The sequence below is a fragment of the Lactuca virosa genome, chromosome 2 (genome assembly GCF_052849685.1).
Source record: "Lactuca virosa cultivar CGN04683 chromosome 2, Lactuca_virosa_CGN04683_v6, whole genome shotgun sequence".
Classification (NCBI taxonomy): domain Eukaryota; kingdom Viridiplantae; phylum Streptophyta; class Magnoliopsida; order Asterales; family Asteraceae; genus Lactuca; species Lactuca virosa.
Genome location: NC_136427.1, coordinates 279938325 through 280010413, shown reverse-complemented (window position 1 = coordinate 280010413; position 72089 = coordinate 279938325). Strand labels below are relative to the sequence as shown.

Sequence of the window (72089 nt, the reverse complement as noted above, 5' to 3'; positions counted from 1 at the left end):
GAAAAAAGATGAGAGGAAATTATAAATATAGTTAAAAAATCTAATTTAGTAAACTTTAGCCAAAGGTTTTATAAAAATAGCAATTAAAATAATATGTGATTTAGCCCATCGGTGAATTTAGCTATATATCATTTGTGATTTTTTTCTATTGAATATGAAATCGGTTCATTTTTCACTCATATCCAGCTAAAAATTGTGCAAATATAAAAAACATGACTTTTCGAAATTTATTTTTGAAATCGGCTAAAAGTCATCTATAATTTCATTTTGCTTGACCTGTGATTTTAGTTTTTTTTTTTGTTCTCAATAAAATTACGTAGTTTTTTTTGTTCTCAATAAAAGTATGTCAGTTTCATTATGATTTTTGAAAATTTAACTATAATAGCAAGTGATACATAGGGTAAACTAGAGGTCACAAGGTTATTGGTTTAAATCTATAAGATACCATTGAATATGTCTCTTCTTGTTTATTCACATTAAACTTGGGTTTAATCTTCATGACACCTAAGTAACATTATTTATCTATGTGAAAAAAACGTTTCTAACTGGGTAGTCGATTGTTGAGAATTTAATTTTTGCTTTGAAATTAGGCAAGTTTCCTTGATCTCATATTGGTGGGCGGAAGGAAATAAAGGGTGCTTATAAGGTTTTTCTTTTGTTAAGCCTTCAAAGGTTTTATTAAAGAATAAGAGACGGGTTAAGCCCATATGCCCGTCGAGAACGCAAGATGCGAGGTTCGAAAAATGATGCAATTTAAGCACACTTTACACTGCACACACCACACCGGTCGTTAGGAGATAGGGAGCTTTTATTTTGGCAAGTTCGGATCGAAATCAGTTTGGCCAACCTGATTAGCGTGTTGACAAGCGTTGATTTCATGGATAAGCAGACTGAATCTTTTGGAAGCCTCCAAAAACCTGATAAACTCAAAAGTTTTAAATCAAATGAGACACGAGATAACACTGACATCATATTTTAATTCAAATTGACATGTGGCAAACTGTAAAAGGACAAACGTCATCATCATATCTTTTTTTGGAGTATTTATGTTTTTTCGTTTTATTATAAGTAGTACCCCCCCCCCCTTATGTACCGTAAAATTTTCAACCATTTTTTTTTAAATATAAGTAAACAATCCCAAAACCATTTTTCAAAAAAGATAGCAAATGTTTGCTGGTTATTGTTTGCTACAATAATTTTTTCAAAAAAGATAGATTAAGGATGTACCTCTAATTATAAAGTAAAATGTTTGCTGGTTATTGTTTGCTACAATAAATTCTTAACCTATACAACCATTTTTTAAATATAAGTAAATTCTCATTATACTTTATACTATAATATGTATCCTTGTATGTAGGATGTTGTTATGTTGTAGTGATATGTTAGTCTGGTAGATTGGTTATGATTACAAGTGTTTGCTGGTTATTGTTTGTTTGTTTGCACATATCGACATATTATGGTTGGGTTGAGACGGTCTTGTTCTGTGATGTAGGCCAAGATACCCGGGCAGTCCAGTTGATACCGTAGGCCCAAGGAGAGCGGTATAGCCCCGTGTTGTAGGCTCAGAAGAACGTTCCAAATTTATGTTGTATACTAATTAGAATAGTCCAGGTGTACGATTGGCCTTGCGAGGCGATCCAGTCAGATTGTAGGCTCATGTGTGTATGCACTGTATGTGTATTGTTGTGTGGGGTTCTTTGGGGGGGGGGGGCGACTCGCTAAGTGTTGGCTTGTAGTTGTGGATTTAAATGTTTTAGGTACTTTAGAGGGTCAGGGGAAGGCGAAGGCGTGATCGTACACATCATCCCATGGATTTATGTTTGAGAGATGTTATTTGATACTCTGATTTTATGGTTATGTTTTGAAACAACGAATTGGGATGTTACTAGTTAGTATCAAACCCCTGGTTTGAGGGATCTGGATGAACATTCGTGTCATTCCAGACTCAAATTATGGATTTGCAAAAGCTTTTTCACAACATTTTTCTAAAAATAAAAATTTAACAGGGGAGGATCGATGTGTATAGTCAGCTCGAGCTCAAGAGAGAGTTATTACCAAGATACGGACACTTGTTATATGTATATTGGTGACATGTTAAAGTGTTAAAACTGCATACTATTTTATAGGATAGGGATCTTCAGGAATTGCATGATAGAATTGCCTGATTTGTGATACCTGATTGTAACATCCATAAAAATCATGCCAAATTTAAACTTTTTAAAACATTTAGAAACCAACAGTTATTACAAATTTGTTTTCAAAACAGTTCTATATCAGAGTATCCCAGAACCATAGTCATAAAATGTGAGGAGCTGTACGATCACGCCTTTGCCTTCCCGCAATCATCTGAGGTACCTGAAACCAAAACTGAAACTGTAAGCCCGAAGCTTAGTGAGTTCCCCCAAAATACCGATTCACACCAAATAGCACATATACAAATAACATCATGTACTGGGTCCACAGCTTTACAGACTGGATTACCCCTGGGCCCATAGTGTGAGTCTGGCTTGCCTTCCGGGCCCACAACTCACATCTGGCTTGCTACTGAGCCCACAGTACGATTCTGGTATGCCTTACTCGGCCCTCAGCTCGTATCTGGAATGCTCCTGAGCCCACAGTACGAGTCTGGCATGCCCTACCCAGCCCTCAACTCGTATCTGGAATGCTCCTAAGTCCTCAGTATGAGTCTGGCATGCCCTGACCGGCCCTCAACTCATATCTGGAATACTCTTGAGTCCTCAGTATGAGTCTGGCATGCCCTGCCCGACCCTCAGTTCATATCTGGAATACTCTAGGGTTTGTTGGCTACCGCACGGAGCAGTACAACCTCAACCCATCCCACATAGCATGTCGACATATAACATAACTAATGCACATACATATAATCAGGTAATAACACAGGTAATCCTGCTGATCTACCAAACTGGCATAACAACTAGCATGCATAACTAACTCATACTCAACATAATACGAACTGCTAGGATATCATATCCAATGGGCCGCCATTGGTGCCTTCGACCCCTTAGTATAGTGAGGATAACTCACCTCGAATGCAGAAGCTTCCTGAAAGAAATCCTTAGTTGCTGCCATGTCCACTTCCTGAGCTATCAATACCGATCAATATACCTAATTAGCAATTAGGTCCCATACTATAATCCTTAATCCATGCATGGGGGTAAAATGACCATTCTACCCTTGGCCCAGTATGATCCCAAAACTAAGGCCCAAACTCAAACAAAAGCCCAACATTATAATGTCCATAAATCCATCAATGGCCCAATTTTCTAAATTGGGCCCAAACCTCTACATGGGTCTTGCCATGAGGCCCGAATCCTTCTTTTCAGTCCAAGACACCTAGCATCCCGATGGTCCAATAATAATCCAAACACTTAAGCCCAAAATGCTAAAAATACTCGTGGCCCAAGCCAGGGGCCAAGTTTCTAAATTGGGCCCAAATCGTTCCAGGGCCTTTTCCTCGCATCACTAACAGCCCACAACCTGATGGCCCAACGAGCCCAAGATAAACAAGCCCAACAGTTGGCCCATACCAAGGCCCAATATGCGATAACCCATTATGACTGAGTACGCAGGGCGTACTCAGCTGTGCGCAGCGCGTACTAGGTTTGTGACTTGTACGCTGCGCGTACCAGCTTGTAAACCCAGCGTACTCCTCTGTTAAGTCCTTTTGCTATTAAGCACTTAATGCTTCAAACCAAGGGACCAAATTACAGATCTGAGCTCTACTTAACGTCTTAATCCATAAAGTCACTGACTTGGTGACTTTATATGACCCACATGAACCCAAAATCAAAGTATTGCAATCTAATTCCATGAAAATGACCATAACTCTTGCATGAACCCATTAAGACCTCCAAGATTGCAACTTTCTGCCTTAGGGACTCAGTTAGCACCAAGGGTGGCAACCCTAAGCCTAAGAATCGAATTTGAACCATAAAGCTTCATCCTTGGGATCAAAATGAATTAAAACTCACAAATGATAGATCTAAGATATCCATGTTCAAGTTCAGAGATTTATACCTTCATCAAGCTGACAATAAGTCACAAAAGCCAGATTCATAAGCTTCTTCTTGATCCCAATCTTTGCATCAAACTCCACATTCTTGAAAATGGGCTAAAATCTCCAAAAATGGACTCCATAAACTCAAAATGCCACCATGAATAATTAAGGACAATTTCTAGGGTTTTAGAGGGTGGAGGCTGAAGATATTAGGGTTAGGTTATGAGATAAGGAGCTTAAATAGGGTCCAAAACCCTAAAATAGGGTTATGATCTGACTGGAATACGCCCAGCGTACTCCGAAGAACATTCACGACCATCCCGGTCAGTACGCCCAACGTACTCCAAGGTACGCCCCGCGTACTCTTTGTGTACGCCCCGTGTACTCGGCTAAGCCTGAAAACCACGAAACTTCTGAAGACCATAACTTCTTCGTTATAAGCTCGATTCTGACGATCCTTATATCCACAGAAAGGTGACAAGAATCCCTACACTTCTATCAACTCATACCTTCCTTAAGACCTTCCAAACAAAGTCCATTTTCCATAAAAGCCCAAACTGACGCTTTACCGAAATACCCCTAGGCTCCAAAACACGAACCGAACATCCGGATCACTTCCAATGCATCACTCGCACCCCAAATGGGCCTAGATCTTACCTTTTCAAAAGCCCTAATCCTTATGATGACCGATCTTCGGGCCATAGCCTCAGAATAGGAATCGATTCGGAACATGGTGTTACACTGATAACCTAAGGGATATCCTGTTTATTCTATATGAAACCGACATTATTAATGTAATTGCTAAGTTTATGCATCATGATTATACATAACTAAGATTTTATATCATGAGAATTCTTGATTTAGCCTTACTTCCTGTTCCTAGTTTGGTTGTGGGGTTAGGCTAGAATCAATTATTTGACTGTTAATCGAACCTGGTGTTATGTGTGATTAGCATACGTAAGACAACCCTGTAACGTGCAACAACCTCCCGGATGTAGATATCTTTCAATTTCTCCGCAAAGATACTCTACTGAATAGGGAAAAATGTGCAATTTTGGTTAATCGATCCATGATGACCCAAATCGAATCCACTCAATGTTTTTTCCGTGGTAACTTCGTGATGAAGTCCATAGTGATTTCCTCCCATTTCCATACAGGAACGCCTAACGACTGCATCTTGTCGTGAGGTTGCTGACATTTGGCCTGGACTTTCCTGCATGTCAAGCATCGCTCCAGGTACTAGGCCACATCCTGTTTCATGCATGGCCACCAATAGTCATGTCTGAGATCCTGATACATCTTCGTCGAGCCATGGTGAATCGAAAACTTCGAATTGTGTGCCCCATCCATTAGTACCTGTTGTGCACCTCCCAAATAGGGAACCCAAATTCATCGGTGCAAGGTCAACAACCCCCGACTGTCATAATAAAATTATGAGACCTGACCCACGATATGCTCACTCTTCCGGTGCTCCTCTTTCATAGCCTCAACATGTGCCTCACCAATCTACTCCAACAGTCGGGTGACAACCGTCATCCGCAAACATAAGTCTTGGATAGGAGCACTAATCCCCTTGCGACTCAAGGCTTCGTCCACCACATTAGCCTTCCCAGAATGATATAAAATCTCACAATCGTAGTCTTTCACTACGTCAAACTACCTACGTTGCCTCATGTTCAGATTTAGCTGATCCATCAGATACCTTAAGCTCTTGTGATCCGTGAAAATGGTACAACGTACCCCATACAAATAATGTCACCAGATCTTGAGGGCGAAAATCACCACCCCCCAACTTCAAATCATGTGTAGGGTAGTAATTCGTGTCGTGAGGCTTCAGCTGCCTCAAAGCTTGCACAATCACATGACCCCTTTGCATGAGCAATGCGCCCAAAACCATGATCGAAGCATCACAATAAACCACAAAGTTGATTACTTATTTTATTTCCTTATTTTTATTAGTTTATTTTAGTATTTTTAGCTCTTTTTATTAGTTGTGCATTGTATATTCTTTATTTACTTTATCATGGATCGTGTCGGGTACTTTCTATTTTGCATGAGATATTTTGCACGGTTTTGGAGCTCATTGCGGTTGCGGTTTGACTGGAGTTGGGCTTAGTGGGCTTCTCGATGCATTATTGGGCTTTACGAATACATCAAATGAGATTTGGGCTTAAAAAGTTGAAGATTTGGATGAAGCGGGCTTTTGATGATGGGTCATGGATTCTTATTTTGGGCATGAAATATCCATATTTAAAGCTTGAAGGTGATTGGCCAATTTCAAATCATATGAGTCATGGAGGGGACCAAGGGAATCGTGGGTAGTGGAGTGGGTAGTGGAAAAGAATGGACCAATAGCATTCCAGCAACACTTGCGAGGGTGGAATCTCAGTCGCGCGGGTACCCGCGCAACTGCACACTTTTGGGCATTTTGGTAATTTTGTTTACCATTTACCTTGGGGGGTTGGATCTTTTAGCATACTTCGATTTTCCACCATTAGAGACCAGAGGAGGCGATTTTTGGAGCTTGGGATACATTTCTTCTCATCTTTCTAAGTAATTGGTAGATTCTTGATGCAAAAACACTTTTGTGATTGTTATTTTGTTGCCATGAGTGGCTAGTTTCTCTATGTTGGTTAACTTCGGCTAAAACCCTTGGATATTTGTGGGTTTTTGAAGGATTCATGTTTAGTTGTCATTTATCTTATGTTTATGATTCTAGTTCATATTTCCTATGCATGTTTAATACTATGATCATGAGCTTGGTACTTGAATGAACAGTTGTTGGTTTATTTCTTTGTTTTAGCATTGAATCATTGAATTTACTTAGAACAAGGGCTTTATGATGGTAGAAATAATCTCTAGCTTATGAATCATGACTCCTTTATGGATGTGTAAGCATTGACATCCTCTAGGAATTAGGGATTCCTTCATTCTTATGGCTAATCAACTTCTTAGGTTCAATTGCTTCAATTGGATCCTTGATTTTGATTAAGAAGGTGTGTTGTGGGCTTCCCCAACCTCCATACTACCTATGAGGAATCTTGGCATATCATGCTTCATGATTGCTATAACCAATTTGGGATGAATGATAAGCTTCATGTTGAATCCTAATGATAAACACACAAATGTTCATTGTGTTGAATTGCCTTGGTTAACCAATTATCTCTAATATTTGAGCATCTCACCATCTTGCTTACTTGCAAGCTTTTTAGTTATTCAAGTCTTTTATTTTTCAAGCAATCACAACACCCCCCTTTTAGTTTAATTGTAGTTAGTTAGTTTATTTACACTAGTTCTGTTGGATTGCATTGGTGATTGAATACAACCATTTCCCCGAGGATCGATACCCCTTTTTACCATTATATTACATTTTATTTGCAAAAAAGGGTGTAATTTTCTTGGTGGACTTGACATCCCACCAAAAGTCATCGATACCCTCGTGTAGGGTCAAAATCGGAGCCTCGCATAATCTCTGCCTCAAAGTCTCAAATGCTGCCTGTTGCTCAGGCCCCCACCAGGAAGTAACCGCCTTCTTCGTCAGACAAGTCAAGGGAACGTCATTCTTGGAGAAATCCTGAATGAACCTCCGATAATAACCTATTATACCAAGGAAACTCCGAATCTCAGATGGAGACCTCACAACCTCCCATTGCATTACGACCTCGATCTTGGCCGGATCGATCAATATACCACTCTGATTGACAAGTTGCCCCAGAAACTGCACCTCACGTAACCAGAACTCACACTTGGAGAATTTCGCGTACGACCTCTCCCTCCTCAATATATCTAAAACCTCTCCCAAATGCTCCTCATGGCACTCCATGGTCTTATAATAAACCAAGATGTCATCAATGAAGACAATTACCGATCGATCCAACATCGGCCTACAAACCCAGTTCATGATATCCATGACCACTGCTGGTGCATTGGTGAACCCAAAAGGCATCTCCACGAACTTGTAATGACAATAGTGATTCCTAAAGGGTGTCCTCTAGACATCCTCATCCCGAACCCTCATTTGGTGATAAGTCGAACGTAAGTCGATCTTGGAGAACCAAGACACACCCTAAAGCTAGTCGAACAAATCATCAATCATCGGGAGTGGGTAATGATTTTTCACTATTAACTTATTCAACTCCCGGTAGTCAATGCACATCCTATGTGAACCCTCCTTCTTTTTCAAGAACATGATCGTTGATCCCCATGGTGAGCTACTCAGTCGGATGAATCCCTTGTCTAACAGCTCTTATAGTTGTGTAGACAACTCTTACATTTCCGGAGGTGCTAGACGACACGGGGATTTAGCTATCGATGTAACATTTGGAATCAAGTCAATCTGAAAATCCACCTGCCTCTCGGGAGGCACTCCGGGTAAATCCTCAGGAAAAACATCAGGATACTCCCAAACAATGGGCACATCATCAATAGCTGTCTTCCTCTCAATGCAAGTATCTGCCACATAAGATAAAAAATCTCGAACATCTCTGATGTAAATACCACCTTGCCCTCGCAGTAAATCAAATAGTTGGCCATGAATAACCAGCTCTCCCTTACTTGGGGTACGAACCCACATCAATTGGTGCTCATAATCAATCATTGCCCCATTTCAAATCAACCAATCCATACCCACAATGACCTTCGACTCCCGCAAGGAAATAAGAACTAAGTCAATCAGGTAGCTCTCGCCGCACAACTCAAGAATACAATCTCAGTGAATCGTCGAAGCACTCACCATCCGATCATCGACTATCTTCACCTCTAAAGGAAAATCCAACGCTCCCAGACGTCACCAAACTTCTTGCTAAGCGCAAGAGATACAAAGGATCAAGTAGCACCCAAATAAAAAAGGACAAGAGCAGATAACCCATTTACCATACACATCCCTAAATATCACAACATAAAACATAAGCATAATCAAATAACGAAACGAAATAATAAATGGAAACATACACGGGACTAGATCAGGTATTACACTTTCCTCCTCGGTCATCAGCTGAAATGCCCTACTCTTCACCACAGGGGTTGTCGCCTTGCCCTCGCCGCCATCAGTAATACTCAATGTAGCTGGGGCGGGTGCCCTCACCACCCATCAGATAGACTCGTACAATCAGTCTTCTTGTGGTCCGTCTAATTGCAATGGAAGCATATTAGTGCTCCCCGAGTGCAATATCTGCTAAAGTGTCCAATCTAGCCACAATTGAAGCAATTCGATCCTCCGGTACGAAACGCCCTATCATGTGACCTCCCATACTTGTCATAAAGGCCTCGACCCTGCTGGAATATAGATCGTTAATCAAAAGCCTTGGTTCTATTCGCGGGACCCCTTGTTATCTGAACCTGCTCTTGATTCTTCATTCCTATATGCTCCAAATCGATCTTTTGTTCCCGGGCCTTGGCTATCAAATCCTCCAAAGTTCGAAAAGCTGAAAAGCTAACAAACTCCCTGATATCAGCTCTCAACATGTTATGGTACCAAGTGTTCTTCATTTCCTCGTCCGTAGCATATTGCAGAACCAAAAAATCCCTCTCCCTGAACTTGACGGTGATCTCCGCCACGGTTTCAGTCATCTGGTACAGGTCCTGGAACTCCCACGCCAGTTGTTGCACCTCGATATTTGGTGAAAAATCGGATCGGAATCTGGCCAGAAATTCAGGCTAGGTCATATCCTCAATAGTCGATGCTCCCAGAGCATGGCCAACCTCCTCCCACCAGTCACGAGCTTGATACCTCAACAATTCCGCAACAAACCTCACCTTTTACCCCTTAGGGTAGAAGCTCGTCATTTGTGCTCACTCCATGTCTGCAATCCATCACCTGGAGATAATGGGGTCTTTCTTCCAGAAGAACTTTGGCACACTGCATGCTCAAAAATCCTTGTATGTGAGCGCACGTTCTCCATACTGACCGAATGACATCTCCACTCGAAAGGCCGAAAGCTCTCCTCCATCATCTCGATTATCCTTTCCTTGATCTTCTTGAAAGTCATATGGGTAGCATCAAAGATACCATACATAATCCCCAGTGCGATGAACGCACGTGATCCCTCATAAATAGGTTCGGCGCTAGAGCCCGAACCTGAACCAGAACCAGAAGCTCTTCCTCGATTCGTCACCATGCTGAAAGATAAACACAAAACTATTATAACATACTCAAGGAATTCCACACTCTACAAGATCCTTAGAATCCTCGTGACTTCCCTTGATTCGAGTACGAATCTTGTGCTTTCAGTAGTATGGGCCCAATACTACCTTCCACACCTATCTTTACTTTCCTCAAGGACAATCATGAATCCTCTAAGTTACTTCCATAACGATTCCCAATTTTAAACCCTGCTAACCATCATGCTTATCGAACTAAATTACATCCTAGGCTCTCATTGGATTCCCTCTCCCCGTCTCCGCCATCAGCTGTAGAAGAAACTTCCACCAATGTCCACTAGCTATCTCACGAATACAATCACATGTGACATACATTAAACAATCTTATGATTATGAGGTCTTACACTACGATGGTTGGACTCAAATAAGAGTTGCACAATAAAGCTTAACATAACATTCTAAGATTATTTAATCCCTGCAGCATGCAACTTAACATATTCGCTTAATAGTCAATCGACACCAATAAAAGTTTTACATAGCACCAAACAAGCAGCATTCGAGCATTGATATCAAACAATCAGGCAGTCCTATGTCATAACTCCTGAAGATCTCTAATCACTAGCATGCATCCCTTCCAGCTCACATATCATGCATAAGGCATCTCCCCTAAATAGGAATCCTATCATACAATCCTAAGCAGATCCTTATCCCTATCCTAGCATGCAATCAACGTATTTACTTACCGGACATAATAAACATATCAAACTTGAGCTTGACTGATTGCATGCATCACACACTTTTTTCCTTTTATAAAACCTTTTTAAAAAATCGTTTTTCTTTATAAGATTTTTACCAATTCCTCATTTGAGTTCAGACACACCCGAGAGTATGCCCGAATCCCTCAAAGAAAGGCTCTGATACCAACTTGTAACGTCCCAAAAATACTAAGTAAAAATTTTGTTTTTAATTAACCAAAAACCAAACATTCATTCATTCAAATCAATGTAATCAGAGTGTATAATGTATACTCAAAACAATTGTGATAAATCGGAAAAGATAGTGCAGAATAAGCTTCAGGGGTGTGCATTGTGATCATGTCGAGCTCTTCCCTTTGGACCCGGAGGCATCTGAAAACTTTTGAACACATTAGTGGGTTCTCCAAAATACCATATATCTATACGGGCCTCTCCCAACATACAAATGGGTCTCACCCAACGGGCCTCGCCCATCATACAAATGGGCCTTTGTGACATCCCCATTTTCTCGGCCAGAAAAGACCGATTTTGTTTATGCTTTATAAAAATCAGAGTACTTCTTTTAATAAAAATGTTACAGAATTTGTTCCCTGAAAAACATGATAAATACATTATCAAAGCATTTCCGAAGAAATGTATTTTTATTCCTTTTAAAACCTTGGGATGTCATTGTCAATACAGAAACATAAGCATAAACAGAACTTACATTCATTTACACTAGTGATCTACATCTCTTTTAAATCTCTCAATGTAAAGTGGCTTCGTATCGACACATGTGATACAAATAAGCTTGAGTGGGTCAGGTTGGGAAACCTGGTGAGTACCTAGGGTATTCAACGCACAATAATACAATCATTATGTTTAATCATCAAACAATCAATCAACCTAATTACCCATCCCCATTATCTTATTTACTCTTAAGGATCTACCCTAAGAATCAGCTATTCCTCGTTCATTCATTCCTAAGGATTATCCGAAGGAATAGGCATGAAATCCATCGTTGCTAATGACATATCTATCAAGCACAGCTGTTAATGTTATCACTTAGGCGCAACTGCCAAACTTGTGACATTCTTTATGGGGCGCATCTGCCGGTATAGTCCTTTAGGCGCATCTGCCGAGGTTATGATGTTCTCTATTAGGCGCTTCTGCCGGTAGACTCCTTTAGGCGCATCTGCCAGGGTTTTATTGACATTATCGTTTTCGAGAGTCCACTCGCGATACAGGTCAATGGGTTTTTAGAGTACACCAGTGAACACATCGTTCACAATACCTACAGGTTGCGAGCCTGCTAGTGTTCCACTGGACTGTCTAGAATAGTCCGTGGTTGTCATCCATACTTTGCTAGATGACGGGGCCAACATTTGGAAAAAGGCTTCTCACATCGTCCACCTCTCACCCTTACCTCATGGTCTATATTACCTCTCAACTTATTGTCCAACTCATATTTCATCTACCCATGTTTACCCAACATATTATGTACATATACAGTTTAAATCATATAAAACTTGTATAAAATCGTTCATCCAGCATAGATAGAAAGTATACAGATAATATGCACACATAGCACATAGTTTATATGAAATACTTCATATCTATGTGTAAGATGAAAGTAACTATGCACTCACTTGTTAAAGTGATGATTCCAAACTCGGACAGCGCTTCGCTTCTTAACAATATAATTTCCTTCGACGAAACCTAGTATTATTACCACTAGATTTTAGTCTAATATTTACCGTGACAAATTATTAGTCTTAGCATTATTATTATTATATAAGCGTTTAAACAATATTTTCCAACCACTATGTATAGACAGGGGTCAGACATAAAACACCGGAGGGCAGGACCATTTTGGCATATAGCACTTCTGAAATCCAACAACCCTATGCGGCCCTTTAAACCAGATTCCCCGTACCGTGAGTGGTTAAAAAGATATTATAACAACAGTTATATAACTCATAATAATAGCCCAAATACTCATTATAAGGTCCTAATAACATTACTATATTAAAACATAAGCTATACTAAAGATAGGTTAGGTATAGCTCACTTATAGCGGGTTTTCTCGAAAACCGGGCTTCGCTGGAGCAGCGTTCCTGAGCTGAAAGGCTCTTTTCTCGGGGCTTCGGGAGCCTCGAGGCTTCCTTCGGGTGCTAGGGGGTTTACGTAGACTTTAGGGGGATTAAGGGGAGTTAGAGAGAGAGAGAGAGGTTCTAGAGAGAGAAAGAGAAGTTGGAAGGTGTGAGAAATGAGGGTGCCCCAGAACTCTATTTATAGGCTGGAAATCACCAAAACTCGTCGAGTTGGCCTCCAAATTGTCGAGTTCCAGGCCAGGTGTCACCATCTGGTGGCTAGCTTTGGGGAGGAAGCAACGGCCAGGATTTCGCCACGTCACCCGATTTCGCACAGGAGCCTCCCGACTTAGAAAAATCATAACTCTCGCATACGAGCTCCGTTTTCGATGTTCTTTATATCCACGCATAGGTAAAAACAATATCTACAACTTTCATTTTGACTCTGTCGGCTAATTGTTTACCGATCTTAAATTTAACAGTAGGAGGAGATTAGACTATTAAATGACCGCGAAGAATTCATAACTCTTTCATACGGACTCCGTTTTCGTCTGTCTTTTTATCGTTGAGTTCCTATTAATGAGATCTTCACCTCTCATTTAGGTCGCGTAGGACAAAAACCGCTCGAACTAAAATTCGAGTTTCGGGTCGTGCACTGCTATGCCAAATCTTAGAAAATTCATAACTTCCTCATACGAAGTCAGATTTGGGCGTTCTTTTTTTTTGTATGTTCTCGGTTTAACATATACTACAACTTTTGTTTATATTACTAATGATAAAAACTCCTCTATCGTAAATTCACTATTTACGTCTCCCGGTGTAGTGCCAATTTTGCCGTAAAACTTCGACGGGTCATAACTTCTTCGTTATAACTCGGATTTCGGCGTTCTTTATATGTAAGGAACCTTTGTAACATATACTACCACTTGGTTAAGATTAATCCTTCCCCAACACATAAAAAATTCATTTTTGACGCTTATTGTCTTTAAATTGACTAGCTCGAATCTGTGGGCGTTACAGCCTTGCCCAACACATATAACGAGACTCACCCACATATAATGGGTCTCACCTAACGGGACTCGCCTAGCATACAAACGGGCCTCGCCTAACATACATGCAAGAGTCACACAGACCGTCTAGCATCCTACAGTATAGTGAGAAGACTCACCTCATAAATACAGTCAAAATCCACCAACTCTCACACAGTCGAGGAACAGGTGCTAAACACCACCTAATCAACCATACAAGATGAAACCTTAGTTCACCTACCAAACTAGCAATTTGACCAAAAGTCAACCAATGTCAAATTCAACGGTCAACGTCCAATTCAAAGTCCATAATTTACATCAGTGAACGTCCACGTCGTGGCCTCCCTTTGACCACGTCGTGGTCACAAAAAGACAAAACAGCCGGCTGATCCCCAGTCACCACGTTGTGGCAGCCTAAAGGCCACATCGTGGGAATTCGGTTTGAAGAGTTAAGTTGTTTTCTCTTGATACCAAGAGCTCCAAAGCTTATATCTGATCTTTCCAAAGGTCTTTATGGATAAAGTTTCTAAAATTATCCATTAAGACATTCCAATAAGGCAAGATCTCTAAACTTAGGTTCTTAAAGACATCAAAAAGCGTGACTTATCCATTAAGCTATTAATCACCAAAGACACTCATCCTTGTTTTCCAGAAGGCTTTACTTCACCTAATGGAACATAAAGATGGGTGTTTTATGGACATGCATTTCTAATGCATGTCTATTCCATTTTAGGTCAAAATATTGGAGAAATGAACACAACTTATGACCAAAATACTTCCAAGGAATTCCATATCTAGGACATATAACCTCAAAGGGACCTCAAGGATCCATAAAGTTGCTAACTTTATGGAATCCCTTCACTCAAACTTCCATAACCATGAAGAAATGGGAAAAGAAACCTAAATCTAGGAGATTATGTGACAACCGTCAAATTCAAGTCAAAGTCAAAGTCAAAGTCAACAAGTCAAACCGGTCAAACTTAACTAGGATTTGTATGATAAAAGTTATTCTATGTATAAAAATGTGTATTTATATGTCAAGAATCCAAGTGTCTCGGAGAATTTATGTGTTTAGCAATGTAAAACCCTAAAAAGGGAGTTAAACGCATCAAAACACGACTATGGACCCTTTTGGGGACTTAAAACAATCATAAACGAAATATAATGGGGTTCATGAACCTTGCATTGCAAGATTATACGATAATAATGGCTAAAATTAAATCTCTCCAAAATCTCTCTCAACTTTTTATAGTCATCCGGGTCATCCTGACTCTTAACTTGGCCAAAAACCGCTTGAATCGGAGAGTTATATTGAAAAACAGCTAATTAGGGACGAAACCCTTCTTAGGAACCGAACCATCTTAGAGGGAACCTCTTAGAGCCGAACCCTACATAGAACCGAAGGTTGCTTGTGAGGACCGAACTTAACCTCTCAGGACCGAACTAAGCCTTCTGGACCGAACTGCATAGCATCCGAACCGAAGCCTGAGAACCGAACACAACCATCTCGGACCGAACCCTCCCTACGCCCGAAATAGATCGAGCCCTCGGTCCATTTCGGTTTCCTACCACCCTTCGGACCCGAGCCTCCCACCTTCGGTTCCTTCTCCCTTCTCTCGGATTCTCACCTCCTAAGGACCGAACCTCGCAGGCTCGCTCCTAATTCCCGGTTTTCGACTACTTTCGCTTCTTAAGCCCGTTTTTGACGTTTTTTACGGGGATTTTTCACCAAATTCAAATTTTTACCATTTTAAACTCCCAAAACTCATATTTTATTCATTTCTCAAGGGTTTTTGAATTAAAGAACATTATTTTACATTAAGGAGAGTGTTCTACACCACAAGTGGATCAAGTGTGCCCACTTGTAAGCCATGTGTCATCTTCTCATTGGCTCAATCTTATCCACATCACACAAAACAAGGCAAACATCCTTTCAACTTTGCCACTTGATCCAGCAACATCTATAAAAAGAAATCCCTGGAGTAACCTCTTGAATTCCTTGATCATTTCCTTCACTTACACACTTCTCTTACCCCTCAAGAAAGCTTCTTTTCTCTCTACTTCCAGCCACTTTTTGGAAGTGTTCTTGAGCTACTACTTCACTTTTTGGTAAGCATTCCATCTAAACTCAAGTGTTATTCCACCTTTTTATAACACTCTTGGATCATCGGCCCACATTTTAACACCAAAGAATCGTTCTTAGGATCATCCAAGCTTTCACGTGTTCATCAAGTGTTCTTGGCTTGATACTCCTTGTCTTCAACCTTCCACTCTTCAAGAAATCAATCAAGGTGAGTTCATACCCCTATATTTTCCAGTTTTCTTTAGTTTTCAGGGGGGGGATACAAGTTAAAACACCAAAACATATTTAAAACTTAACTTGACAGCTTACAACAGAAAAGTTGTGACCTGTTCACGAACTGTTTTACCCAACTTAAACTTAATATTTTTCAAAACTGTTTAATATGCAAATAGTTCAGGTTTATACCTTTAAAATGACTACTTGCACATCTCCATACGATTTTATACAATTTATGGTGATTTTTTACAAAACTGCATATCACTGCAGCAACAAAATCGGACCAGGTTGTGAAGATGAACGTTTTCACACTGGTTTGAGACCACCAAAAATTATAGGAAAATTTATGAACACAGAAGATTCCTTTTCCAAACACTCAGAGTTTACGGATTCAGTTTTTGACTTACGATGATTTTTCTATAAATATTCTAAAACAGTGACAGTTAAGGGTAAAACTGTCAAAAACATGTTTAAAACTTATTCACACCTTGTAACATGTTGAGCAAGGTGTGTACGCTTTACACTTAGTATTTTCAATGTCATCTTATTGAAATACAAAGACATGCATAACAAGGTTTCATTCAAACACACAACACTTTTGATAAACTATAATAGGTATAGTTTGAGCACTTCGTTTAACAAAGAAAACAGTAACACGATCGATTTACAAAACGGGTATTTCATTACAAATTACGTGAACTTGTTAATGAATAAATTTGTGAGACATTCTCCTTCGGGGTACTCTTAAGTACCACAGAAAAGTCCTGTAGTTATAATCAGAATCTCTTGGAGGGAGAGCGTGATAGTTGCGTATAGATCTATATTGGGTATGACAAACCCGCACCTAAGCTGCTTGCAACAGCTAGACCGACAGGTCTGGGGTGACAAGCGTCATAACGATTCCGACGTCTGAAGAACGTCGAGTACGAGGTCTTCGAGTTTTAGCATGGTTATAACATCTCACATGGTATGACGATTTACTTACATATACTAAGTTTTGGCTCAGTTAAGACTACAGCAAACCTTTTAGAAAATATTGGATTTTCTGGAAACAAACTTGTAACAAACTTTAAGGAACAACATTTATCTTTTATTCATAAAACTGCTTATGAACTCACCAGCTTTATGCTGATACTCTTTCAAAACAACTTGTATTCTCAGGTATACAGTAATACAGGTAACCACAAGTTTTTTGAAGGCAAGACGCTAAGGCGCAAATTTTTTTTGAACTATTTTGACATCATATGTAATGTATTTGGAAACATGTATTTTTGCAACGATGTAACCTTTTAAATTATATTTATGATGGTTGTGTTTCCGCCGTTCCTGTTTGGGGGTGTGACAGATTAGAACAAAAAACTTAGATCTTGAACACTTACAAGAGTCCAAAGAATGCACAAGAGGATGATGATGATGTTTGTTTGTTGAACCAACATATTAGGACACCTTATTCTTCTTCTTCTTCAAGCTATCAAAAGCACTAAAATGAGCCAAGAATCACCAAAAGGGATTAGGGTTAAGGTTTCAGAGGTTTGAGAGTGATGGAGGCTGAGGGTGAACAAACCTTAGCCCTCATTTTCCTTTAAATAGTACTTAAGGCCCAAAAAATAGGATTTTTTTTCATCAGATGGTCACCACGTCGTGGCCAATATATTGCTACGTTGTGGGGATCAAATAAATGTTGCGGTTCCTGCAACCATGCCATGTCATGGTGGTGCCTCCACCACATCGTGGCTACCAAAGATTCAAATAACTTAAAAATAAATACCTCAAGATCTGGATGTTACAGATCTAAACTTGCTCTTTGCTTCCCTGCATCAAGAAGAAGTTCCTTCCTTCACAAGGTTCACAAAATCAAGAAAACAACCTCAAGGTCAAGCCACCAAGCTCATAATCATGGAAAGGAGGCTAGGGTTTTGAAATGGGGATGTGGGGCTGAAGGAGATGACCTAATTCAAGAGTTAAGATGTTTAATTATAGGAGAAACCCTAAAAATCATGGGCTTGGGCTGCAGCAGCCACCACGTTGTGACATCCCTATTGCCACATCGTAGTGTTCAACAAAATACGTGTTCCATCCAATGTCGTGCCACGTCGTGGCATTCCATGCACCACGTCGTGGCATAAGGTTTTCCCCAAAACCTTATCTTTGACCCCTTAATTCAAGATGAATTGATGAAATTGTGATGTTTTACAAAACTTCTTGCAACTTGCGATGCTCGACTTCAAGTTGAATAGACGATATTTTGATACTCGGCTATATCATAAAACTAAAGAGGTGAGATCATGATCATAGTGTGATCGTAATCGTTTTCACTTGTACGATCTTAAAATCGCAAGATTTTAAGATCAAAATCGAAATTCTAACAACCTTGGGTGAAAGTGATAATAATTTAAGTCTTAACAACCTAAACGTAGTAACTAAAACGATGTGGTTTAGTTATTTTTTGTTTTTTGATTAAACCGTTATGGACCAAAAAAATTGGCTTTAAGTAAAATAATTTTTTGGCAAACTACATAAAATACATTAAGTTTACATAAAATTTCGATTTTCATATTTTTTTCCTCAATTAAATCATTAAGTGTGTGTGTGTGTATATATATATATATATATATATATATATATATATATATATATATATATATATGTGCAAATTTAACCAACCGACCGGTTTACTTCAGGTGTTTCATGTTTCTTATTTGCTGACTTGACAAAAATCCGATATGGCTCCACATATGGGTTAAATTGAACCGTTACGTAAATTTGTACGCACTTTCCCTAATTTCTTCTTCTTCTTTTTTTTTTTATCAGAGAATCACGATTTTGTGTAATGACTTCCCAATCTCACTCAATTGGTTCATCATCTCGTAAAGGAAACTTTCTTTGACTTGCTTACACCACTTTGAGATGATGAACCACTCGGACGACCTTGGGAAACCATTGTACAAAATTGTGTTGTTTTAAGAAAAGAAAAATAGAAGAAATAAAGGAAAGTGAGTAGAGATCTATGTATGTAAGTATTCAATTTAACCCAAATATTTGTCAACTATGATTATATTGCCTAATCAACAAGTGAGAAATATGAAACACATGAAGCAAACTAGTGGATTGGTTAAATTTTGAAAAAATATACATAAATTTAGTGATTTAATTAAGAAAAAAATATTAAAATTGAAGTTTTATATGAACTTAGTATTGTTTATATAATTTGCCCTAATTATCTGTTGTATTAAATATTTCAGTTTATAGTTTTTTTTACACATTATAACTCATGCAAACTCCTTTGAGAAAATTTTAGTTACAATTTGTAGCAACCAAATAAATTACATGAAATGCAACATTCATGATGCAGCTTTGTATAAAACTTTCAAACTTCTGTAATATAGTATGGTAATATTTTCATAATTAATGTTTCTTAAAAATATATATATAGACACTAAATTCGAAAGGAAAATGCTTTCGTTGCCACAAGTGTTAGATATCTATTTTAAGATCGAAGCTGTATAACACTCTCCGACGGGTAAACAAAAAACTGTCTATTTTTTAAATCTGATTCTTTCCAACATATAAACCAAAATTTGGATAGTTTTTAATTGTAAATCTATCGATGGGATTTTCTTTTTTTAATGATCATATAAGCAAGCATCAAAACAAAATCTTATGATTGAAAATAAACATTAAAATATTATTCAGCCACTTGGATCTATAGCACAATAAACACTAAAATATTACTCTTGGATTTAATTCATTTAAAAATTAAGATATGCAATAACTATATTTAATCATCATTTGATGGCTTAGCCAACCAAGTGCGCATATCTTATTCATACACAAACGATGTAAACGACAAATAGTAATCAACCTAGAACAGAAAAAAAAAATTAGGACAATGAGAAAATCAAAGCATTAGCTTTGAGTTTTACGTACGTTTAAAAATAGCTATTTTGGAATGTTTTTTCTTGTATTTTTATAACAAATTGATACCTTGGACAGTTCATTTCGTACGTTGTTACTATCAAATAATCTTAGGTTTTATTAATTAATTAGTTTTATATATTAAGAAAACAATAACACTGACAAATTCTATTTGGAAGATTGGGTTTGACGAAATGTTTAGTTAGATTTGTGTTAGTACTAGTAGTTGAGATATCTTCATAATCATCTAAATACTACCTCTTAAAAATTTTATACTGAAACTGGAAGGAATAGTAGTTTGGAAGACGGAAAAACGAAATTCATAATAACTTTGGATGACAAAAGTCATATTGAACCGGGATTAGGTGTGTAATTATGGAGCATGTGATAGTAATGAAAAAATAAAAAATTATGAAACGGTTAAATAGTGTATTCTATATTCCAAACGGACACAACCTAAAATTTTCTTTTACAATTGATTTTGATTTTGGGCAAGCCTTTTTACTTAAAATATTATAAGAAGTTGCAAATAAGTAACGGGTTATTTTTGTGTTGTAAGTTTACATCTTAACTTCACATGTTTAATTTTCGTGTTGTGTGGTGTCAACCAAATTAATTAAATGGGTTGAAATCTTTGACCCAAACTCATTTATTTGTGTTAGATTCGTGTTGTATTGAGAATTATCACCTCTAACTTATGCATATACGCATCGATTGTTTTTTTTCTCAATTTTTCTTGCATTTCTTGTAAGCCCATCGTATTAACATAAAACATTAATGGTGTTTTGATTAAAAAATATTTTTAGTTCATTCCCATAATTTGAGCTCTCTCTTTCTATCTTAATTTGAGTTCGTTTAAACAACGTATTTGAAGTGTATATTCTATTTCATCACCATGATAAAATATATTCTAGATATTTTACAAACAAACAAATATAATATTAATATTTGTAAAATGGATAAAAGAATATCAGCATGGAACATACAAACAATGAGAGAATGAATATAATTTATATTATATGACATGAAAATATTTGTGAGAATAGATCAACATCCAATCGTAAAAACATGTTTAGGATGTTCCGCTGGCAAATCAGTCGATGTCTAAACAGCTATTATATGAAATATTTACATTCATTTTTACTCAGGAAATTCATGTAAATAAGCAAATCAGAAAAATAATTAATATAATTGAAATCATATAATTATATGAATTTATACGCTAGTTGTGTGTTTCATTATAAGACAATAAACTTTATATATTAATATATATGAAATAATATAATTATATGACCTGGCCATTTCAATCAAATTGTTTATCATAAAGGTCATGTCGGTAATATAAGATCGAGTGAAAGAACAAGTTAACATTATGTGTTGATTATTTCAACATTAATCAATAATTTGTTTTAAGTAATCTGACAGTGATATGACGAAGTTAATGTGTAATTATATGGTTGCTAGCTTTTAAGCATGAATTATTTTGGATTATACCCAACTTGATAAAAAATATGATAATCATTTTGTCTACTTTTATACTATTGTTTGTTCAAAAATAATAATAATAATAATAATAATAATAATAATAATAATAATAATAATCCAACACTAAGTTTTGAGTTGTCAATAACTCATTATTGTTTAGTAAGTTTTCAATCCAATCATAACAAATGGTAAACCACGCGATCCCCAAGTGATCAACCCTTCCTACCTTCCTAATATATATGTGTGAGACCAATCGTGTGAACGGACAATATTTAAATGTGTTAGATTTTGAATCATTGTTTTATTTTTTTATGAAATTTTACTTTTCAACTGTTAGACTTCTATCGCGGGAGACGATATAACATACTTTTTGCTTAATGGGATTGTTATTGGAAACCAATACTTTTGTTTTTAAATCATATTCATTTTGTTTATATATTTTTAAAGATGAATTAAAAGCAATGTTTTAAAAAACGGCTAGTTGAACCTGGTAATTGATTCTTGGTTTGACATTCATTAATCAGCTTTTTAGAATTTTCCTATTTTTTAATTTTCTTGCTATAGAAAAATTTATCAAATATCTTACAGACGAAATCTTTTATCATTTTGATGGTCTATAAAGTTGACTAAAATGAACATTAAAAAATCTAGTCAAATGTTATCTAATTATCTCATATTTAAATGATTCTCATATTTACTTTTTGAAATTGCAAAGAATGGATCTGAAATTTGTAACAAGTTTTCGGGCATTAACTTTAGCAATTTCACTAATAAGGACCCCTCCCCCCCCCCTAAATCCCAACATACACTGGCGAGTGTCATTTTTAGTAAAATTGTCTAAGATATGGAAATACATTTCGACATGAGAGTTCAACAAAATGCAGTTTCCGAGTGTTTACGAGCATCACATGCTCAAGTTTTTCTTCTAGATATCCTTATAAATGGGATCGGCCAACATATGTCTCATGTGGAGTATCGTACTATTCTTAAATATTGGCTCATGATCCCAATATTTTCAGCTAACGAGATATGTCTGGTGTGCCACAAGACATGTTTGGACTCTTTTGGAAAGCATATGATTCCTTGTAAAGAACTCTCGGGGTTCAAATACCGACACTATATAATTAGGCATCTTTTGTTTAACATATTTAAACGTGTTGGAGTTTTCGCCAAGAAAGAGGCACCTATGAATTTTTTTGACTGATCCAGTAGAAGGAATGTATACCCTTAGACCGGCTGACGTTTTTTTTGGATGGGTTGGAGGAAACACGGTTGTGTGGAACTTACAGGGGTATCCCCTCTCGTAGGCTTGAGGGTTGGGGGTTTCAAGACGGGGCAGACTGCTACTTATAAAGTCACAAAACATGAGAAATCGTGCATGTAAAATCAACACGTATTCATATCATTTGTGTTTAACACGTTTGGTTTCCTCGCGTCGGATACGGTGAAGCTTCTTAATAGGGTACAACGGATCATCCATAGTTATGTTATGGCCCCTAGATCTATGGATGTAGTTTTAAAAATAATTGATTTTATCATACAAAAAGGTTTAGCAGCATAGTTTGTTGTCTGTTTGTTTTCTCATTTATTGTATTGTGATCACTAATTAACTATGAATTGAGTCAATAAATAATTAATTAGTAAAATAAAAGATATACATAGTAATAACAAAAATCAAATAGATGTGAAAAGATGATACAATTTCGTTATGTAAAATGTCTTATTTCCATGTGTTTTTATTCAACTAGGTTTTTGTAAAAACTAATGGCATACAATTGATACTAGTTGGACCGCTCCATTTTTCGGTTTCCAATTCAACCGTTTCGACCGGCTGGTTAAACCGGTTTTTAAAATATCGGTGACAAGGCATGTAACATTAAAGTCTCTAAACCTATATACCAATGACGAAATGTCAAAAATCGTGCAAATTACTTTTATGAACAATTATTATCTCTATGAGTGTTAGTTGTTTGATTTTGGCATTGTATTGTTGGAGGATTGTAATGGTGGACATCATAGCACACGTGGTCTCTTCTTCGTCTTTCATTTCCTTATTAATTTAATCAATCAAAAGTTCCTGTCGCTTTCCCATTTTACCCAACCTTTTAATGCAGATTTCCCCAATTGCCCGTCCCCCAACAACATACCCATTTACCCAAACACCCATACAACACCAAAGCTTTGTTTCATGTGCTATAAATATATAATAATAGAGGCTCAAAACTCAAAATGGGTTCGAATCCGACTTGTTAAAAGTTAAAACCTAGTCCAAGAAATGACCCGCCCAGTTTAAAAAAAAATGTCTTTTTTATTAACTATTAAGATAGGCAACATATTATAATATCATTTTTGTGTCATCTTACGTGCAACATCTATGGTATTATAATACCAATTAAAGAAATAGTATCATGTTAATAGCATTTTATAGCACCCATTAATTTCCATGTCATATTTTTTTTTTGTATTTTTTTTCGAGTTTCTTTTTTTTATTAACTAAAATATATTTTTATAAAACATAATATTTATAAACTAAAATAAACATAGCATGTAAATGAGACATAACATCCAAACTAAAAAAACATTACAAGACAAAAAAATACATAATTTATTTTTCTAAAAACAACGATATTCATCATCGTCACCGTCGAAGATATAATTCGCCGAGTCTTATCGAAGTTGTATGTGTTTATTTGCGTCCTGAATGTCAACAACTCTATGCAAATATTTTGTTCTTCCTTGTTGAAATTGATGTGTCTGGGCTTCATTGGGATATAGTGTGCAATATTATGTTCTTTATCTTATATTATCATGTTATGCATTATGATACACGCATACATAATATATCGTAGAGTTTCTAAGTCCAATGGTCGTGCTGCATGTTCAACTATGTGTCACTTCGACTTTAGAACTCCAAAAGCACATTCCATATCCTCACGTGCTCCTTCTTGTCTTCTCTTGAATAATGTATCTCTTTCTTCAATCGGGTGTCTGAATGTCTTCACGAATGTGGAATACGGAGAATATATTTCATCTGTAGGGTAATGCCCAAACTTGTATTCATTTCCATTCACTGTGAATGAGCATTTCCATTCACTGTGAATGAGCATCTGGTGCCTTTCCTGACAAAAGATCATTGAATATTGACGACTGATCAAGAACGTTGACGTCGTTGTTGGCAGGGGCGGACGCAAGATTTCACAGTAGGGGTTGCACGGGAAAGTTAGGGGTTGCACGATAATAGAAAAAATAAAAATTTTAAAAAATTTCAAAAATTTTCCACCGCGGCCGGAAAAGTCAGGGGTTGTCGGTGTCACCGGTGACCCCCCTAAATCCGCCCCTGGTTGTTGGAACCCGCAACCCCGAAAAATGCATGTCAAATCCATAAATATTGGGAGACAACAGCCTTTAAAACCAACGAAGACCATCTATGATGACCACTTGCATACTGCCCTTTCCATGCTACCAGATAATTTTTCCATTTCCAGTGTGTGCAATCAATGCTTCTCAGACGAGTTCCTAGAGGCGGCATTGAGCAGACCCAGTGGGATGCGTTTAGCGCTTTGGTGCAAGATCTTCAGCTTCATTCTTATCCTGATCGGCTGGGATGGTCTATTGACGTTTCAGATTCTTTTTCAGTTTCGTCTGCTAGACATCTTATCGATAACACTTTGTTGATTACGGGTGGCGGTGAGACTAGTTGGAATAACTGGGTTCCTATCAAGTTAAATATTTTTATTTGGAGGTTGCGGTTGCGGAGTATCCCCACTAGAGAGAATTTATCTCATCGGGGAATTATGATTAACTCAATCATGTGCCCTATTTGTTCCGGTTCAGTAGAGTCGATTGATCATTTATTTGCAAATTGTAACCAAATGAGAGATATTTGGATTCGTCTTGCTGTATGGTGGGATGTCCAGATTCCACTCCAATTATCCATTGATTCCATTCTGTCTTGGTCTCAGTTCATGGGTTTGAGAGGTGGTCAAAGAAAAGCTTTTGAAGCGGTAGTTATTACTACTTTTTGGTGCTTATGGAATTTTCATAATGCTAGTATTTTTGGATCGGTGATGCCAAGGAAATCTTTAATTTTTGATGAGGTGGTTCAGAGGTGTTTTTTTTGGATATCTAATAGATGTAGTAAAGCTAAGATAGGATGGACTAATTGGCTTCATAACCCTGTTAGTGCTTGTAAGATGTTGTAATGTCTCTTTTTCTAGCTTCTAGCTAGTTTTTAATAAAAATCTCGCCGTTCAAAAAAAATGCTTCCAAGCATTCGGGGAAACCCATGTCCTTCTTCATGTGTCGCATAAAGTTTTTGTATATCATGCAACGAAGGTTTCCGCAAATATACGTCTCTGAATGTTTCAACAACACCTTTTGACAATCTATACACGCTTTCCCTCGCAGTTCTTTTGGACATTCGCATATAATCGTCCATGGCATCAGATGACTCACCCATAGCCATCAAACGAATGGCTGCAACACATTTCTGCAATATTGTGAATCCTCACCTACCTCTACCATCATATCTCAATTTTAAAAAAAAAATTATACCTAAACATATATTAAATATGTATTAAAAATATAGTAAATTTGTATTAAAAATGTAGTAAAATTGTATTTATTTTGTATAAAGATATAGTAAATATGTATTGAAATTAAAGAAACGATATCGGTTTTCCAAGGTGATGGTGATCCGTATGAACACATTCTTGCTCAAACAAAATCTTGTTTTGAACTCTTTTGACTCGTATACATAATTATCTGCAAAGTAATCGTGATTGAGACGTTGGTGTCCTTCCCTGCGATTTCTATTTAACATCGCACGTCTTGTTAGTGGAGGGGTTGGTTCAAGTTGTAGTAACTCGTTGGTGCAATACTGGTACATCATATTGATGAATATATTGTCACTGTCATCGTCGGACGAGTCAAAAGGATCCACAACTTTTTTTGAAAAGTTTTGAAATTGTAGAGGTATAGAGAATGAGGGGAATTGTGTGAATTGAAAGGGGTAGATATTATGTATTTATAGGTTAAAAAAATATATTTTTTATATTTCTTCAAACCCAACGGTCAAAAAACAAGTAGCCATTCAAAGTTGTTGTTTCATCTCGTCGTCGTTAACTCGTTATGACTAGAACCCCCTTAACGAGAAAGGGGGTGGTATAGTTGGTGTTATATCGGCGTTTTGGGTGACGTGGCGGGCATAACACCCCTATAACGGGCCCGTACCACATGCTCTAATGCCTCTTAAACCATACAATTAACAAAAAATTAGAAGAATATATATATATATATATATATATATATATATATATATATATATATATATATATATATATATCATTTCAATATACACATTTTATAATACAATTACAAACATCACTTTGATTTAAAAATATAAAATTACAAACAAATACTTAAATAACCCTAAAAAGCTTTCAAAGTGTTATAAAATGGTCTGATCTAGCATGATCTTAAAGTCATTTATCCGACCACATTATAAACATATAAATATAAGAGCATCTCTAATGATAAATCTATATAATGTTTTAAAATTATTTTTACTTTATCATTTCACTCACTTAAACCTTTAATTAAATGACATCTCCAATAGTTAACCTCTCTATGCTTTAATGATAACTAGAGGGGAATTATATGCGCCTTTGGCGCTGTGTTTGTTTGTTTGTTTTTTTCCTTATTTCAAACTGTACCAAATGGTAGAACATAGTATAATATTAATCAAAACATATTACATTAATTTGACCTGAAATGTTATATAGCTCATAAAAGTAAAATTTTCAAACCTATTTTTGTTTAAAAAAAATTGAAAAAATTCACCTTTAATTCATCAATGAGGTGACCTGACATGCTTCCAATGTATGTCCTTCTATGGCCTCTAATGTCAACATCATCTTTTACACCACCAAGAGATATTCTTATGAACTTCCTCCCAAGAGCAGCAACAATTGATGATGTCAATGATGTTTTCCCGACACCTGGTGGGCCCACAAAGCATAATATCGGGCTTTTTGCATATGGTTTCAGCTGCAATTCAAGAAATTCATCACAACATGGCAATGGAATGGAATGAACAACTCCATTTCTTCCATGATTCCATCATTTCAAATGAAATGTTTTTCCAACCTTGCAAACTGCTAGATATTCAATAATCCTTTGTTTGACTTTGACTAAGCTATAGTGGTCACCATCAAGCCTTTCTTTTGCAGCTTTTAGGTCCAACTCAACTTCTTCACTTGTTGTCTGCCATGGCAAATCAGCAATCAAGGTTAAACATGTGAGCTGTTATACCCTGGTTGCTGAGGTTGCATTTTTTTCAATCTCCTGATATAACATTTTATATAAGTGTTAAAATAAAAAATTCATATTTATTTGTCAAGATTTTAAAGAAACAACAACAATAAACAATATCCCATAATGAATGAGGTAAGACACAATCATAATTGAAAGAGGAATTTACATTTTTGGTCCCTGAGTAAATTTTTTTTTTTTTCAATTTTGGTCCTAATTTGAGGTTTTTGTCATGTTTTTGGTTCCTATTCCAAGTAACATGACTATATTTTTGGGGAAAAAATATTGCAAAAATCACTATAACCAATGACCTAAAATATTCATTTTACTTGGAAGAATAGAGACAAAAAACGTTTCAAGAACCATAAATAAGGACCGAAATTGCAAAAGAAAACATTTTGGGACCAAAATTGCAAAAATCAGCTACACCTTAATACCGTTTGTGCATGTTTCCAAATATTTGGAGGCATTCCATCATCTTGCATCTTTCATTCAAGGGCAGCGACGTCATCATCTTCATCATCATTATCTCCAAGCTCTTCTTTAATAGCCTTCATCTGATTTACAATCAAGAAAAAGTTTATATTAAAAAAAAACAAACATAAAAATAAAATCCAAAAACATACATGCTGGCGTAAAAGATATTCCTTCTGTGTTTTTGACAACTGTCTTTCAACCTTTTGTGTAATATTTTCTGTCACACGAATAGACTGATACATGTAATAATTTCATCAATTTCTACTATAAATTGCAAAGTTTCTAAAAATAAAATTATAAGTTTTTTTTACCTGTAAATGTCTATCAAGTAATTCTGTGTTAATGATAATAAGTGGTGAATAAAAAACAGTTAATAATAATAAGATTAAAAAAGAACCATATATGCTCTAAGATTCAAATTACAAAGAACAGACGTACTAGACTCACAATGACGTATATAGTTAAGATATCATAAATGATAAATGTCCTTGTTGGGTGATGGATAGCTCATATGTACAAATTGGGAAGAGCTTTTGAAAAATAAAAACCGATAGTGAAAGATTTTTTAATTCAAAGATTTTTCACTAAGCTTGTTATTCAAGAAGCTCTAACCAATTCGTATGGGACCCATAAATTTTTAACAAATTAAAAGTAATCAACATATAAAAACTACTAACGAAAAACAAAAAGAAAAGGCTTCTCTATTACATATGCTCTAGAACATACATAATAATAGTTTTTTCAAACATAAAAGCTTTTGAAAAATAAAACAAAAAAGCTATTGTAATAGTTTTTAGGGAAAACTACAATAAAGTCCTTACATATTGACCTTATAATCGATTTAGTCATTGTATCTTTTTTTTTATTTAGTTAAGTCTCAAAAACCGGTAATCGTATTCAATTTAACCAATTTATCTGGTTAACAGATCATCCAACTTTTAAAAATTACATTTTTGGCCAAGATTTCAAATTTTATTACAAATTTAGTCCAAAATTTATACTTTTGGCCCAAATATTAAATTTTATTACAAATTTGGTCTAAATTTTACCCTTTTGACCCAAATTTTAGAATTTTGTTATGAATTCATCCTAATTTTAATTGTTTTTACAACTTTTTTTCTCAAAATTTTGTTTCGAATATGTTTTAATTTTACAAAATCATATTTATACAAACTTTCACATAAAAAATATTACATTTTCTATACAAAAACTTTTTTAAATCATAGAAAATATATTAATTAAATAAATTATATAATTAAAATACAAAAAGTTACATTAAATAAAGACGATATAACTTAAAATTTAATTTTAGAAATAAAAGGTATAGTTTAAAACTTATATATAATTATAAGGGTGTAATTTTAAAAAATACATTCAAGTTCTAGAAAAAAATCCAGTATCGTAGACCAAAAAAATTATGAACAAAATTTCGAGTACATCAAACACATGCTTTTTTTGCAATTTGTTCGTCCATTGAGAAAAAAAAACGTTTAGTGCTTACTTTTTGATATATTGTTGTTAAAAAGAGTGTAGTATAATAGTACACTAGTTGTAGGTACCTAATTTTCACATAAAAACATATTTTCACATCGCCAACCACCGGCCAATACCATGATCTGCTTAACCACATGGATGGGTAATGTTGGTAAGCAGTGACGTAGTGATTGGTGGTCGGAGACGACGTTTGGTGGTTTTTAAGGCGTAGTAGAGTAGGTGAAGATAATCATAGGGATGAGTAATGTTGGTTGCAAGGTATTTCATAGGAAAGAAAAAAGCAATGAGAGATGGTGGTGAAAGGGAAGATGAGTGGTTGAAGATGGTGTTTTGTGATGGTTGTGGGTCGTTATGGGGAAAGAAAGCTATGGTGTTTGTATACATTTCTTTTATAAAACCGTGTTTGAATAATTTTTTATATAATATATGTTTGTATAATATATTTTTTTATAAATATGTGTTTGTATACAAATGTATATATAATAATAGAGGTGTTTGTATACATTTTTTTTTGTAAAATACATGTCTGTATATATTTTTTTTTTAAAACGAATTTGTATATATTTATGTACATAATAAATACTTATTTTTATAAATAGGTATTTCGTATACAAAAAAAATTAAAAAGTTTTTATATAGAAAATATAAGATTTTTATGTGAAAATATGTTTTTTTTTGTATAAATATGATTTTATAAAGAAAAAACATATTTGAAACAAAATTTTGAGAAAAAAAGTTGTAAAAACAACTAAAGTTGGGTTGAATTCATAACAAAATTCTAAAATTTGGGCCAAAATGGTGAAATTTAGACTAAATTTGTAAGAAAATTTAATATTTGGGCCAAAAGTCTAAATTTTAGACCAAATTTGTAATAAATTTTAAAATCTTGGCAAAAAATATAATTTTTGAAAGTTGGATGACCTGTTGGTCGGGTAAAATGGTTAAATTGAATACGATTACCGGTTTTTAGGACTTAATTGAATAAAAAAAATGATATAAGGACTATAGGGTGTTTGGCTAAGCTTATTAAAACAAGTTATTAGCTTATTAGTGGTTCCACACCACTATAAGTTAAAAAAGTGTTTGGATGAAAAATAACTTATTCCGGTGGAGAACCTCTAATAAGTCATTTTTTCATAAGTTATCTCACACTTACTTATTAGATTATAAGCTAATAAGCTAATAAGTTATAAGCTAATAAGCAATAAGTTTTTTTGTCAAACACTCCCTAAATTGATTATGAGGCCAATATGTAAGGACTTAATTGCAGTTTTCCCCAATTTTCAAACCGGTTCGGTTCAAACCGGTTCCGTCTTAGAAAAACTCGAACCTATCTAAACCGGTTACACCGGTTCTAAACCGGTTCGATCGGTTTGACTACCGGTTCACGGTTATTAAACCGGTTCTAAACCGGTTTCAATGTCTAAAATCTCGAATGGGTGCAAACCGACAGTTCAGTTCTTGAATCGGTTCGGTTCCTGATGGACCGGTTCATAGTGAACCGGTGTAAACCGGTTCAGTGACCGGTTCGGATCCTAAACCGGTTTTTTTGTGCAAGCCTAGGTCTAACCAAAAGCTTTTTCATTTTCTGTTTTTGACTTGTAGAATTTTAACCAATTAAACTATACAACATTTAAAAGGGGACAGGTAATCAGCCCCCCCTCCCCCCCTCTCCCTTTTTTTATCCACTCCCCTATGAGATTTGACGTTTTTTAATATATATATATATATATATATATATATATATATATATATATATATATATATATATATATATATATATATATATATGGTCCATCAACTTAACCCAATTCCTTTATTATCCCCTTATTTTATCGAATGGGTTAAATTCCACCCATGAACTTGGGTTAAATTCCAATTCCACCACATCAACTTTAGTTTCCAATTCCATTTGATCTTTTTTAAATATATAATTATATAAGTATATTTTTTAATAAATATTATTATAAATAAAAAACAATTATAAATAATTAATCAACGTTGCAATTAAATTGTCAAACAATAAAACTAAAAAAATAATTATTATTATACATATTTAACCATTAAAACTAGAACGATAATAATTATTATACATATTTAGACGTTAAAACTAGAACGATAATAATGATTATACATATTTAGCCATTAAAACTAGCATGATAATAATGATTATACATATTTAGCCGTTCGATATACGGGGTGACCCATTCAGCTGCACATGGACGTTTGCAATGAATCCATTGTGGTGTAATAGGAGGCATCGGGTACTCTCCTTCTAGCTATAGATGAAGTGATATGTTATTCTTTCAAAATTACAAGTTGTAAAAAAATGATGAATTATTTTTTGAAATTTGTAAAAGTCCAAAAACGAAGTGATGTTTTATTCTTTGAAATTGAAAGTTGTAAAATAAGTGATGAATTATTTTTTGAAATTTGTAAAAATCCAAAAACGAAGTGATGTTTTATTCTTTGAAATTGAAAGTTGTAAAATAAGTGATGAATTATTTTTTGAATTTTGTAAAAGTTATATGAAATGATATGTTATTCTTTTAAATTAATAGGGCTATATAAAATTTAAGTTATTGTTTGGTATCAAAAATTAAAATACTTAAATGCGTTATAAAAGAATAATGAAAATATTGTTAATAATTATAAATAAATTGAAAAACTCCAAAAGTAAAATGACCATAAATGTAAAATATAGATTTTGTATGTAAAAGAAAAAAATTAAAATAAAAGGGACGATTGATTTAAAAGCAAAAAAGAAAAGCGCGTGATATAGGTTTCATAGGGGGGCGGATTAACAGGACCCCATTTAAAAACTACTAATAAAAAACAAATGAAAAAGTTTTTTTTTATTGTGAGATATACAATGAGCTTTTTGTATTTTAAGCTTTTTCATGAAAAAGTTCAAGAAGATATGGAGGGAAAAAAAACCAATTAACATTTTTGCATCGGTTAACATCCATCCATCAACTATGAACACATAATAATATAATATGAAGAGAACAAACCAAGTACATGTATCCTTATGATCTCATCTGTTAAAAGTTAAAACTAAACAAAATACGATAATAGCATCCCGATGCTTAGTACCAAGACCGGTCTTTTCATAATCAGTTTGAGTTTTGGACTTTTTTTACTTTTACCCATCGCCCATCTCTAGTCATAATAAAAATGAAGAGGGTAAAATATTGACAAAATATACACAATACACCCCACAAGAAAAAATACCGACTCACTTTCACTTTCTTCTGCTATAATAGTATCCCCCGCCAGTATGATGGGGGTACCTATGACGGGAGCCAGACCGCCCGCCATGACCTTCCCAAGAGTGGCCTCTGTAGACCACTCTCCCCCCGCCACTCTGACTCCATCCAACTGGAAGATTCCCCAAGGCATTAAGCTCCTCCTCTTCCCTATCATTATACTCCAAAACCAACCTCTTGATGTCTTGTTTCTCTTCCAACTCTGCTGCTTCCTTCTGTTTAGTGCTCTGAACCAGAGAACAGTCACTCGGTATCAACATCTGCCTCGTTTGTTGTTTGCTCCCACGTTTCACCAGCACTTTCACCTGCACCTCCTTTCGCCCACCACCCTCTTCATACTCTGTTCCTTCATCGCCACTTTCACCCTCACTCACCCTTCCACTCCCATGCCCCTGCCCCTGCCCCTCAAACACATTCATCGGTATCATCATGTTCAGTGTCGGCCGGGCCCGCAACTCCAGCTTCCGTGAATCCAAGCTTTCCTGTATATAACATAACATGTCATGTCAATGTTTGAATAAACAGGATTTAAGGTTCAGGGTTTATGCCTGCATTAGAGCTCTAAATTCTCGATCAAATTCGGCTTCTTCCTCAGGGTCAACCAACATGACTTTCTGTCTGACATGGATTTCGTCATCCTCATCAGAAGCAGGGCCAGCGTAATCATCCTCGCTGTCACATGCATCGTCATCGAGCTCTTCCTCGTCATCGTTCCCGTCTGGATCCATGGTGCTGCCCTGAGATGCACTGTCGGATTCCAGTTCATGATGGGTCCCACCGTTTTCTTCTTCCATACCATTTGCAACAACAACCTGACCGTTGACCGAAGAGGAGCTGCCCGACATGCTTCTTGGCTTTTCCTGCTCTGTGTGGTGCTTCTCACCTGACCGTTCATGTTCCTCCAGCTGAACCAGAGCAGCATCAGCTTCTTCAATGGTGGAATAACGAGTCATGTTCGGACGTAAATCACCAAACAAATCCTACACGTACATTCCTCTTCAATTATTAATAAAATAAGAAAAAAAAAAAAAAGTGAGTTTAATTAAAAAACCAAACAACCAACCAACCTGCAAGTCAAATTCGATATCTAGAGGAAGTGGGCCTTTGCAGAGTATGTAACGTTGAAAATGAATGAGAAATCGATCCAGTTTTCTCTTTGATGAACCTCGACCAAAGTAATGCCCACAGGTCTCCAGAAGTGTGATGATCATCCTAATGCGAAAACAGTCTTCAGGTGGATCAAGCACATCTTGCTACAACACAACACACAACAGGACAGGACATGAAATTAAATTAAAAACAATCAGTTAATTATATATTAAAAAAGATTTGTACCTCTTCTGTTCCATGACCAAAAATGAGAATGAGATACAATGTATCAAAAACAACTGAAGAATCCACATGTTCATAATTGTATAGCTCGCCTAAGAATCGCATATGAGCAATTCGTCTTTGCTGCATTCCATATTCGTTTATCTCCAATCCCAACCTTATTTCCTCTAAAACCTGGAAATTAAAACCCCAATTACTCAGAACACAAAAACAAGTAATCAAAAGCAAACACAAATTTAGAAATAAAAATAAACAAACCTCATCGACTACAGCAACTGCAAACTCATCATGGTAGCGACTCAATCCAGCAGTTAGTGAGGCAATCAGGTGAATTTGACCGTATTTTCCTTTATGAACCTTCAAGAAACATTTTAACAGATAGGGTTCGCATTCACTCCATGGTAACTTCCGGAGTTGTCTCAATACATCTTCAATTGAAGACTTGTCAAGGTCTGTAAACAGTAGCTTTCTGATATACTGCAAAAGTTATATAATTATATCACGTGGGTATTGAAACAAAACAAACAGTAATAATGTAATATTATAGTAAAAAAACATAGATAAGTGATAACCTTACCTGATGTAAAGGGGGGCGGATTTTGGAGACTCTTGCAGAGCGTTCAGGTGGTTTGCATAAATAATAAGCATTCTCAACAAGAGTACTATGACGAGGATCCAGATTTTTCACATTTTTTAGACGCATTAGAATCTCCAACATGTTTGCCATGCGTACATTAGTATCAGGGTAACGATAAAGATATCTGCCACATGTCTCCAGAAGATTGCAGGCAACATCTATGTTGTGATGGGTAAAATCGTCCAAACATGCCTGTTCAAAGAAACAGCAACCTACTTTCATTGACTTGTTTGTTATACCATTTCACTTCCTTTTTCTTTCTTTTACAGATTTTACCTTTAGGCAGCTGAAAACAAGCCCAGCTGGTGCAATTTTGAATTTACAAAGCTCGCCGATAAATCGAATGTTCCTGATCTTTGTCTCGATGTTCATTTGATCCTGTTGTGTATTTATTAAACGATGAGGATAAGCGATTTGTATAGTTGAAAAAGATATGCTATTATCATAAGTGCATTAAGAAGAAGAAAAGAAAAGTAAAACCTTTTTATTTATCAGAGAGTTGAATTCTTCTTCCAAATACAGCAAGAGCATAGAAGGGACATCCTTCATACAAGTTGACAGTGTGGCAACCATTCGCGAATAGTAGGGTAGCAGTTCCAGAGATGTTCTGGGCACGTTGAACAAAGCGCGTACGAGTTTTTTGCGGGAAGCTTTTGAATTTAAATAACAAAATTCCACCTGATTTTTTTTTTTAAAAAAAAAGTAATTATAATAAAAAAACAGTTTAAAGAATGGAAGTAGAGAGAGTCTGAAAGGAAAATTTATGTTAGGGAGGGAAGAGGACTTACAGTCAATTGGTCAATTAAGTCACGGCTCACACAGCCAGGAAGCCTCTGTATTAAGCCGTCTAAGTTGGTTCCTTCAGGACCTCGAAGCTTCTCTTTTTCAATTTCAGCTTTTATTTCACCATCTTTTTCTTTTTCTTTTCCTTTATCTTTTTCGTCATCGTCTTTCTTTTTCTCACTTACAGATGTCTCTGCAGTGTCTTGGGCAGCAATCTGACCTTGATCAGACTCAGGTGTTGTTGAGTCCTGCATAATATATTTATTTCATGTCAATTGAAAACTTTGTTACTATTTTTTTATTTCAACTGAAAACTAAAAACTTTTTTGTTAAAAGAGCTTACACTCGGTTGATCTGATGCTTTTGATGACTGATCATTCCCTTTCTGCTCCGCTTCACCCAATAATACAGCAGGAACAAATGCCCTAAAAACAAGAAAATTTGTGTTTTTTTCTCATTCTTACACTTTATGGTTTTAAAATGAAATATAATAAAACTTGCATACCTGAGATCAGGTAAACATTCATAAAAACTTTTTGTGTCTTCATCATCCCACAAGGCTTCAGCAACAGAAGCCTCTTTTCCAGTACCAGGAGATGAGACATCATCACCTGTTGTGAGCCTTGTGTGACCATCCTCTGGCATCACAGGTGGTTGCATATCAAGTGCTTCTGCTAACCTAATCTCCCCAAAAATTTGAACAAAATTAAATATGTATATGTAAAAAAAAAGATATAAAAAAATTAAGTAAATATTTTACTTTTTTACTTACGCAGAAACACCTCGATAAAGTTGGTCGTAAGATTTGCGTAATTTTTCATACGATGAAGCATTTTCCTCACTCAGCTCCCCTTTGGCATTTAAAATCTTTGCATTCTCATGCTCCAGTTGTCGAAGTGACTTCAATTTAAGAACAATTTAATTAAATAACTGTGCATATGTACAGAAGGATAAATACCACTATACTTTAAATTTTTCATTATTAAGGCATTGTACTTTGAAAAAACTTACCCGATTATAGCATTGCACTTTCAATTACTTTTTTTTTTCTTTTTAGGACATTGTAATTTGGAAAATCTACCAATCTATAGCAGTTATAATTGTTTTGTATTTGGATGAAAAAGTACAATGCTGTAATAGAGAGAAATGAAAGTAGAATTCTATGTTGCTATTTCTTGCATTTAACCTACAAACAGAATCCAGAAAAACAACAGTTAGGTATTAAATGATTCCCAATACTTACAGTGTGTTCAGACCGAAGTAGTTCAACTGCAGCATCATGATACGTATGAAACGCCTTTTTAAACACCTTCTTCTGGTCTGAAGTGATATTAAGCCCCTTAAAAAACTGCAATCAACATTAAATCATATTATTAAACCATATTGAAAATATCCATAATCAATATTGGAACCAAAATGCACCTCTTCAACAAGTTCTTCTCCAGCATGTGAAAGTCCTATGAAGTACCTTGCCTGTCTAGCAAAACTAGCAAGAAGAGACAGATTTGTATGAGCTGTGTCTCTATCTTTTAGATGTTCTAAACTCGCAAGATCCTTAATGATGGTTATAAAAATTCCAGTATCTTCTATAACTCCATCAAAAAACAGTTCAAGTAGAAGTTTTAAAGCACTTCGCTTTTTCAAGGCCTTCAAGTTTCTGTCCGCATCTACATCCTCTAAAGATTTCCCAGGAAAGAATGTTTTCATAAGGCCTTGGACCAAAGTTGGAGAAAAATCTTTGTATCTTTGATGAAGCAATGAACAGACCTGATTTACAGGAAAATAAATAAATAAAACTCAAATTGAAATGTGTGATGAAGCATCTGAAAAAGGTAGTTACCTGAACTGCAGCCTGTATGTCTGAACTTTTTAACTTGGCATCACAGATTGCAGCCACTGCTTCACTCACAAATTTGCTTAAGTTGACATTTTTTAATTCATCCATAAGACTTTCACGCTGCTCTTCATTGATTTGTTTAAGTTTTTTGATAACTGCTGTGTTACGTTTGATGCTAGAGTCCAATGTTCGCAAGGCACTGGAGTCTGGTGAAAAAAAAGTTAAAAAGAATTTCAATAAATAATTCACAGAAGCTTAAAAAAGGAGTTTGAAAGACTACTAACCAGGTCTTTCAGGATTCAAATTACTCTGACGAAGAGCCAATTTTGCTACTAAGGATTTCTTTAATTCTTCACGACGTGATACCTGCAACAAGAAATAAACAGAGTTGATCTGTGGACATAATTGACTTCAATACTCATTAAAAACGTAGAACAACATGACCACTTTCATCACATCTTTTTGTTATAAAAAACTCATACATTTCATACACCAGAATCTTATTACCTTATCATCTTGCTTACTCTGGTTTTCACCAACTCCATGGGAATCATCATCAGGGTGTTCCATAACAGTGAAACAGCAACAACTCTTCCAATAAAGATCAGAGTTTGAGCTACCAGTTGTTCTGATGCAATTTTATCGCCAAGATCCTTCAACTCCACAAATACCTACATGAAAAGCTCAACTAAATCTCAGTATACAAATTCACTTCCATCTTTCATTATTTGTTTATATTTATGCACAAATTAATAAACTGATAGCAGCATTAAGAAACTGAACCACATACAGCTATAGTGTACTGGCTCGTTCACTATACCATGCTTCTATAACGAAAAAGGAGTGTGTTGCATAATTGGCGATAAAAATAATTCAATTAGTACAAGTGAAAACACAGATACACACCGAACTCAGAAAGACCATTGATAAAATCTACGACTGTAACCCTAATTTGCCAGGCAAGTGCCATCCGGCACTCTAAAATTACAGAAATATAGAAGACATACCTCTTGGGGGGATCCTTGAAATCCTCTATCGTTGGGGATGTGTCGTTGCCTTTATTTCACCGTCGTAGCAATTGTAATAGAAAGGCTAGGGATGATCATTGAGAATGCTAAGATTTAAGAGGGTGAAATTAGGGTTCTTATTTGGTAACGAAGGTGAAAAATAAGATGATTTTCTGTGAGCAAGTTACGCGTTGTATGTAATGGAAACGAAGTACACGAAAATGCAAAATTTATATTCGGAATTAATGTCTAATCTTTTTACAGGTGCCAGTTTGTTTTTTCGAAGCGAAAATTCATGAAGTCTGTGGACCATCTTAGCAATCCTCTGTAGCAGAAGAGGTGGAACAAACGGCTGCAGACTATAATAAGAAGCATGTTTGTTTTTTAACATCTGCAGACTGCTGCAGTAAACTGAAATTTAAATAAACTAATTTTATAAACTGAAAATAATTCTCAACACCGAAATTTAATAATTCTAGTATTAAAACATTGAAATAATAATAAAAAGAACATGTAAAAAAACAAAAATATAAAACTTTTTTTTAAAAAAAAAACTTAAAAAAATATAAAAGAAGCTAATAGTTTTATTCTAGAAAAAAAAAACTAATTTTAAAAAACATTAAAAAAGAAAATAATAAAAAAATTAAGAAAGTATTGCAAACGATGTCTACAAATTTCGTAAAAAATTACACACGTTAAAAAAGATGCAACTGAAATTGAAAATATTATTAATAAAACGGTAAAAAAAATTAAAAAAATAAGTTAAAAAAAATCGTGGAAATTATAAAAATAAATTGTATCACATCCGTAAATAAAAATTTAAGAAAATCAAAGTTTAAAAAAAAAGTTATACAAAAGTTCTTAAAAAAACACTTAGAAAAAATGAAAGCTGAAGAGGTTAGAAGAGGCAAGTCAAGTGCTGCGCCACGCAGCACATGCGCAGAGGTTTTGTAGTCTGAAGCCTTCCAAAAAAACAAACTGCTGCGAGAGGGAAAGTGTTATGCGGTTTGAAGAGGTTTTTATAGAAAAACAAACAGCACCATAGTTTTCCATCGTCAAACTATATAACCTTCAAAAGATATACACGAAAATGCAAGAATGGTCCATAACTTATCGGTTGTCAAAAAAATTATGATCTCACTACCTAAAAAAAATGATTTCACTACAAAAAATAAATAAATAAAATTATGGTTTTACTACACACACAAAAAAAAAAAAAAAAAAAAAGTGTGATTTGTATACTTGGTTTAAAATTGAAAATTGGATATTCTTTATGGTTTTAATCTCTCTCAAACTTAGGGCGTGTTCGGCAAAACTAGCTGGTAGCGGATAGCTTGTAGCGTGTAGAAGGTAGCAGTTAGCTTGTAGCGTTTTATTAAACGCTGCATGAAATAACATTTGGATTTGGAGCATTTTGTTTAAACTAAACGTCAGAAGTTTTTAGTGTTAAACGAGGTTTTCTGTTCAAAACGGAACGTTTTGTCAAACGCTAGAAGCTAGAAACTCTCAAACGCTCTGTACCAAACACGCCCTTAATCTTTTTTGTATTTAGTCCCATACAAACTCGAAATTATTAATCTACCTCTTGAATAATTCATTTTTATTTTTTATTTAATTTTTATTATTATTATTATTTAATATGGATATTTGAAGAGGAAATCAAAACAAAATCTTGAGGGTTTTGTGTTAAATCTTAAGATCTAAAGGCGAAATCAAAACGAGATCTTCAGGGGTTTGTGTTAAATTTGGGGGTCTACAGACGAAATCGAAGTTATGTTACATATGTGTCGATTTTTAGGTTTTCTGGGTGTGTTTATGTCTGTCAATTTTGGAGTATGTTTGAGTTCATGTGTATTGAATCTGAACCCAAATCTTCATACGGTTCATCATTGTGCATGTGTGTGTTGAATTGGAAAGAGAGTGAGAGAGAGAGAAAGATGAATTTGTTCATATGTGTTCAATTTGAACAAAATCTTTAATTGGTTGAAAACGTAGCTAAGACAGATTTATGATTTTTATTTGCATGCCTAGACATGGTGGTGAACCACCTTTTTGGTCTCAATGTGCAGTGGACAAGGGTGGCGATAGTGGTGGTCAATGGTGGAAGGATAGTTCGGATGATAGGAAAATGTTAAAGTTTTCTCATATATATATATATATATATATATATATATAAGGGGTGGCAATTTATGACACCACACGACAAAAATACACGACACGAAACGAAATTGGGACGAAATTGAAATTTGAATTTGTGTTCGTGTCGTGTTCGTGTTCAAAATTCGACACGAAATTGACACGATTTAGCAGTTCTTTATCGTGTTTTTCGTGTTTATCGTGTTATATTTGATAAAGTGTTCATTAAATAAACTAGTATTTAGTATATATTATATTTGTCGTGTCGTGTCGTGTTCGTCGTTTTTTAATTCGTTCGTTTTCGTGTTAGTTAAAAAAAAACACGACATCGTGTCGTGTCGTGTTCGTGTTACATAAAACTTTGTCGTGTCGTGTCGTGTCAGACAGAAACACGAAACGATAGCACGATTTGTCACCCATATATATATATATATATATATATATATATATATATATATATATATATATATATATATATAAAGAGGTGTACGGTAAGGTATTGTGGGTTATTTTTATATTTTTAATTATTTAATAAATAATTTAAAAAGATTAAATTAAAATGAATAATAGTCTTTTTTTTTTTTTGAAGTATGGGAAGGACCAAAACTAAAATGTATCCGATTTTAGACCACAGATATAAGTCCAAATTTTTTTCGGAGTGAAGCCACAAAGATCATTCTTACATTTTCTCAAAGATATATCTCATCTTTAAACCGAATTATTATGTATATTAAAACCAAACGACCTTAGCAATAGTATAGTTTTGGAGTTTGAGATTGGTATGTGTTGTCCTTTTCTATTGGTATTTTAGAGGGTCTCGTGTGTTTTACCCGTTATTGTGTGAGAACTAACACAACATCAAATTACAACCCCAACAAAACGGTGGTCATATCACTTTATCACTTTAGTTCACATTAGATCCTATTAAAATTATAAAATATATAAAATAGGGATCTAGTTTTCATATGTTTGATTTACAAAAGTGAACTTATGCTTATAGTACGATAACGTATGCTGGTTTTGGTCCAAATCTATTTTGTCTAGTTTTCATTCGTCACAAGTCACGTACCCATTTATCATGTCATCTAATTACGGCTCTACTTATCATTCGCTTAGACCGACCAAAATACCAATGAGAACATATTTTATTTTCTTATTTTTTTCATATTAAAAATGACAATAAATGCTAAACCAAAAATAAATAAATAAAAACTTGCAAGTATATCCATCACGAGTATCAAATTTGAGACATTACATAGAATCGTTTTTTACTCCGTATTATCAGAATTGTAAAATCAAAGCCTGATTGAAAAACCTCACCATAATAAACTGTTTCTTTCATATAAGTTGTAATTTATAACCTCAAAACTCAAATGTCATAGATCATGTCCAAATTTCCAACGCTAAGGAATACAAACATATAAACACAAGAAAATATGAAAATGATATCTGATCATCTACATCCATATGTTCACAGGTTATAAATATCATAAGACCAGTGGCCAGAGGAAAAAAAAAAAAAAAAAAAAAAACTATAAATCTACCAATCTAATCTGACATAAAAACTAGTAGTACATCAAATATCAACTCCCTATTCCAAAGTAAAACCAGTTTAAATCGAATTCATCATGTAACAAGATCCAATTCATCACGACACGGAGGAACAACATCTAATCTCATCATACTCCTATACTCATCCGGGACCCGTGCCCCCGCTTGCACACACATCTCAACAACCGCAGGAGCCTTCCCATAAAACCTCTTCAAATCATTACAAAGTGGACCCCCCGCCGCCACGTCAGCAACATGCCACACGTAGTTCGGTCCCACCAGATCAAAAACCGTCGCTTCCTGCCACGCGTGCATACCATTTCGAGACTGATGTTTTGACGCCTTACACATCCTAACTTTATGCCCCTTGGGACCCACCTGAACCTCGGGACAATACCCACACGTATGCACTTTATATCTCTCCATCATCTTCTTCGCCCCTGATATCATCTCAAACCATGAATCCAACACCATGCTACTTACTTCCCTCGTATTCAAATCACAAATCCCTAAATCGCCCTTGGGTTGCATGTCACTGTTCAAAGAAAGATCCAAACTAGAATCAACTTGGGTATCCTCAAAATCTACAATCCGACCTTCGATGCTATACACGGGTCTTGTTCTTCTTTTTGTGGGGTAGTTTTCAAGATTCAATCCGGCTTGTATGCAGAGCTCAACAATGGCGGGAAGTTGTTTAAAGGAGCGGCTTTCATTATGTATAACTCTTGGCTTCCCAACACGGTCATAAAGATGGAAACATTTTGGAAAATAAATTACGTCGTGTACCCTTCCTTTTCGCCACACGTGGGTAGCATTTCGAAGACCGCTTTTTGGACCGCTACATGTCCTGATCTCATGCCCGATCTGACCGATGTGAACCTCAAAACAATGCCTGAAAACCAATACAGGACAAAACAGAACAGTTTGTACTGTATTTGACTAATAGTGATGATAAATTGACAATAGGACAAAAGTTGATTTTTTTTTTTTTTTTAATTTATACCTGCATCGAAGAACTGGAATGACATTGAAAAGCTTTGATAAACCGAGTAATATCGATTCTCTAGCTTGATAAACTTGATGGGCTACACTAACGAGTTCTGGAACAAGTAGGCCATTGTCCGGGGGGTCTTCCAGTAATTTACATGGTTGTGCCTTTCTTGCTTCTTTTTCTTGTTTGGCTCTTTGAACCAGAATTTTCATGGGTGTTGGGTAGGGTTTTCTCTCGGACTTGCTCTTGGGAGGTTTTGGTATGTCTGCATATGAATGATCTGGGGTTGTGTCTGCTGTTGTTAGGGTTCTTGAGTGACCTAAATGGTGGGATGGACTTGATTGGAGTTTGTTCAGAGAATTGAAATGAGAGAGAATGGATGATGATGATGATAAATATCTTCGGTGCATTGAGTAATTCGATTAATGATGAGATACCTGCAACAAGAAATTATCAGATTTATTAGATGTGATCTTCACACTACTAGAAAACTTTATATGCTTCCAAAAACTGAAGAATATAACCCTATATAAATGCACGCATATGATGTAGAATGTAAACCAACAATTCATATTTCATAATGCAAGAAAGCTGGGCATGATAATTCAAAAACACCCTTTAGGAAATGACAAAAAAAGCTAAAACCAATTCTTAGTATATATACACAATGTAATACATAATATAACTAAATAATAATTAATTAATTCTTATGTCAGTTTCTACTGGCCTCTTACACCCTGTTCTCCTTCTTCTTTCATCTCAGCAAGCCCAAACTAGTTATTGGATTATCATTTCTTTAATTCCCATGTAAATTTATTGTTTCCAAAGATAAGTGCACAACTATTATTGGTTAAAAAGATAAGCGTGTAGTTATTATTGATTAAAAAGATAAGTGTGTAGCTATTATACCTTAACAATATAAGTATGCTGCCATTATTGGTTAAAAACATAAGTTGCCATTAGGATTTCATTTAAGGGTATATTGGTCTTTCTGTTCTTTTCAGGTTAGAATATGCAGGGAGAAAACTGGAAATGTGTACGCAATGAAAAAACTAAAGAAGTCTGCAATGCTTCATAGAGAGGCCAGGTAGAAGGTCACTTCTGTCAATTGTCAAGCCGTTTTCTTGTATTCTAAATGCTTTAAATTGACTTTTGTTTGAGTGTTTTTAGGTTGAACTTGTGAAAACAGAAGGGAACGTAATTGCAGAAGTTAATAGCAATTGTATTGTTAAGCTTTATTGTTCATATTAAGATGAAAATTTTTTGTACCTCATAATGGAATATCTATCTGGTGGAGATTGGCAAACTGCAGTGGTGTATTTAGAAGATTTACCTAAATGCACGAAATAGTAACATACTTTTATTTATTTGTGTACTATAGCATCCTACTTTCATTTACTTTCTATAACATGTACTTACAATTTTTTTTTTCTCTCATTAAGACATTGTACTTTCAATTTTTTTTTTTATCTTATTAGAACCTTATATTTTGAAAAATCCACCCAACTATAACGGTAAAAATTACTTTGGATTCGGATGATATTGTTATAATAGGGTAGATTTGTAAAGTATTATGTTGTAATACAAAGAAGTGAAAGTAGAGTGCAAAAACAAATTAATGAAAGAATGTTGCAATTTCTTGCAGTTAACACTTTTTTTGTTTTCATTTTACTGTTATGGATGAAAAACAACATATATGCACCTTTTTGCTAGGTATAGTTTGACTTCCAGGTCAAATATAAAAAGTCAAACACATGATTTCTAATATATTATCAATATCAATTATGCTAATATAAAAAATGGGATTGAATTGAATCCAATTCTTTTGTATATTTGTGCTTGTCTTACATAGGGATTGAATTTTTTATATATTTGTGCCTGGTTTGGTTCATATATCAGCATACAACGTATATAGAAAAATACCACATAACGGATAGTTTCCTCTGTTTTGAAAACTATATCTAACTTAAATTAGAATTCCATCTAACAATTATATTTCATTCTGCAACACATCCAATAAATAACTAATAGTAACAAACAAAAAATCAACAAACCATTTCCACAATTAACAGTACAGAAATAACTAATTATAAAAAAACTATAGAGAAAGAGGGAGTGAGAAACCCACTTAAGGGTCTGTCATTGTAAGTGATGCTTGCTCAAACTATCAAAATACTGAATGCTGGTTGGTGATTCTTTACTATGGTTAGGTTAAATAATTGACCAATTTAGTGGATGGAATTATAAGCTAGAGAAATGCTTTAGTAATCGTGGCGCCTAGGCAATTATCAATGACCATAACAATCATACAATTGTAGAGTCGACAATAATCAAGAAAATAATGCAGAGTCGGCAATAATCAAGAAAAGATGTTATAGCTTTGAACTGTGCTTGAAACAAAAGAGAAAGAAGAAGTACCGGTGGTAGGGACCAATGGAGGCAGAGGCTTACCGCTTATGAACGCTGGAGCGGCTTGGAGGAGGTTGATTTTGCAGCGGAGATGTGAGAATGTGTGATGTGTTCGTATGGTAATTAGGTAATTGTACAAGATTTGGATTAGTAAACGATTCTTTTCTCTCCAAATCCCCTCAATTTGGGAGGAATCCTAGGATAGAAAATTACAATGTATCTTCCTTTCTCTTCTATCTGAGTCATTCCAAAAGAATTCTGAGGAAAACGTTCTCTTTCCGTTTCTTCCCGATTCTCTTCACTTCCCTCCTTGCAAATGACTCGGGAACATAGTTTAGAGGCGGCTACCGCAGGCGGAGCAGGGGGTGTTGGAGCAAGCGCTTGGGGGAAGTAGCAGGCGGTGAGTCGGAGCAGAGTGGCAGCGGGAATAGGGGGGCAGCCGGCGAGACGCAGAGAGTGAGAGACAGAGGAGTCCGAGGACATGCGTTGTTGGGGCACCAATGATCGACAAAATTGCAAAAATAGTCCTCCAGTTTGTATTTTTTTTTTTTTTTGGATAACTAGTAATATATTTTTCAATTTGTGGTCATGAGTTTTTTTCGTCCATATTTACCCCTTCAATTTATTAAACTGTACACATTCAGTCTTTATGACCGGCTATTTCAGGTTAGTCGGTAAAAATGACTTAATAGGGTAATATATTTCTTACTTTGTACACATTTAGTTCGTAATATTTTTGTACAGATTTAGTCATTAATATTTTTTTTGTTGCAAAATAAATCATATTTGTTTTTTAACTCATTTACTACTTATAAATGATTTTTTTAGGTTTTTCTCATGACAACTTACGTGGGACAATCATTAATAAGGTGTTTGAGGCTTTTGATGCTTATGTCCATCGCGATATCGACTACTTGGTTGCTTATGTTCATGACTTTCGATTCGTGCTTTCATGATTTCTAATTTTTATTTGTTTTGGATTAAACTAAAATATGATACATCAAGTAAGATATTGAGAGTTTTATATGTATTTAATGCAACCATAGAATTTTAATCCCTTTTAGTCACAATTTGTATGTTCATTACTCTATGTATAACATATGCATACAAATATCAAAAACATTTATTTAAATTTTCACGTCGGTACATTGAATATTAAGTAGAATTTCAATTCCACTTTTATTTAGTACAAAATCATGTTTATATATTATATCCATCTATAAATTTTAGATGGATGTTGTATGAATCAAATCATTGTCTTGGACACAAATCAATTGCTTGTGTGGCATACAATTTTGTTTATTCGTTTATTTTATTTAGTTTTGTACATGAAAGTATTTTTTATTTTTTTTACTCATTGATATTGGATATGACTAACATATTAGAAATTCATTACAAATAAATGTTTATGAACCTTTAAAAATGGTTTGGCCATCGATTTGTCATTGTAGTGGCAGAAGTAATACATTTAGATATCAATGACAATAGGGATGAGCATATGGACCGGGGAACCGGCCGGAACCGGTCCCGGAACCGGAACCCGATGGAACCGGTCGGGTCGGGACCGGTACTATAATTTCGTCAATTTTTGGAACCGGGACCCGTTAAGAACCGGTCGTTGGAACCGGCCCAAAACCGGGAACCGGACCGGATAACTCACTTAATTTTTGAAAGTTGCATAACTCACTCAATTTAACTTTTTTTACCTGAATTTTTTTCCTACATGTAGATTATGATTTGTAGTTAAGTTTAAACTATAAAAATGCTTGATTTGGTTAAAAATTGAATGAGTTACAAGCCCCGCAAAGAAGGATGTCAAATCAGAATTTTTTTTTATGTTTCAGCAATTAAATGTAATCTAACTTTGTTGTTCAAATGTACACAACTCACTCAATTTAACTTTTTTTGACCTGAATCTTTTTCCTACATGTAGATTAGGATTTGTAGTTAAGTTTAGACTATAAAAACGCTTGATTTGGTTACAAATTGAATGAGTTGCAAGCCCCGCAAAGAAGGGTGTCAAACCAGAATTTTTTTTTATGTTTCAGCAATTAAATGTAATCTGACTTTGTTGTTCAAATGTGCATAACTCACTCAATTTAACTTGTTTTGACCTGAATCTTTTTCCTACATGTAGATTAGGATTTGTAGTTAAGTTTAGACTATAAAAACGTTTGATTTGGTTATAAATTGAATGAGTTACAAGTCCCGCAAGGAAGGGTGTCAAATCAGATTTTTTTTATGTTACAGCAATTAAACGTAATCTGACTTTGTTGTTCAAATGTTCATAACTCACTCAATTTAAGTTTTTTTGACCTAATCTTTTTCCTACACGTAGTTTAGGTTTTCTAGTTAAGTTTAGACTATAAAAACTTTTGATTTGATTAAAAATTGAATGAGTTACAAGCCCCGCAAGGAAGCGTGTCAAATCATACCGGTTCCAAAACCGAAACCGGCAAAAACCGGACCCGGAACCGGAACCGATAGAACCGCCGGGCCGGTTCGATTCTTGATTTTGGCTGAAGCCGGTTCTCGGTTCGGGTTCGGGTCGGGCCGGTTCCGACCGGTTCGGTCCGTTTGCTCATGCCTAAATGACAACTAATTAGAAATTACAGTTGGAATTATATTTTGGGTTATTTCCATAAAAAACCTTATATTTTGATTTTTTTTTCTTTTTAGACCTAAAACTTTTAGTTTTTTCAAAAAAGACCCAAAGTTTACCGGAAACTTGTTATTTCGGACCCTAACAGGTCACCAACAGGTAAACTGACTATTTTTTTCATAAAAGACCCTACATTTTGTGTTTTTTTCCGGTTTAGACCTAAAATGTGTGTGTGTGTTTGTTTTTTTCAAATGAATCTCAAAATACTATTGTTTTTTGCTTTATCAAGTTGTCTCCATGAATGTTATGTGCTCATTAAAAGTCGTATTTCATTAGATTTGGATGATCATTTTGATTCTATGTTGAAGTTATGCCATTTGTCTAAATTTTTTATGGTTCGAAGAATCAAGAATCCGAACCCTCCTCGCTATGGTCCTAAGTAACATCTATGAACTAAATTTGTACATTTCTCATTAACTAGACATATTGGGGATTAAGACTCAATAATAAAAGATTTAAAAAGGCATCATTTATAACAGCTTTCTAGAAAACATTTATCGATGTAGTGACCTTGTTAATGTAATATAATTTAATTAAAACTTCATTTTAAAATAAATTAGATGAGTTAAGAATAGAAATTAAAGAATAGAGAGAGTACCCTTTCAGAAACATCATGATATGATCAAAACAGGTAAATCACCTACACTCTTCGAGTGAGTGCCAACAGAAGAAAGAGAGAAGATGGTGACTTGATTTTCAAAAACCTTGATTAACAAAACTAGTTACGTTTATATAATACGTAAGCCTAACAACTAACTTATAATTCAAGTTGCAAACAAACATTATCTAGAAATTCAAATAGTAAGTATGCTAATCTACTTTCATGCTTATCAGGTAATCGTCCTACCACTTAGGTGCCACCAGAACTCTTCCTGATCTAAGCAAGTGTTACTGAAGGTGTTTAGAGCAAGACTATAACTAGAAACTGCAAACAAAACAAATTAGTAACAACATAAAGGTTTTTGTCGGTGAACTAAAAAAATTATGTGTTATCTCCAAATTACCCCATCAATAACTATTCATTCCTAATTACTGAGATAAATGCAACTACAACTTGTCATCTCAAGTTTCATTGACATCATGTTAATAAATTAAAGTACAATGTCTTAATGGATAAACGATGTCAAGTATAATGCCCAAATATATGTACTACCTTCATGAATCCCAGGTTCCACATCTTTCATCATTAACAAGTAAAAGATTTAGATTTTCCAGCCACAAAACTATTGCAAGCATTTCACAACCACAAAATTGTTGCAAGCATTGCCAACATGAACAACAACAAAGCGTCCTGCAACAAATCAAATGTGAAAATGAATAAATGACATTTTTTATAAAATAAGAGTGTAAAAATGTTAATTATTCAACTTTATGGATATAGTACCATTACAATACAGAACTGTTCCTGTAGCAATTGCTTTGCTTCATATATTTGTACTAAAAAGCATTCTTCAATTTGTAATTTCTGTGTATAAAACATAAATGGAAAAATAACTAAAAACAATTAGGACTCTTGACTAGTAATAAAAGAGGATAAAATTACGAAACTGTTACATCTAAGAGAAGGTCAATCGCTTGTTTGGAAAGTCAGGCCAATAAGTTATATGCTGAAGAGAAATATAGAACAAGACAAACATTAACTAACAAAAATTCTTCAAGATGTTAATCGCTATTTTAACAACCGAAACAAGAGGTTGCGTCTATGTCATTTAATTGAATAGATTTGAGTGTTTATCAAGGTTAGCAAGCTTGTCAAGCAGTTATCAAGCTGCCAACAAACATTCACGATACATAAATATGAGAGAGAGTTGGATATACACAAACTGATTGCAATTTGCAGCTTGGATCTTATTTTGAACACTCATAGGGTTCACGAAGCAGAGAGATGGAAGGGGAGGAGAAAGAGGCGTTAGCCAAGGTTGGATGTGAGGGCGAAGGGCGTCAATTGACAGTGACAGAGGTAGAATAGACCATCATCAGTCACAGTTTGGTGCGTTGGAGCAACAGGCAGTGCAAACGTAGTCACCGTCGACGGTGGTGGTGATTTCTGGAAAAGCCCTAATTTTGCATATCTACTTGGGTATCTTGAAGCATAGGTAGCGAATGGAAACTGATGATACCGATTATACCACCTAAATAACAAGGATAACCAAAAAATATGGTATTTTTCGGAAAAAAATAAAACTTTTGGTTTAATTAGGAAAAAACTATAAATGTAGGGTCTATTTTGGAAAAAACCTTATATTTTGGGTATTACGATGTCAATCCTAATCCGGCATATGATTTATACGGGTCTAATTCTCCGATATAATAAACTTGGAAAATCTCATTGGCCTCTATCTACATATTCTATATCATAAATAATAATTTGATGAGTGGTAATTTGATGTTAAACTTAAATGACCGAACCAAATAAATGTTATTTTGAGTTTGACATTGGAGTTTATTAAGTACCACATTAAGCAATTATTTAAATTATTATTCAAGAAACTCAAAGATCAATTGGATAATTATTCATACAATGAATTTTCTGCATAATATGCATAAATATTGTATTTCTGTCCAAAGGTGATTGCAATATTTATGTATCGCAACATAATTTTAGGATGCAATTATATCAAATTGTTTGTATAGCCAAAGCAAATGTAACATCTCGAAAACCATGCCAAAATTTTTCATTTTTATTAAAAACATTTTCATAAAACCATAAGATAATCAATCATTGTTTTCAAATCAAATCCATAGATTCAGAGTATCAAATAATCTCTCAAGTATAAACCAGCAGAATGATGTGTACGATCACGCTTTCGCCTTCCCACAATCACCAATGGTACAATGGTCCATGAATGAAGCAATATTGTTGGATCTATACTTGAACCCTTCTTCCATGCACTTTATGTAACATCTCAAAAATCACAACCAATTTAAACTTTTCAAAACAACTCATTTACTAATAAAAATGTTTACAAAACCATTGTTTCCAAGACATTATTTAAAATCAGAGTCTCCCAAGATCAACAACATAGAAATCAGGATGTGTACGGTCATGCTTTCGCCTTACCACGATCCTCTGAAGTACTTGAAACCATAAACTAAAACTGTAAGCACAAATCTTAGTGAGTTCCCCCAAAGTACCACCACGTAAACATAACAAATAACAGCATGTATTGGGTCCACAGCTAAAAGATTGTATTACCCTTGAGCCCACAGTATGAGTCTGGCTTGCCTATCGGGCCCACAGATCATATATGGCTTGCTCCTAAGCCCATAACATAAGTCTGGCTTGCCTTCGGGGCCCACGGCTTATGCCTGGCTTGCTCCTGGCCCAATCAGTCATCGGACTGGAATGCCAATATACGACAAGTCCACTCAGTCATCGGACTGGAATACCCTCGGGCCTTCAGTACGAGTCTGGCATACCAACCGGGTCCTCGGCTCGTATCTGGAATGCTCCCGAGCCCTCAGTATGAGTCTGGCATACCAATCAGCCCTCAACTCATATCTGGAATACTCACGGGTTTGTTGGCTACAACACAAAGCAGTACAACCTCAAGCCATCACAATATGTCGACATACAATAGATAACAAACATAATCAACAGACAGATAATCATGCAATCAGAAATCACAGGTAGTCCTACAGATCTACCGGTCTACGCATATCAGCAACTAGCATATAATCATACGCTTCTATTCCATACTCAACATATCAATGTATAGCAGGATATCAATCCAATGGGTTGGCCTTGGTGCCTTAGACCCGTAAATACAGTGAGGAAAACTCATCTCACAGTTTAACGAATAACTCAACAATACACTGCTCCGAATACCGGCTCTACAGGTCACCTATTCAACAGATAGAGACCATGGCTTAACTATAGCTCAAAATACCCAAAATACCCTTAAGTCAAACTTGGTCAAGGTAAAAGTCAACGGTCAAGGTCCCAAAAGTCAATATTTCTTCCCATCGGAGTACACCCTACATACCAAGAGAGTACGCCCAGCGTACTTTGATGTTGACCAAACAGTGGGGCGCTGACCGCGTACGCGCAGTGTACCTCCACGTACGCCCAGCGTACGCAGCCCAATCCCAAAATTCCATTAAGTGCTTATTTCATTAAGCTCTTATGTCCAAAACTCATATCCAAGCCCACAATGATGTCCCAAGACAAAAAGTTTCCAACTTTATGACTTTGCATGGCTATAAAGTGCTTAATGTCCAAAACCCTAAGTTCTTAACCCAATAAGACATCACAAATCTTGTATGGAAGGAATAGAAGGGTCAAGATCACATTTTTGTGGTTCATAATAGTTCCATAATGGATAAAGTTTCCAACTTTATCCATTAGAATGGTTCCAACAAACAAGATCTAGTCTTTTAAGTCTCAAAGGGACCCAAAAGTGCATCTTTTTCAATTTAATCCATTAAGTCCAAGTCTCCAACCTTCATATCTGAATCAAAATGATGTTTATATGGATAAAGTTTCCAACTTTATCCATAACAAGGTCACAAACTTTCAAGATCTAAACTTTATTCACTTAAAGTGACCAAAGGCTCATAACACCCAAAACTAGCTAGATCTAACAATTTCATCATCAAGATTCAAACTTTATACCTCTAAGAGAAAGATCAAGGTGAACAAAGTCCGGATCTACAAGCTCCAACGCAACCAACACTTCTTCAATGAGTTCCTTCTTCTCCAAGGTGTACCAAGAACACTCCAAAGCACTTAAAAACACGTTCTTTTTGCTCACAAGGCTCAATCTAGGGTTAGGGTTTCAAGAGAGGGTGTTGGAGAGGTGGAGGCTGAGAATGGAGTGGGTTTGGAGAATTTAAGGAGCTTAAATAAGGCTCAAACCACGGAAATAGGGTTTGGGCACTGATCGCGTACGCCCTGTGTACTCAATTTATGCCCAGCGTACTAGGGATGCCCTAGTACGCCCAGTGTACTAGGGATGCCCTAGTACGCCCTGCGTACGCGGCTGACCCAGAAATCGCCTAACTTCAAACGGTCGTAACTTCTTCGTTCCAACTCTGTTTTCGACGTTATTTATATCCACAGAAAGGTGTTGAAGAGCTCTACAATATTATATAAATATCTTGGACTAAAAGCTTTTTGGACAAAAATCCATATTTCATGCAAGGACCCGACCTATGACTTTTCCCTTTCCACCATTCGGCCCAGAACACAATTTAAGGGTAAAATCTCTTATCTATAATTACCTCCTTCCACAAGGACTAAACTTTGCCTCCTTAAGGACCAAAACCTTACACACTCGACTTCCGGTACATGACTCAAAAATGGCAGGAAATAGGATGTTACAACCCCCCCCCCACACTTAAATTAGATTTCATCCTCGAAATCAGCTCTCGCTTCCGCTTCACGTTGGAACCCCTAGCCAAAAACCCACAGATTTGATCGACTCTACACCTCCTCGGCCAATTGTCATCATGCTTATCCCGCATATAAGTGCACAATCGCGATGAGAGCCATCTGGAAAATAGAACCCCTGACTATTTACTGTTGTTGAAACCTCTGTTCAAAAACAAGATGACTCCCAACACGAGTCTCATCTATATAACCGTTGCAGAGGAGTACGTACAACGCCAACATATTCCACAATTTCCTAGCTATAAGACCGAACTTTTAGTGAGAATCACAGAGTCGGGGGCTCTCAAAACTACAATCACCTAATCAACTACATCAATATGCTTCCTGGGACCGGGAACCCATCAGATCTAAACTTCAGAACCCATATTCCAGGACTGATATTCATCCATTTGTTGAACCCACCCATATTCCAGGACTGATATTCATCCATTTGTGGGACCGGGGACACACACACATGAATTAGGGTTTTTGGACTCTCAAGAGGCTGCAAAGGGACTAAGGGAGGCTAATGATCCCTTAAATAGGGTGCCAAACCCCCGGAAATTAGGGTTTCACCCTCCAGCTCCAACTCGTCGAGTCACTCTTCTGACTCGGCGAGTTGGTCACTTAAACATGTGGCCCAAACCCGCTGCTACTCGACGAGCCAGGCAACCACTCGTCGAGTAGATCTTGAATTCATGAGAATTCATAACCATAAATTAGTATTCGAGAATCGGGGAGTTACATCAGCAATGATTTGGCGTACTAGTCAAGCAAATTCGTCTGGTAGGTCAATCTCCCAAACTTCCATGGATATTGACAATGGCAACATTGGAAGTCCAGAAAAGTCGTCTCTTCCCAATGGAAAGGGATCGGCCAAGGTCAAACCGTTTGACCGGATGGTAAAGAGAAAGGTTGAATCTGAAATTTTCCCATGTGCTGTTCCAAAAGAGTATGTTTGTTTCCATTGCCAATAGAAGGGGCATTGGTAGCGAAGCTGCCCTGACTACCTAAGAGATCTAAGAGATGGTAAAATCAAATTGTATGGTTCTACTTCAGGTAAAGTACATTATCTAACTCTATTAAGTTCCTATTTGTAGATTCATAATACATCATGTGATAAGATTGCATTTTGATGTTTTATATGATTGAAGAAAATAAAGGAAGCTTAAAAAGAAGTTTGAGCTGAGTCTCATCGCGAAGAAATGGATTTCGATCGCATGGTTCGATGATCGGATTTTTGAGCTGCTGCTTAGGAGTTAGAATAGATTTCTTAGGAATATTTAGTAACATGGTTTTCATTTGTAAATGCGTTGTAAGGACAAGTTTTCCCGCACTTTTATAAATAAAAGAAATTTTTTGATTTGTCTTTTTTTATATTTCATTGCAATGGCATTTGTGAAAATTAATATTTGTATGTTTCTATTATTAGCAATATTGAAAATGGATGTGATTCTTAGTTAAATTATTTGTGTTAGTGTCAGAAATTTACCAAATAAGGAATGATTCTCATCACCCAAGTTTCAATTGGATAGAAACTTGGAATCATGCAACTTGTATTATGTGATGAATGATAACCTTCATCTTTGGGAAATTAAGACTAATTCCTTGTTCACATATAGATGTGAGTCAAGTGAAGGACTAAAGGATCTAGTACACATTGATGTGCACTAGTCACATCCACCACAAAGAATGATAAGATTGTTTGTCATGATTTACTAAAAGTTTAGTGGACATGGTTATGCTTACAAGATTAAGTGTAATTTTGAATCATTAGAAAAGTTTCAATGTATGGCCAACGAATAAGAAGAATCAATTAGGCAGAAAGATCAAAGTTTCTCCAATCTGAAAGGAAAGGAGAATACTTTAGTATCATGTTTTATAATCATCTTAGTGATTATGAAACCATATCATAATTGATCCTCTAAGGACAACTTAGTGCATTTGTATGGCTAAGAGGAGGAATCAGAAATTGTTGAAATGCTTAAATAAAAAAGGTGAGTCATACTTCGTTCCAAAATCGAGTCTTAGAGTCATACTCCAAGATTGTGACTTGAGTGACATAACTTAATTAGGTTTATAACACTCATCAAATGTGGAGCAGAAATGTTTCTTACTCTTGCACATTTGAAATTGGTAAGTTGTGATGTCTTGGATAAGACAAATACCAACTAGGACCAATTGTATGAAGTGTTTGTCTTGATAAGAACCCGCACTAACTCTTGAATATTTGTTTCTCAAGGAATGTTTCTTGACAAGAGAGTCTTATATGTCAAGAGGTTAGTGGGAGTCTTAATGGTCTTGAATAGTTTCAGAAACTAATCAAGAATAAACCTATTGTCTATCACTAGCACACGGCTTGAGGTTTGTAACCTATCGTGTTGACATATTCTTGTTTCTGTATCGTTCCAGTTAAGTTGAATATGCATATGAGTTCTATGAGTTCTCAATTGATTGCATAAGGCAAATCACCTTGATTAATGAAAGTTTATTGACCTGCATAGGTGATCTGCTCAACAACCTGGAAGCAATGGTAGGCCTTTGTGCTACTAGATGGCAAAAAATTAAGAATAAACGAGTTCGGTCCATATGAGTTTGGATTTGTCACAAACATTATCTTGTGATTATGGTTATGACAACTTTACATGGACAGGAACACATACACTATAAAATCTAAGTGGCAAAGGTTTCTTTCCGCTTCATGAAAATAATTGAGAGGAAACGCTTTCATTAAGTGGATTTTAAGGAGATAGCAGTTGTGTAAATTGCGTTCTCAAATTCGATTATGATTATGGCATCCCTCTTCATAGTTCGAATTATGAGAAATGACAAATAGTCTGAACATTTGGGACTTATTGTTGTAAGTTCTGAAATTGTTTAGACACACATATGAGCTTTCTAATGAAATGTGTATAAGCTTGAGAAGCTTAGATAAAGCTTATCGAAGCATTTCATATCAGAAATCTGAACTTTGGTATAGGAAGTCAATAAGTATTGATTTCTAGAAGTCCAGTTGATTTCTGGATACATGTCAAAGCTAGTGGGAGCATAAGTGTTATGCTGGTAAAAGGTAATTATTATGCTAGTGGGAGAACAATTATTACGTTAAGTATTGCGAGCTAGCAATACTAATTATAGGAAACAATGTTTTGACTTGAAAAGTTGCAGAGTTTGAAAAGTTGTTTTGCTATAGTAAGGGAGAGGATACTTATACTTTATTTCATGCAAGGACCCGACCTATGACTTTTCCCTTTCTACCATTCGGCCCAAAACACAATTTAAGGGTAAAATCTCTTATCTATAATTACCTCCTTCCACAAGGACTAAACTTTGCCTCCTTAAGGACCAAAACCTTACACACTCGACTTCCGGTACATGACTCAAAAATGGCAGGAAATAGGATGTTACAATCCCCCCCCCACACTTAAATTAGATTTCGTCCTCGAAATCAGCTCTCGCTTCCGCTTCACGTTGGAACCCCTAGCCAAAAACCCACAGATTTGATCGACTCTACACCTCCTCGGCCAATTGTCATCATGCTTATCCCGCATATAAGTGCACAATCGCGATGAGAGCCATCTGGAAAATAAAACCCCTGACTATTTACTGTTGTTGAAACCTCCGTTCAAAAACAAGATGACTCCAACACGAGTCTCATCTATATAACCGTTGCAGAGGAGTACGTACAACGCCAACATATTCCATAATTTCCTAGCTATAAGACCGAACTTTTAGCGAGAATCACAGAGTCAGGGACTCTCAAAACTACAATCACCTAATCAACTACATCAATATGCTTCCTGAGACCGGGAACCCATCAAATCTAAACTTCAGAACCCATATTCCAGGACTGATATTCATCCATTTGTTGAACCCACCCCTTGTCTTTGATTAAGAACACCACCAACCATGCGGAATGAAGTACTCAGACACATCTATCGCAAATTTCAACCAATTCCAAATCCATAAGATGTACCAAAAACCTTAAATAAACCCTTGACTCCCTAACATGCCATTACCAACCACTTCTTCTACGAGCAAAGATGATCAATCCAAGAATTTTTACGTTGCATCCAGCCTTTATCAGCTTAAGTGTACCCCCACCTGGCAAATCAATCAAGACATTCACAATGAACTTCATGATTCGAGACTCCATAACCAATACCCAACCTTGGTAAACAATCCCCTAATAACAGCTCGCGAACAAACAAGATTTATAATGCAAACACTTCGCAAGAGACTTTCTAATGCATGACTGATACTCCCAACAACCCTTAACTACTCACTTTATCCAAACCAGCTGGTTCGTGAGTCTCTCAACTTCCAACCATGCACCAACACCGAAAGTACCACATGCAGAAGAAATAAACAATCATGATCATTGGGCCCACAACCTATGTCTGGAATACCCCTACAAAGTCCTCAACATAGGTCTGGATTGCCTCCGAGCCCACACACATGAGTATGGAATTCCCTTCCCGGCCCTCAGCCCATGTCTGGACTGCTCTCGGTATTACACAGATCTTGTCGATATTCCATCATTCGCCTGGAAACTCACCACCAGCACCACGGGAGCCTAAAGATACTCAACCTCATTCCACCGCCTTGCAGGAACTCAATCAACATCTCTCTGAACGCTACCTAGCGCAACAATGGCATACTCTTTTACCACGCACGATTCCTTCCACAGTACAAGCTGCTACCAACGCAAAATCTGACGAAAACATGGTCGCACACGACCCGAGAATGGGATAAACGGTCGTACTATTGTTCCAATTCAAAGGCTATATACCAAATAAGAACCATGCATATATTTGAAACCAAGTTCTCCATTGCTATCTTGTCCAACCCACATACATCCCTCACAACAATATCTAATGAACTTGCCACAATACACACCCTTAGGGAACCCATAACCTTACCCAAAAGGGGCGAAGTACTAGAGTTCTAACTGATGGGTTTTAGGTAAAACAAATAAACTAGAAAACAATTCCTAAGTTCACATGCAACCTACTTTGGATCTATGTTTTAACTATTGAACATACAACTTTGAATTGCAAAACAAGAACCCTAGAGGAGAGAGGCTAATTTCGAAATTAACAAACTAGGGTTTAGGAGTTACATACCTTTCAATTGTTATAGCAAACAATTGATAATCCTCTTGATCTTGATCTTGATCTTCTTGGAAGCTTAGCACCACAAATGTAATGCCTCTAATGGAATCACACCCAAGAACTAGCAAGAAGGAAACTAGAAGGAGAGAGGGTAGAGAGAGTATGCAATTTCGGCCTTAGGGTTTCTTCAAAGAAGTGGTGACCGATTTTGAGAGCTGGGAGGCTCCTTATATAGCTGAGGGATCTAGGGTTTAGGGAAAACCCTAATGCTCCTTTGCTTAGGGCCTAAGCAAACCCAAGGGCCTTATCCAAAGCCCCCTTGGACGAAATCCTTAGGGTTTCCCCTATAGATTTCGTCCACCTCCTTCCAAGGAGGTTCTGGAGCCTTCCACTCAACTATTAGATAATTGCAAACTAGTCCCTGCACTTTATAATTAATACTTTTGACCCCAAAATTAATTCTGATTAATTTCTGGCTAACTATTAATTAAACATAATGATTTCTAATTAATATATTAATCTTTTAACATATTAATAAATCATTTATATATATATATATATATATATATATATTAATTTATTAATCTTATAAATTAATATCTCTCCTTTCATAATTTCCTTGTCCAGTTGCTAGGTTGAGGGCAACCCAAAAGGACTGTGCTGCTATCAATTCAAGTACATACCAATTATAGTTATGGGCTTAGACACCTAATCCAACACTCTCCCACTTTGATAAGTCTGTAACTATAATTGCTAATATGCCTTCTAAATTTGACCAACAAATTGTAGCTTCCAAAAGCTGCTGCCGAACTCTGACCCAGTCAGTTACGTGTCCTAAGATAAGTGATCATATAATCCTTCGTTCTGCATGATATCCCCAGACATAAGACATGGAACGTAATCAATCTCTTTGTCCAGAACCTATGTTTCCCGATTTCTGATTTGTGATGATGTAGGACTTCTAATTGAACACATCAATTTAGTCCTGGCTGGGCCCAACACATAAGTCAACACCAAATCATCGAGGGGCCCACAGATATCGCTTTTCCGGTTAGGGCAAAAGGAACGAATAAACGTTGACTCATATGCTTGTATCTTTCACTCATCAAATTATACATGACAATACGTTTTATAACACCAAGTTACTGATGCGTTTTCGTATCACCAATGCATAACCGACTTGTAAATTACAACTCATATATCTTCGTTTCAAGATTATAAGATATTATCGTCTCAGTATTACTCGTGATGAATTCCATGAAGTGATACTCTGAGCGAAGGTTTATCCAATACTCAAATCTCAATTTCTGAGTACTCATGAACATTGCAGCAATTCTATTGCCATGCCTATCCTCAGACAATCTACAATCTAGTTCATGACAGTCTTAATTCACTACTTACTTCCAAAAGTACGAGCGACTGTGGAGTTTGAATAATCTTATTATTCGGGAAGTAAAACATGCAAAAATGAAACACAATAATAAACAATTGACAAAAGGCAGTAACCAAACTTATAAACAATACTTTATTATTTAATCACCAAAAGTCAATTACATTTACTTTGTTACAAAACTAATCTAACTATTAAAACTAACATCATCTTTCAGTCCTATGCTCCGAGCATGCTGAATATGCTTAGCCCTACTCAGACCCTTTGTGAGGGGATCTGCTGGGTTATCTTCAGATGACACCCTCTTTACTACAAGATGGCCTTCTTCTACTCTATGTCTGATGAAATGGTACTTTCTATCGATATGTCTAGTTTTACCATGATCTCTCGGTTCCTTTGTCAAGGCAACCGCTCCTTCATTATCACAGAACAGTTCCATAGGCTCCTGGATGGTTGGAACAACTCCGAGATCTCCGATGAAGTTCCTTAACCAAGCTGCTTCTTTTGACGCTTCACTCGCTGCTATGTACTCTGATTCACAAGTAGAATCAGCCACAATATCTTGCTTGGAACTCTTCCAAGTAACTGCTCCTCCATTCAGTAAAAATACCCAGCCTGATTGAGAACGGAAGTTATCTCTATCCGTTTGAAAGCTGGCATCACTGTAACTATCTACTCTCAAAGTATCATTGCCACTAAGTACAAGGACCCAGTCCTTTGTCCTCCTCAAATACTTGAGTATATTCTTTACTGCTATCCAATGAGCTCTATCCGGGTTTCCCTGATAGCGACTGACCATGCTCAAAGCAAATGCCACATCAGGGCGAGTACATGTCATAGCGTACATGATTGATCCGACAGCGGAAGCATAAGGTACACGACTCATGTCGTCTATTTCCTCATCCGTACTCGGGCATTGAGTCTTACTCAATTTGGTATTGCTCTGGATAGGTAGCTCTCCCTTCTTGGAATTTTCCATACTAAACCTCTTTAGTACCTTATCCAAGTATGTGCTCTGACTAAGTCCAATTAGTCTCTTCTTTCTATCTCTCAATATTCTAATCCCAAGAATATAGGCAGCTTCTCCAAGGTCTTTCATGGCAAAACACTTTCCAAGCCAAGACTTAACATCTTTCAAGGTCGGAACGTCGTTACCAATGAGTAATATGTCATCGACATATAACACCAGAAAAGTTACTATACTCCCACTAGCCTTGATATACACACAAAACTCATATTCACTTCTAGAGAAACCAAACTCTTTGACTTTCTCATGGAAGCAAAGATTCCAGCTGCGAGATGCTTGTTTCAATCCATAAATTGATTTCTCAAGCTTGCACACTCTATTGGGAAACTTTGCATCAACAAAACCCTTCGGCTGATTCATGTAAACATCCTCAGCCAACTTCCCGTTAAGGAAAGCAGTCTTGACATCCATCTGCCAGATTTCATAGTCATGAAAGGCAGCTATGGCGAGCAATATCCTAATAGATTTAATCTTAGCTACTGGCGAGAAGGTCTCATCATAGTCAACCCCTGGGGTTTGAGTGAAACCTTTTGCAACCAGTCGAGCCTTGAATGTGTGCACATTTCCATCCATGTCTGTCTTCTTCTTGAAGATCCATTTGCACCCAACTGTCTTACGACCTGGTGCACTATCAACCAAATTCCAAACTTGGTTGTCATACATGGACTTAATCTCGCTGTCCATTGCCTCTTTCCACTTGGAAGCCTCTGGGCCTGCCATTGCTTCCTTATAAGTGACTAGTTCATCTAAATTTACCCGTGTCCTATCACTTATGAATGTGTCACCTTCTGAAGTAATATGAAAACCATACAACTCAGGTGGCACACTCACCCTAGTGGACCTTCGAAGAGGTAATGAGTTATCAACTGGTTCAACAGGAACTGTTTCCTCTGGTTGAGTGCTAGTGTCATCTAAGGTTCCTTCATTGGCTAACTCTTGAATTTCTTCAAGTTCAATAGTGCTCCCACTGTCCTCTTTGAATATGAGCTCTCTTTCAAGAAAGACTCCTCTTCGTGCTACAAAGACCACGTTTTCACTAGGTCTGTAGAACAAATATCCAAAAGACTGCTTTGGGTAACCAATGAAAACACATTTCTCACTTCTAGCTGCTAGCTTGTCGTGAGTCTCTCGTCTTACGAAAACTTCACAACCCCAGACTTTAATGTGTGCCAACGAGGGAACTTTCCCCGTCCACATTTCGTGAGGTGTTTTGGCAACCTTCTTTGTAGGGACAAGATTGAGGATGTGGGCGGCTGTCTCTAAGGCATACCCCCAGAAGTGAATAGGAAGCGAAGCACGACTCATCATAGAACGAACCATGTCTAACAAGGTTCGATTACGCCTCTCAGCTACACCATTTAACTGTGGTGTCCTAGGAGGAGTCAATTGTGAGACTATCCCACATTCTTTTAGATAGTCGTTGAACTGGATACTAAGATACTCCCCGCCTCTATCGGATCTAAGTATCTTTATCTTCCTGCCCAATTGATTTTCGACCTCATGCTTAAACTCTTTGAACTTTTCAAAGGTTTCTGACTTATGTTTGATTAAGTAGATATAACCATATCTGCTATAATCGTCAGTGAAAGTCACATAGAATCGATTAGCATCCCTTGTGGTTGATCTGAAGGGCCCATACACATCTGTGTGTATGAGATCCAACAGACCTTCACCTCTTTCACAAGACCCTGTGAATGGTGATTTTGTCATCTTTCCCAAAAGACAAGATTCACACATATCATCTGATTTTAGGTAAAATGATTCCAATACTCCATCCTTTTGGAGTTGGGCTATGCGTTTCTTGTTAATGTGTCCAAGACGACAATGCCACAAGCATGCCTTGTCTACACTATTAGACAAGTCAATATTAAATACACTATTTCCTAAGCTATCAACACAAGAAACTGTTTCATACACACCATCACAAGGTAAAGCTTCAAACACAAAAACACCATTCTTATAAACAGAAATTGAACCATTCAAATCATTAAAAGAATATTTAAAACCTTGTCTGAACAATGCATGAAATGAAATAATGTTTCTCGTCATCTCAGACGAATAGCAACAATTTATCAAATCTAATCTAACATCATTACTAAGCAAAAGTTGATAAACTCCGATCTTGGTCACTGGTGAAGACTTTTTGTTTCCCATGATCAAGTTTATCCTTCCTCGCTCTATCTCCTCACTTTCCTTTAGCCCCTGCAAATCAGAACAGATATGAAAACCACATCCTGTATCAAGGACCCATGAACGAGAAGATAATGAGTTATTAGAAGAAATAGTGTAAATACCTGCCGAAGATGGTTTTACTTTGCCATCTTTGATATCTTGCAGATATTGTGGGCAAGATCTCTTCCAATGCCCCTTTTGATTGCACTAAAAGCAAACGGCCTCTTTTGGATCAGAAACATGGGGAGTGGTAGCATTGGGCTTAGCCTTTGGGCCATTACCAGATGACCCAGCTTGAGCCTTTCTCTTCCAGTTTTGCTTAGGAGGACCTTTCCTCTTTTTCCCCTTTCCCTGTCCAATAGCCAAGACAGGGGCACTTGCAGGAGTGGAGGCAATATTTTTACCCTTCATTCCTGCTTCAGCTGTCTGCAACAAGTTGTGCAATTGGGCCAGAGTCTGCTCAGTGTTGTTCAAATGGTAAGTTAGAATAAACTGACCATAACAATCAGGTAGTGAGTTCAAGACCATGTCAATGGCCAATTCCTCATCAAAGTGAATGTTGAGCTTGACCAAACGCTCTATGTAGCGTTGCATTCTTTGCACATGTGACACAACCGATTCCCCTTCTTTCATCTTGCAAGCCATGAGTGACTTGACTACTTCAAACTTTTCTTGACGAGCTCGCTTATGGTACTTTTCCATAAGGTCCTTGTTCATCTCAAAAGGCCAGTAGTCCTCATAGTACCTCTGCAGTTCTGGGGACATGGTTGCCACCATGATGCATGCCACTTTGGTAGCATCATCGTAATGCTTCTTGTAGGCAGCAAGATCTTCAGGAGTAGCTTCAGACTCATCAAGCTCTTTGAGCTCCTTTTCAAGAACATATTCTTTGTCCTCAAAACGAAGAGCCATCTTGATGTTGCGCATCCAATCGTTATAGTTAGAGCCATCCATAACGACTTTGGAGCAAATGTTGAGCAAAGAGAAGTTGTGGTTGGAGGAGGATGAAGCAGAAGTGTTTCCAGGAGTAGACATCTGAAAAGAAAGAAAGTTTTAGTTAGATTTCAAGATACCTTAATATGATAACCCAAAGATATAATATCAAGGTTAGGATCCAACTATGAAGATTCACAACTTAGAAATGGGATGCCGAGATCCAAGCGTAAATTTCATAAAGGTAGGTGAATGACGATCCACCAATTCCACCATTAGACGAAATAAACGAAGTGAAATTCCTAATTCTTTTGAGATACATTGAAACTATTCAATGGCATGTTTTAATCTCAGATTATGCTCTTCTATTTGTGACTGGGATGCCGAGGATCACAAACAAGATGTGAATAACCATGCAAATGTGCTTGGTAACCTCATTGTCTTTATCATTAACTATTGATGTGCTGGTAAACCACACACGCTCCATCAAAATGACAATTATGAGATACCCATTACTACTCTTTATTAGTGCCCTTTAGTGTGCTGGTTAACCACACACGCTCCACTAACGACCAATAAAGCATAATGTGCAATTTCATGGATTAGCATACTTTTCACATTTTTCCTAAAGTAACTAGAGTTGGGATTTTAAAAATAATGTTCTAGTACTTTCTTTAATGTCATTATACTTTTAATGAGAAGTAGTTGTCCTATCAAATCCGTTCTGCTAACGACCCTCCACTAATCAAGGAAGCGGTGGGTGAGAGTGGACACCCATTCAACTACCATTTTATAGGCAGTTTCCTTATACCCCCCTTATAGATCAGCGGTGGGTGAGACTGACCATATTCTTATACATATATAATATTAAACTTTTAATCATAATACATATATAGGGTGTGTTTTAAAACATTTTAAAACTTTAAGGGTTTATATAAATTTCGAAATTCAAACTATTAAATTTAAATTTAAATAAACCAATTAACTAGATTTAATATTTATCTTTTAATTAACTATTAATCAAATTATTAAATCTTGTAAGGATTATCTAATTAAATTAATCAATTAATTTAATCATAATCCTTATCCCTCTAAATTTCGAAAAATAGGGTAAGGATAATTATCCAATTAATCTAATTAAGTAACAATTATCCAAAACAAGAAACCCTAAAACTTCTAGCAATTTCGAAATTTACAAGGGAGGGGGCTAGGGTTTTCAAAACCCTAACCCTAATTTCGATTAGGGTTCTTTGGAGGCTAGGGTTTTTGAAAAAACCCTTTTATCCAAAACCCTAGAAATCGAAAATTTGGCCTTTAGGGTTTAATAGCTATAAACCCTAATTTGCAATTCAACTATTATAGCAATTCAATTTAAAACAAACAATGTCTCTGATACCACTGATAGGTTTTAGGTAAAACAAATAAACTAGAAAACAATTCCTAAGTTCACATGCAACCTACTTTGGATCTATGTTTTAACTATTGAACATATAACTTTGAATTGCAAAACAAGAACCCTAGAGGAGAGAGGCTAATTTCGAAATTAACAAACTAAGGTTTAGGAGTTACATACCTTTCAATTGTTATAGCAAACAATTGATAATCCTCTTGATCTTGATCTTGATCTTCTTGGAAGCTTAGCACCACAAATGTAATGCCTCTAATGGAATCACACCCAAGAACTAGCAAGAAGGAAACTTGGCAGAGAGAGGATGGAGAGAGTATGCAATTTCGGCCTTAGGGTTTCTTCCAAAGAAATCAGTGACCTCAAATGTGAGCCAGGAGGCTCCTTAAATAGCTGAGGGATTTAGGGTTTAAGGAAAACCCTAGTTATCCTTTGCTTAGGGCCTAAGCAAGATCCAAAGGCCTTATTTGGACCCCTTGGATGAAATCTCCAGGGTTTCCCCTAAGAATTTCGTCCACCTCCTTCCAAGGGGGTTCTGGAACCTTCCACTTAACTATTAGTTAATTGCAAACTAGTCCCTGCACTTTATAATTAATTCTTTTAACCCCAAAATTAATTCTGATTAATTTATGGCTAACTATTAATTAAAAATAATGATTTCTAATTAATATATTAATCTTTTAACATATTAATAAATCATTTATATTAATTCGTTAATCTTATAAATTAATATCTCTCCTTTCATAATTTCCTTGTCCAGTTGCTAGGTTGAGGGCAACCCAAAAGGACTGTGCTGCTATCAATTCAAGTACATACCAATTATAGTTATGGGCTTAGACACCTAATCCAACAGCATCATCATTTGGAACTCTTTGGAGATATAAAGTTCATAACTTTACCTAAGAATACTTAGATCTAGTGTAGTTTGGTTTTGGAGTCATTTTGGTCCCAAGAATGGACCTTTATGATGAAATCTCGTTTTTGAGCTTAGGGTTACCACCCTCAGAGCTAAAAGGGTCCCATAAGCAGTAGAGTCTCCATCTTGAATGTCTTAATGGGTTCATGCATGAGATCCAGCCCTCTTCATGGAAGTAATGCATCATTTTTGGAGTTTGGGCTTGTTTGGGCCTAGTAAAGTCACCAAGTCAGTGACTTTATGGATTAAGACGTGGAAAAGGATCAGGATCTGTGATTATAGCTTCTAAAGTGGAGTATTAAGCCCTTAATGGGAAAAGGACTTAACAGGGGATTTATTATGAGCGTACGTGCAGGTACGCCCAGCGTACGCACCTTCTAGCCTGTACGCTTAGCGTACGTAGATGTACGCCCCACGTAATCTGTCAGTATGGACTTTGTGTTATTGGGCCACGATTTGGGTCATGCTTGGGTATTTGGGCTTTGATGGGCCATCAGGAGTCAGTTATTATGGGCCAAGAATATGTTTGAGCTTAGGGAAAGGCCCATTAAGGGGATTGAGCCCAATGTAGCAAATTGGGTCATTAGTGGGCCACTAGTGGGCTTGGGAAGCTTACCTAGTGTTGGGCCTTTTTATATTGCAGTTTTGGGCCTTGGAAATGGACCAAGTTGGACTAGGGGTAAAATGGTCATTTTACCCTAAGGAGGATTATTGTTCTGAACTAAGTGATATTTCGGTATTGATAGCTTTGGGAGTCGAGAACTCAGTTGTTCGGGATTTTGGTGAGGCAGCGATTCGGGAGTTCGACTCTTCAGTTCAGATCGGTAGTGCGAGGTGAGTTATCCCCACTATATCAACAAGGTCTAAGGCACCAAGGTCGGCCCTTTCTCGGATTGTATACTGGTTTGTTTGATATGTTTATTGATCTGTTAGATCGGCGTCCTGGTAATTAGGACGATATTATGTTTAGTGACTTGGTTTAGGTCGGTATCCTGGTATATATGATGATGCTATGTTTAGTGACCTGGTTTAGGTCGGTATCCTGGTATATAGGATGATTCTATGTTAGTGACCAGTTAGGTCGGTATCCTGGTTATAGGATGTTGCTATGTTATATGATCTGTTAGATCGGTTTGTTTGTCTATAGACTGTTATGTGATTATCTGTTATATGTGCACATGGTTGTTTGATTGGGGGTTGGGTTGAGGCGGGTCTTGCTTTGTGTTGTAGGCCAACATACCCAGGGCGGACCGAATAGACTGCAGACCCGGGAGGGCACATAGTTAGGCCGAAGGCCCGACGAGCGGTCCGGATAGGCTGAAGGCCCCCAGAGGGCGGTCCAGACATGCCAAGGCTCGGAGAGTGGGCCAAATAGACTGAAGGCCCGGCGTGGGCGGTCCAGTCAGACTGTAGACTCAGAGAGTGGACCAGGTGGACTGAATGCCCGATGCAGGCGAACCAGTCTCACTGTAGACTCGAAATGCATGCATGTTCTGTATTTGTTGATATGATATGATTATGGTTATATGAGGTTGGTATTTTGGGGGTAACTCACTAAGCCTTCGAGCTTACAGTCTCAGTTTATTGTTTCAGGTTCAGCGGATGACCGCGGGAAGGTGAAGGCGTGACTTTACACTTCCTCGATTGATGATTATGATTTCTGGGAACTCTGATGTTTAAACTATTTTGAAAACAATTTGTAATAACTGAATGGTTTTATATGATTTAAAAAGTTTTAAATTTGCTCGAATTTTATGGATGTTACAGACAAGATTCGTTTTTTCCAAATAAAATCATATGTGATTAGAAAAATATAATCACATCTGATTAAATGTATTTAATCACATATGATTAAAGTGGAAAAAAACAATTATTGAATCGAGAACGCGAAATGAATCTTAGCCACATAAATCATATGTGATTACGTACACATAATATGAGACTTAGTGTAACTCACCTCCTTGAACTTGAAAATCAGATAGCGTGAGCAAGATGGATCCTTTCCTTTTCAAGAACCTACACAACAATTATAACATTATTTAGCTTGTGCTTTGTTGTATTACTCTTATAAAACTTATGTATATATTTTCTTATTTTCTCTTTGATTTTAGTTCTCTTTTTGGGATCTGTTTTCTTACCTTTCAACCCATTCTTAAATTTTGATAAAATAATAGTGGTAACTTTCCCCCTTTTATATTTTCAGAAATATAAATATCTTGTTCTAATGATTTTTGGTTGATTTTATATTAAATTTACAAGTTAGTAACTTTAAGTTGTCACTTTCTGGACCACTCAACACTTTTGGAATAAACTGTACCAATCTACTAAGAATTACATCAGTCCCTTTATATGTAGGAAACTATACATCCATATATAACTATAGGATTTGGAATTTTGGCATTTGGAGTTCTAATGAATTTATTATGATTTCTTCAAGACAATGCATAAAATATGTGACAACATGGAGCAACCCGAGAAGATTGCCAATTTTACCCCTTAACGAGTTGGAATATCAAAATGTGATTCAAATTTTGAAGAAACTAGACACACTAAGATTTCCAGAAAAATAAGTCTCATGATTTTTAGGTGTTCTTATTGACTTGCACGAATTTTAGAAGTTGGAGGACAGATTTGGAAAATTTGATCATAATAGCTTTTAAATCACTTTTGGTGTTCTATTAAGGACTTAATGGTTAAGCCTAAAGTTTATCACTTTTTATATGATTGTTGGTTACTTATTGGGCTATTGAGATGTGAAATTAAATTTAACATGGCCTTAATGCTTGGATTAAGGAGGGTTCAAATATAAGGATTTTAACATAAAATGCCATTTTTACACTTATTAGGGTTAAGTTGCCCACTCAACCCATTAAGCTCTTTAAGTCACCTCTGTATTACTTGTAGAAGACATGTTATAATCATTTTAAGTTCTACTACATTATGAAAGTAAAATAAGTAATGTCAACAACAAGGTTTGTATTTAGATCTTAATAACAAATATGTTTCTTTGTGACATTTTGTCAAACACCTGGTGGCCGCTATTTGTTTCACCAGGTGAGACACCAATTTCTTAAACTATGAACAATGAGTGATACTATGAAAGATTATATGAAAGTGTTAGAGCCTAAATCTTATTACCAATTAAATCAAATGAATAATATCTTTCTCAAGCTAAACAAACATATAAAGTCTAATCAACAAATTAACATAACAATTTGGCAACATTATAACATGTCTGAACAAGAAATAAGCAGATAGAAAGTAATGAATAGATTAGTGATTACCTATACAATTGTTGGCTTTGAGCTCCACTAAAGCAATGACTCTATTGCTTTTATGGTTACCCTGAATTTGAGCTCCTCTGAAGCAATGGCTCATTGATTCTTTGGATAACAGAAAACTACTTCATAGTTAAAGATTTTTAATATGAAAAATCGCTACCTTCAGCTCCAATATGCCACGATTTTTCCAAATCGAACTCCTGGAACATAATGCTTGACCCTAACCGAAGCTAAACCTTGGTCCCCACTAGTGTCATACGAAGATAGATCGATCTGGATAAGCTCCATAGAACTGATCACCAGAGGATCAGTAGCAATGTTGTAAAAACACAAATCGAAGTCACCATCGGAAGTAAAAAACAAAGATCTGAGTGCTGCTCCAAGTATTTTCAACACGATCGGTAAGAAACACCCCAACCTTTATTTAATTACAAAATACGCCATGAATTTTATCATTCGAACCTTGTTCATATGTTATCAGCTTTTGATTCCTCACCGAGGCCGTGGAAATTAGGGTATATGGTGGTGAACACGGTAGTGTTCTCTCCGATGCTTATCGGAGAAGATCAGGGTGTATGGTGGTGCGACTGATGGTTGAAGGTAGCAGCAAAGTAATGGTGGGGAGAAGGTGGTGGTGGTCCGATGGTATACACCGAAAGAGATGCTCCTGAAGCTTTCATTTGGAAAATAAATGAAAAATTACGTGCATACCCTCTACTTCATTAAAAAAAAGGCGTTTTTTGTTGTAGCTGAAAATTGTTCTAAAAATAATAATTGTTCTCATTTGAACATACTTATATATATATATATATATATATATATATATACATACTAGGTTACAACCCGTGGAATCCACGGATAAAAGATTTACAAAATATTATTAAACTAATAAGTTATAATTTTTGTTTAAACATTTATATTGATCATTTAAAATTAATATATAAATTTATTTGAATATCCGAGAACGTGTTCTATATGTGAACTATATGTGAAGGCATTTAATTAAAAACAAAAGATGGTTATAATCATAAATTTGTAAGTAAAAAAAAAGTTGTACATAATATTGAGCTAAAAATAAAATTATGTTTTTTTTAGTTAAAATGTAAATACATTTTCTTTTTTGATTTAAAATAAACGTATATGTTTGTTGTAGTTAAAGGATATAAATATATTGTTCTTTTTAATTGAAAGTAAAAATGTGTAGTTTTTTAGTTGCAAACAAAAGTATATTACTATTTTCACTTGACTCAGCTTGACCTACTTGACTCAGCGGTTAGAGTATCGCTTTCATACGGCGAGAGTCATTGGTTCAAATCCAATAGTAGGTAAAACCGACCGAAAGCCCTGCTTTTGCCATCTGTCAAAAATATATGGTTTACATTTTATTAACCGCATTTGCAATATGTTATAATGAGTATTTGATTATACTTTTAATCGTTTAAATTTCACCAATATCATGTTTGATTTTCTTAGCGATTCATTGTCCATTTGAAGCGTATATACATACTTATGAGTTAACATAAGAATGTAATATGTTTGTAGAGAACACAAATTTCCACAAATGTAGAAGGATATTTGGTCCTCAAACCTAAATAAAACCACATTCACAGTTAGTATATTCCTCGGTTGTTTTAAACATTCACAGTTAATCTCAATTGCCAAAAAAGCAGCTACTTATGATCCCACCACAAACTTTTTTTCATCTAAAACTCTACTATACCCATTAAATAAAATTCTAACAATAAGAAAAATTAATAATAAAAAATTAAACCTTAATCACTTTTAAAACCAACACCACATGCTTAAGAATTTGATTATCTAACCCAAAAATATGCTCTATAGGCACATTTGAATCCACTACACTACTTAGCAAGAATGATTTCGCGAACTTCATAAGAGACCAAAGGGTCTG

At 36.0% G+C, this 72089-nt stretch overlaps 2 protein-coding genes across 3 annotated transcripts; both read right to left on the bottom strand.

Annotated features, from left to right (window-relative positions):
• Positions 1 to 32926: 32926 nt before the first annotated feature.
• Positions 32927 to 39025, bottom strand: LOC145161195 (regulator of nonsense transcripts UPF2). The gene is made up of 18 exons (XM_079080692.1): positions 38820 to 39025; positions 38320 to 38483; positions 38097 to 38178; positions 37816 to 38018; positions 37398 to 37742; positions 37219 to 37323; positions 36748 to 36875; positions 36481 to 36654; positions 36319 to 36400; positions 35981 to 36223; positions 35673 to 35870; positions 35469 to 35570; positions 35133 to 35384; positions 34814 to 35032; positions 34559 to 34729; positions 34291 to 34476; positions 33772 to 34203; positions 32927 to 33705 (listed from the first exon to the last, which is right to left on the bottom strand). Exons 2-18 carry the CDS (start codon positions 38380 to 38382, stop codon positions 33199 to 33201), a joined length of 3492 nt encoding a protein of 1163 aa, XP_078936818.1. The 5' UTR covers positions 38383 to 38483; positions 38820 to 39025; the 3' UTR covers positions 32927 to 33198.
• A 3351-nt stretch (positions 39026 to 42376) lies between these two features.
• On the bottom strand, positions 42377 to 46403 carry APO3 (APO RNA-binding protein (DUF794)). Of its 2 annotated transcripts, none has more exons than XM_079080691.1 (3): positions 45916 to 46403; positions 43510 to 43934; positions 42377 to 43398 (listed from the first exon to the last, which is right to left on the bottom strand). In XM_079080691.1, exons 2-3 carry the CDS (start codon positions 43905 to 43907, stop codon positions 42582 to 42584), a joined length of 1215 nt encoding a protein of 404 aa, XP_078936817.1. In that variant the 5' UTR covers positions 43908 to 43934; positions 45916 to 46403; the 3' UTR covers positions 42377 to 42581. The 2 variants fall into 2 exon arrangements, with proteins under 2 accessions (XP_078936817.1, XP_078936816.1); XM_079080690.1 differs by having other exon boundaries at positions 45949 to 46403.
• Between the last annotated feature and the right edge of the window lie 25686 nt (positions 46404 to 72089).

Excerpts from the sequence above, each read along its gene's own strand:
- APO3 (XM_079080691.1), bottom strand. The coding sequence starts at position 43,907 with ATGCACCGAAGATATTTATCATCATCATCATCCATTCTCTCTCATTTC. Across the intron at positions 43,399-43,509 it reads ATTCCAGTTCTTCGATGCAG|GCATTGTTTTGAGGTTCACA; the intron begins GTATAAATTAAA and ends ATTGGTTTTCAG.
- LOC145161195 (XM_079080692.1), bottom strand. The coding sequence starts at position 38,382 with ATGGAACACCCTGATGATGATTCCCATGGAGTTGGTGAAAACCAGAGT. Across the intron at positions 38,179-38,319 it reads AGAGTAAGCAAGATGATAAG|GTATCACGTCGTGAAGAATT; the intron begins GTAATAAGATTC and ends TTCTTGTTGCAG. Across the intron at positions 35,571-35,672 it reads ACTCTCTGATAAATAAAAAG|GATCAAATGAACATCGAGAC; the intron begins GTTTTACTTTTC and ends AATACACAACAG.